We start from the raw sequence: 72,089 nt of genomic DNA on the forward strand, positions 1-72,089 counted from the left end.
AAAGCACACAACGCGAGGAACTAACACACACACACACACTGTATGACAATGGGGTGTGGTAACGATTCCCTTGCACTCGATGGTGACGTTCAAGTGACATGCTGTTAGAGAAAATGGTTTCCTCCTCCCCTGACACTTTTTCCCACAAAACCAAACATTTCGGCGGTTGGGGGGGTTGTTAACAATTCGGGTTCTTGAGGTGCTGCTCCCCACTTCTGTCAGTGACCTCAGCACCACACCCAGGCCCTGCCACTGGCCTCCCTGGCCCGTTTTACTGCCAGCGGCGTTGCCTCAGCCATCTCACCTGGGGAGGAGAGCTTGCACACGCACCTGGGCTGCTGCGTGACTCGGTGGTGCTAATCAGGAGCCTGGCTGTGCCAGGCACGAGCTTGGCAGCCAGCGCGGCTCGCTGAGCAGAGCCTGTTACAAATGACTTACCCAGGGAACGCCAGGAATCCATCGCCCAGCTAGTACCAGCAACGTCGAGGTACTTCTTGTACGTGACCCTCTGCACAGCAGCGGAGACGCTTCCAGCCATTAGTGTGTTTATCCCCCAGCACACCGGTGTGTGAGCAGGAAGTCTTTTATCGGCGTCTTACAGCGAGATAGCTGCGGCGCAGCGAGATCAGCGAACACAGGGGGCATGTGACAGCGCTGGGAGCTGCAGGCAGATCTCCAGGTCCCAGCGCAGACCCTAAGCCAAGCCCCTGCCTGCTGGTTGGTTTGCAGAAGTTATGGTCACCGCCCGGTTACGTATCTCATCCGTTGGCTGCACCGACTCCTTTACTCGCCCTGTCCCGGCGCTTCATTGCACACTCGCTGTGCCCATTTGGAGCACATTCGCCGCCTCCTCCTCCTCATTTCACATCTTTTGGGGCTAACCTCGCCCGCTTTATGGCATTGGGCACACGTGGGGCTATGTTCCTAGGTGTGTCACGGTCATCTGCATCTCCTTCTGTACTTGGTGTTCGCCTTTGGGTCAGACAGTCCCAGGCCTGCGGAAAAGAGACTTACGTCGTGTTTCCAAACTGGAACGCGTTATTAGAATCCAGAACGAGTCTCTAGTGTTTGGGCCCCCCCCCTCACTGGTGAATTCATCGTCTTCTGAGTTCGGTAACCCGCGACAAGCGGTCATTACAGAAAATGTGTCCTGCTGTGATGTGTGGGCATTGTGTGTGATCTGACTGCACACACCCACCAGGCAGCACCAGGACGGTTTTGCCCATCATTCACGCTTGTAAGAGAACAGTTCAGAGCTTGCATTGCCTGTGCACATCCTACATTTGCACTAGAAATGTGTCCCTAGAAAATCGGGACCTCTGGTCACCCTATGTGGTGCACAGCTTGATTGTGAGCAGATCTCACCTGCCTCTGACACAAACCCGAGTGGGCTGTCTCCTTCTTTATACCGTGGTAGCCCTCAGCTAGCTGGTCACGGCGGCAGTGTCTCACCGAGCTGAATTACCTCCCTGCAGGACACAGCTCTCAGCACGTCACATGCGCTCGGCTTTGTGATCTACATGGTCAGGGCCGGGCACACCCGGATGGGCGACTCAGGAGGGAAGCTGCAATCTGCGGCAGGGCTAGGCCCTGCTCCACTCATTGCTTTGGTGACAATGGCATTGGAAAGAGACTGGGAGCCAGTGGACTGGAGCAGGGGCTCAATGTGCTCACGGCCCTTTAAACCATGGAGAAAGTGGGCGGCTACATACTGTACTTATCACTGAGCTCACCTTCAGCTGCGGATACAGGGAACAGCAGTAATGCAGCCTGCAGGTGACACATGCATGGGTCGCTGTGGCCAGCTCTATGTCCGGAAAGAAGGAGCGGAGTTTCCCAGAGAGCTGGATGTCACCAAAAAAAGTAGTCACTGGCGCCACCAGGTCATCTGAGTGTAGTGATGAGCCACATGAGACCCCCACGGCCTCGCACTGCTGTGATGAAGGGAGGCTGGATGTCTGCAGTGGGAGTGTGCCTGAATAGACAACGACCTGCTCGGACCAGCATCACTTCGGTCTCACCTGGGTAACTGCCAATAATATGTTACTAGATCAGACAGGCAGGGCCTGGGTGTGCTCTCCCACAGGTGGGGATCAGCAGCAACTCCATCAAAGCCAACGGGATGAGACCTGGGTCAGCCCAGGGTCAGTGAGATCCGAATCAGCCTCAGGGTACCAGGGTAAGCACGTCTCTCATGAAAACACAGCAAACTGACTGTCTGGTTCTCATGCATCGGCAACCAAGGAGTTCACTGACTAGCGACAATGACGCATCCTGGGATAGCTGCAAAACCTCCTCTAATCTAGGCAGTAGAGACCTGGATGTGGCTGTCACCCCCAGATTCTCAGCTGGCGTAACTCTGCAGGGGTCAGTGGAGTGAGGCTGGCAGAGAGCTTGGCCCATCGTTTGCCAGGGCGATGGCTTAGCACCGAAACGTGTGGAGTCGCTGCAGCTGCTGTGTAAAGATGTGGGCTGTAGCTTCAGAGACCCACGGCAGTGCTACATTTTGGAAGGCGGGACTCTGGCCGACGGGGGGCAGAGCAGACTGTGACCGACGTCGAGCTCCTGTGGCTGTGTTATGCAGTTTTTAAATAAAAACGTCACTGTTAAATACAACCTCTCTGAGACACAAGAGGAGTTCACCCCCTCCCTGGTATGGCTGTGGGAATGTGGGGAACTCAGCCCAGTCGGTAGCCAAAGGGGTGCGTCATTTGCATTTGGTTCATAGAACTATTCACTAGCCATGAAGTCCCAGAGGAGTCGCCTAATCAACATTCAGGCCAATGAAAAATACAAAACCAGGGAGCGAGAACGCCACTCTGCTTCCAGATAAACCCCGAACTCTTAACAGTCCCGCTTACGCTCTCTGCGTGCAGCTGGAGTGTGGTCTACTGTGCAGATGGAAGAGCCATGGCGCACACAGAATACAGCTGTTCCGACTTGGCACACAGAGAGAGAGTGCTGTCCATGTCCTTGGCACGAATTACAAATATCCTCTATCACAGCAGGTGCAATAATTGAGAGAGAGAGCTCTCTCCTTTTCCCCTCCCGTCAATCCAAACTCAGCCCTTTCCACAACGGGGTGGTAGATTGAGAGTGGATTGTGATGGGCGCAGAAGGTAATGTCTGTAATAAATTGTTTAGTCCTCATTACCCTGACAGCATAGCTTGGTCTTCTCCTAGTTTGTTTGATGGAGGAGGAGGAAGTGAGCAGATGAACGTGTCCCCGTTGTGCTTAGACCATCCTGACATTGGTATCGTTTGTAGGGCTGGTTGAAAATTTTCAAAGAAAATATTTGCCCTCTCCCTGTGTTAAGCTGTTACAGTGGCTCATGGTACTTCCATCACCAGGGTGCATCATGGGACATGTAGTGTGGCCAGTGAGCACAGCCTATAGGAGGGAAGAGGGGCATGTGAGAATCGGAACCACAACTCCCAGGAGTCACGGTGGTGGCTTAGGGGACAGAGCCATGACTGTCAACCTGACTGTAAAGAAAATGTTTCAGTTCAGGAATGTTGAAAAGTTTTTTTTCGATCAAAAGTGTCAACATCTTGACTCTTCAGCCCAATTCAGGATGAAAACAAATGTCAAGATATCAGAATTTGTGGCTAGACAGAAATTCTGGTTTTCAATCAGCTCTAACAACAAGAGTGTGTTGACAAATGATAGCAAAGGAAGTGCTGGCAGATGAAAAGCGGCACCTTGTTGTAATGTTCTGTATGCCAAGTCTGTCGGTACCTGCAGTGTTCTCAGGCCTGATTCAGGAACGTACCTGCTTACATTTAAGAAGGTGCTTAAATGCTTTCCTGAATAGGCGTATTTCCCTACATGGAGAGCTCGTCCAAGTCAGAACGGTCCCGCAAAAATGGTTTTGTAATGTATTCACTTACATACGAGAGCTCGCTTTCATAACAAGGAAGCCCATGAGAGGAAGGCTGGTCCAATGACTGGGCCACTAGCTTAGGTCTTGGGAGATGTGGGTTCAAGTCCCAGCTCCGCTACAGATTTTCTGTGGTGTCTTGGGTAAGTCTCTGAAAGTATGTCTACACTACAGAGACTCTTGGCAGAGCTATGCCAGCCTGACCCCACTGCATAGATGCATCCTCCTATGACAGAAGGGTTCCCCCTTGTCAGTGTAGGAACATCATCGCCCCAAGCAATGGTAGGTAGGTCAAGTGAAGCAGGCTTACATTGCTTCCACACAGGGGTTAGATCACAATGACTAGGGCAGGCTGGGTGCGGACTTTTCATACCCCTGACCAACACAGTTATGTCGACCCAGCTTTTGAGAATAGGCCAGACCTGAGCCATCTGTGAAATGAGGAGGCCATATAAGCACTTAAGACAGATGGATAACGGTGAATAGAACTTGACACACTTTTTCTTGGCCATAATGTTTCCTTCACATTGTCTATCAAGGGAGATCTCCAGTGGTCATTTAAGTCTGTGATGTAAAGCTGAGTCTGCCAGGAGTCTGTGAAGGAGAGTCACATGCCTTGAGGTGACTACACAACCCTGTGAAGTGTTGGGTATAGCTCCAGTTCAGTACTGTCTACACACATCAAGCTCACCACGCCCAGGTTCTCTCCGTTTATCTGCCCGTGGATTCTTCCCAGGATCCACCCAGACCCATGATTCTTTGCATCCAGAAAGGATTTTGTGGTGGGGATCACAGCAAGAAACTGCAGCTAGCATTGGGTATGGGTGCTGTGTGTGTGGCTGGTGGAGGGACCAGATGGGGTTGGGGCTGGCAGCAAGAGAAAGGGGGTGGGCTGCTGCATTTAGATTAGGGTGGGTAAAAAGAAAATAGGGCAGTGCCAGGATGATAGCAACAGGAGGGAAAGCCTCCTTCCTCTCTTTGTTCCAGCTCCTAGTGAGTGCAGGATTTAGCCGTTTTTTAAACCCTTGCTTCTTCAGGTACTCCCATGTGGCCAATTCCCGGGACGTATCTTCCCAGCTAGGAAGTTCAGCGCTAAGGATGCTCAGCATTGGCCTAACTCTGGGGAGATTTGCTGGAGCAGCGTAAGGTTGACATTGAGTGCTACAGAAAATCTGGCCCTAGGTGGCTAAGTCTACATGTAAGACTTAGCTAAGAAGAGCCATCATCAACAACGAGGCCCAACCAAAAAAAGTTACTGTGCAAGACCAAATGTCAACATCAGATTTTTATTTCGGATTTATCCCCGTAAGTATGCGCATGGAAGGGGCCTTAATAGTTAATCTGGAGGTTGCATTCCTATCCGCCTACAATGCTACTGTAAAAAAAAAAGTAAAAACAAGAAGAAGAGAGTGTGAAAGTTGCCAGGCAATGCTTTTTGAGTAAAGGATGCTTCTGTGGTACTTAACCCCCCCCCCCCCTGGGCCAAGGATCCCTCTGCCAGGCTCTCTGGGATCTACCAAGGGCATCATGCAGTTCAGACTTGGTCTTTAACACCTGGTTTAAGTGGAAACAGAGGAGACTTGTACATATACCTGAATGAAACAGTTAAAAAAAAAACCAAACCCACGCTGATGCAGGGTTTTAAGTCAGATGTCATCCGCTCATTATATTCTGAAACGCAGGATAAATCCTATTAGATGAACATAGGAAGGGACCGTGCATGTTGTCAGGGTCACATAGTCACACTAATTGAATGTGATTGTACAGCCAGCCATTAGTGTTTAGTTTAGGAGAGCTAAAGTGCCACCCTCTGCTAGCTCTTTGTCAGATAATTAGCAAATCCCATTTTCTATGAATGCTGAAAGTCTCCTGTTTGGCCTTGGAAAAAGCACGTCACCTCTGGGTCCAGGCCAATCTGAACCTGTGCTCTGTAGCTGTGCCACTCGAGATAGATTTGTTTCCTAGAAATGTTAGCGTCCATCCCATCGTGAGCCCGATCCAAAGCTCAGCAAAGACAGTGAGAGTCTTTCCAATGACCTGGGGAAATATCTGCCTGACCTGTCTGCATTTAGGGCTGTGATGTGGCTGATCTGACCAGGGGTGGTGCTGCCTAGCGGTTAGGTCACAGGCTCTCGGCTCTCCCGTCTTTGGCATCCCTTGCCAGCAGTCATTCCGGCACCATGGCGGGGCAATGACTCAGTCCTCTGGCCAGGTCACCAGCTGAGTTTGCCCCCTTCTGGGGTAACAGAGTCCAACTAGAGATATTCGTCCAATGTCCCCCCAAAGGAAGAGTCTTTGGCTCACCTCCAGGCCCCTGTGGGCTGCATACCTTTGTCTCAGGGCTTCTAATGTCTCTATCCCCCTGCTTCTCTCCAGGAGGAGTAGGAAAAAGGGGTTTGTTTCTGCTTCACGGGAGGGTGATTGGCAGAGCCCAGGCCCTCCCTCTCCTCCTCGCTCCATTGCGGGGCCCTACAAGTGGCCACAATCTCCCCCACTTCCTTTCCCAGTCCAGGCGTGGTCCCAACAATCCAAGTCCAGGGTTCCAGAATCCTTCTGGACCAGCTGGGCCCTCCCCCAGCACCTTGCATATCCCCCTTTCCCACCGCAGGGACTCCCACCACACCCCTACCGAGGAGCTCTTGCCATCGGTCCGTCCCCCTCCCCTGCCTGCTATTTCCCCCTCTCTTTCGAACTCCTCCTCCAACTGGAGCCAGCTTTGCAGGTGCAGTGGGGCTGGGCCAGCTGTGCGCCCAGAGGTGCCCCTTAGCTCCTTCAATCCCGGTGTGGGGGTCATATGCCCCCCATCACAAGGGCCAGAGCTGGCCGTGGCCAGGAACGTCTGGTGTTTGAGGATGCCACTAGACAACATTATTAAGCCAGCAATAACAGAAGGGATTGTGTTCTACCCCCCACGTCTCCCCTCCCTCGTGTGGGGTCCTTCCACCCTTGCCAAAGCCCTCGAAACGCCCCTCGTCGTGCTTTGGCACAGGAGTGGAAGGCTAGTTCGACCTCTAGAAACGGAATGACGGATCAGTTAGCGGCACTGAAGCGTGCGGATTACATGTGGGTGTACGACTATTGAGCGGAACGAAGGCCTCTGCACATTGAATACCGTTAACCACCTTGTGTCACGCCGAACACAGATGGATTCCTAGGGAGGAATGCTGTCTTGCAGGCTAATGGCCGGCTGGACTTCAGACAAGGGCCTCAAAGGAGCAGAGGAAAGAGGATCGGCACTTTGTGTACATCAAGGGGCTCAAGTCAGGCCTCCAAAAATGGCAGCACCCAACAATCAATGGAGACCCTACAAGTGGAGAGCATCGCTCTTCTACCCCTACATTACACGACGATGCCATGCAGCAGAGCCAGGTTCGTCCTCAAGGCCTGGCTTCGGGATCCCAGGTTTACTTGTTGCGGATGAGAGTGAGTGCAATACCCAGGAGGGCTGGAATGGCCGTACTTTACTACCAGTGCTCCGGCGGAGGGCTAACGGAGCTGAAAGTTATCACTGAAGAGGTACCATCTTGAAACCCTTGCAGGAAGCTAGCCAGTGGCGTGCATATTGGGAAGCCAGGGTTCCTTTAAATCCCCCGACCCATTAACAGACCATGACACATGTGCCTCCCTGTGCTGGGTACAGAAATCCAGACTCCTGGCACGCCGAGATTCACGGTAGTTTTTAGAGATTCACATCACTTTAAGTGCTGCCAGGTGATGCAAGCAGAGGTTACCTACTATATTTGGCAAGGACTCAGACAGACAGGCTCTGGTCACGTATACTGCAGGGCCCTGGTACGACCAGGTAAGCAAAGCCAATAAAGTACTTGCTATCTGGGTGTACCAGCCATGACACCTGATCACATTTAACGTACTGGTAGCTCTGCCGTCACCTGTTTCACAGACGGTAGGGACGCACTCTTCAGGAGCTTTGAGCATTGGCCGAGTTCCCATGGAGTTTTGCTGTGGACTTCGGTTGGAGAGGAGTCAGGCCAACCCTGAGCTGTTTTGAAACCCCCATCCCCAGAAATTCAGTGAACGTGAATGCACATGAAACACAGACAAGTAGTGAGCCCAGAAAGTTTGTCTGCTTCTAGACCATAGCTCTGTGTCCCACCCGGATCTGAGGTACAGGGCTACACCTCACTTGTGTCCAGTGTGCGGCACTAGACCCCTTCCCACCTTGTGTCTTCTTCTTGGTTGGAAACAGCTCATCTTACCCAACAGGTATCAGCGTCGCTGAGCAGTTCTGACCCAAATACATGTGGCCCCAATGGGATCCTGTGTTCATGGGTCATGTGTTCACACATCCTCATTGTTCTTTGACTCTTCCTAGCGCCAGCCTGTGGCAAACTAAGCTTTTGCCGACTTGGAAGGCGAGAATAATGGATCTGATGCATTAGGGACAGGAGAGATTCCCTGCTATCTGTTCTGATTGTGAACTCTAGTGACACGGGGAACCACGGCTTTTAGAGCCAGAGTGAGGCATGGAGGAAGGGCAGCTCTTTGTTACTGACAACCAGCATCATCGTTTAATCTAGATTTACATCTCTAAAAATTGGGGAGAAAACAGTTTTTGGCAAAGTCAGCGACAGTTGTATAATGTCACACTCTTGGCAAGCCTAACTGTGTTGCTATAGAGATCTTAAATTGCTACCAGGATGAAATATTACTTGTGGCTAATTTAGCACATGCCTGGCTCAAAAACACCTTGTCAACTTTTTTTTTTTTTTTTTTTTTAATAAAGTCTTGAAGACGTTGTTTAATCCTTCACAAACATTTTCCCGGTGTCTCTATTTTCTGGGGTTATTTTTTGATGCACAGCTCTGGAAGGAAGATGGCCTTTTGGTTAAATCACTGGGCTAGGACTCAGGAGATTAGGGTCAATTCCAGCCTCTGCCACTGACTCCCTGTGTGACCTTTGGCCAGTCACTTCATCTGTCTGGGCCTCAGTCTCCTGTCTTTTAAATGGCGATAATGCTACTCCCTAAGGGTGGAAGTCCTGCAGGCTAAGGGCTATCTTGTACTGTGTGTTTGGGACAATGAAGCCCTGAACTTGTCTGATCCTTCCAGGTGTAGCTGTACAACCTGCTGAAATGTGTTTAAAACAGATGAGAGTTCGGAGCCGGCCCTTGAACTCACTAACCATTCAGAAGTTTCTAACCACGCTGATGGCTCTGTGCACTGACCACTGAGCCTGCTTGGCAGGAAAGGCTGAAGCTTTGCCAAGGGGCAGGATGCGCCAGGACGCCAATAAAGAGTGATCGGTGCAGAATTCAGAACATGCCTGCCTGCAGCTACATTTCTACATGACCACCCCCCACCCATAGCCCATCAGTCAAGGTAGCCCCTATGTGCAGCAGAGATCTGCCTCTGGAGATGCTAACTTATTCCATCTCCATCCGCTCAGTTAATCCCTCCTTCTGTGCCACAGGAGATGGATGGCCTTTCAGATCCGCTTCCCTCTGCAACAGATGGTGACGCCACCTCCTCTGGCCTCCACGGAGAGCGCGTGCAGGAGGAAAGACGTCGCCTCGTCGCTTCCCCGCTCCTGGACTGGCAGCTCAGCACATTCTGCTGGATGCCCTTCTCCACGTCCTGTTCAGAGCTCTCCATTTTCATTGGCGGGTTGCTGACGTGGGGCCAGATCATCCTCCCGCCGACACACCTATGGGAGAGCGAGGGTCTGTCAGAGAGGTGGGGTTTGCCCTGCTTGGATGGACCCTAGGGTGGCCTGGGGAGAGATGGCTCCATGGGAAACAACTGAGACCACTGGAAAAACTGGAAGCTCTGTGGGTCACAGGTGGACATCCCCTCCATGTTACGCAGCCTACAGGTGCATGGCAGTGGAGAACCGCGAGTAGAACTAGCCATTCGGATCTCTGATCAGACATGATGCGCTGGGTGCAGGAATCACCAGGTGAGCGTCTCTGGCCTGTGGATGCAGGAGGTCAGAACAGAGGAGCAAAATGGTCCCTTATGGCCTGAAACATCCGTGCATTGTTGTGGACTCCAGACGCAGGAAGCAGCTGCTGGGGACACAGGGCTGGGGACACAGGCTAGGTCTTTTGAGTTCTAGTTCAGTGCCTTAACCACAAGGCCGTGCTCCTGTCGAAAGGCCAGACTCCAGGAACAATGGAGCCGGAAGAAGAGAGCAAGGATAGCGTTTAATAAACCCAGCTCAGACCTGCTGATCTTCACGCTGCTGCTCGGGCGACGTTTTGCCTCTTTCTAAGTGAGGGTTTCTCGTTGTACCCGGCGTTTTCGTTTTAAATGGGCGAGCGTGACGGCACAAGGAGTTACGTTTATTTGCGGAGGAGACGAGCGGAAGGACTCTGCTGCTGGCGGGGGCCTGGAGAGTTTCCTCTCTCTGCTCTCAAGTCGCCATCGGTTACCAGACGATGCACTGAGCGTGCAGAAAGTGCTAAAGCCCAAAGCGCTGCTGCCGGCGGTGTCCTGGTAGCGAAAGAAGAGTCACCAGCCGGTATTAGTCAGACGGCGTCATAGGAGCGTGGACTGGTGCGGTGTTCCTCAAACTGGGCATCCCGCTCTAAAAGGGGAAACAACAAGACTATGGGGGGGGGCGGGGGCGCGAGAGCGGCAGCTGCTGGCCAGGCACCCAGTTCCAGAGGTGCTAGAACTCGGGGGGCTGCCGCACCCCCTGGCTTGTTTCCATCACGTACAGGGTTTACCGGTCGGGTCAATGGCTTTCAGCACCTCCACTGTACAAATGGTTCCTGCCCCCAGCCCAGTTCTGCAGGCAGCAGAGCAGAAGGAAGGGGGGCATGGTACGGGGGGGGAGGTCATCACAGCTTGAAATATTTTCAAAGGGGGTCCCAGCAAAAAACAGTTTGCAAACCCCAGGCCTAGTGGATAGTGCACTAGACTAGGACTCAGGAGACCTGGGTTCTAGTCCTGCCTCCGCCTTGCTGCCTGACCTTGGGCAAGTCACTTCATCCCCGTGCCACACTTTCCCCTTCTGTAAAGTGGGGCTAATGAGACTACCCTCCTTTGTACAGCACTTGGAGATCGACTGTTACAATCATGTCCTTATGGGGAGAAGATACAGGGCCCGCTCCAGGGCCCAGGGAAGTTAACGCGAGTCTTTCCTTTGAGTCCAACAGGCTTTGGCTCAGACACACAGCGAATGAACCAAAGCTCCTGGAGATGTGGACCCTCCAGCTCTCTCCCCCTTCCCTTACCGGGGACTAGAGGTTTGCTGCAATGGCTTTCTCAGTCCCCCTCATCTCTTTCCCCTGGAGGAAGTGGAGGTAACTCTGAAATCCTGCCAAGTCCACAGATCTGCCTGGAAACCCGGCGCAGCCCTGCAGAGCACCGGTGATCCACACTGGGGGCCTGCTGTTCCTTGGGGCTCACGGGAGCTGTCTGCTGTGGGCTCACCCGCTGTGCCCACCCTGTGTCATCCCTCCGAGGGGTGCCGCCCGTTCCCTTCCAGTAGCCACAGGCTGTGCGGTCCCTGCCAAGAAGCACACAGCTGACAAGGGACGAGCAGGGGGACGAGAGCCGTGTGGACAAACCACAGACACTCGTTTTACTGAACCGCAGCAGCTGTGACGGCCCACAGCCTTTGGCGGGGCCAGGTGGGAGTGACCCACGCCGTGCGGTCCAGAGTACTGGAGAATGCCCCACTACCCCCCACCCCTGGTAAGGGCAACGGAGAATCCTGCCCCCCAGCCCTTCAGAACAACGTTGCTGCTGAGCGCTGAACGCTGATGAAAATCGGACCCTGGGCGTCTAGCAGCCGGGGCACACTGGCTGCCCTCCTTCCGTCCCAGAGCTTCGCTCGCCCGCGGGAAATGCAGCAGGGGCGCGGTGTCCACCACGCTGGCCCAGCTCTACGCCACTCACTGGGTTTTCCTGAGCAAACGGCAGCAGGCAGGCAGGGCGAAGCTGCCTCACTAGACAAGCACTCATGGAAGGGGCAAAGTTCCTCCGTCAGCCTCCCCACTCTGACATAGGCCGCTCTGCGCCTCACAATGCGCATAATTACGGCAATTACCGAGAGCTCAGCAACTGCAGTAATTGCAGGCAGTGCTCTCGGGGAGATCCATGAGCAGGGAGGAAAAAACGGTGCTTGTACAGAGCAGCAGCGGCATGTCGGGGCAGTGCAAAAGTCCCCGGGAACGGGGTTTTGACCCATAAGTAAAAAGTAATGTGTTGTGCGGCTAGTCCAGCGCACGTGGCGTTGGTTGTCCCTCAGATCGGGATAGGCCTGCCTAGGTTATCTGAGCATTACTTCGTATTTCTCCTGACACTTAAATAAATAGTCTACTAGGGTTTTTAGAGATGGGCTATGCTGGACTCTCATCCCCAGGACGTCTTTGTACGCCACCCTCACTATTCGCACAACACCCCTGCAGGAATCAATGGGATTTAGGCACCCACATCCCTTTGGGGACCTGGGCCTAGCCCGAGGGGGCACCCGGAGTCTGCGGAAGAGCTGGAAATCGGTGATCCTTCCGCTAGGCCGTCCTTCCTGCCTGCCCGACAGCAAAATCCCAGACCCAAAGGTGGGTCGAGTCTGAGTGTGGAGCTAGGCTCTGCAGTCTGGGGACCCCTTTCTGTTTTTAACTGCACTCACCTTTGCTGGTGGGAAGATTTTTCACTCCTTTTCTCTCTCAGGGCCGTTGATCTCTGGAAAATAAAGGGGAAAGGACCCTGACAGACAGCGAAGGACTGGGGCCGGTCTCAGAGCACCCTCTTCCGGCTGGACCCATCTAGCTAAGCCAGCCGCCTCCCTGGGGAGCGTCTGCCTGGGGCAATCCAGGAGAGTTAGTTGTTGTGGTTTTTTTCTCCCCTTTTATTTCGAGTCTCCTTAAGAAACATCTTCACAGCTTCTCCCCCCAGAGTCGTTACCTGCTGAGTAACCCCTTCCCCAGCTCACAGCCCAAATCCACTCGGAAGCGCCTGCCTCTTACCCCACAGCCTTTGTGATGACAGGGCTTGCCACAGCCTCCCTTCTGCCCATTGGTTTCTGGGAGCACTTCCTTTGGCAGTCGCCTGCAGCTCGCCTCCCATTTTCTGCTCCTCCTTTTGGGAGAATCAGCCAGTTAAGTTGCAGGTCTTTTCCCCCCTGGCCTCTGACCTCAGTGGAATGGGATCCCTCGTGCCTTCTCATGGGCAGCCTGGCAGGGAGACAGAGACGTAACTAACTGGACTAACGGACAGGGCGCAAACCTTAGCCAGGGCTGGCCATTGTCTCTCATTCCAAAACAAACCAATCCAAACCAAAGAAAAAATGGGGATGTCCCACAAAATGAAATTCTGAAACGTGTTTCTGGGCCATTTTGTTGCAATGAAAATCAAAACATTTCATCCTGATTTCAGCCCGTTATAACCTTTGAATTGCTCATATAAACACAATTAATTTTGTTTAGAAAAGTCCTTTTGAAAAGAAAAATCAAAGCGTTCCATTCTAAAATGCTTCTTCTCCCCCCAACCCCCAAAAAATTGTCTGAAATCAACACATTTTTCTACATGTTGTGATTTCGATAGAAACGGCATTTTGTGTCCAAGACATATCATGATGAAAAATCTCCATCAGCTCTGCTGCTCTGAACTGAGGCAAGCTCTTTGGATCCATATCTTCCGTCTTCTTTCAGGTCCCTGGGTACGTTCTCTTTTCCCGGGCAACCCTTCTGGCAACTGATTAACTGTATTGCAGAGTGGATCATGGTGTCCTTAGTTCTGCTTAATTCTGAGGACAGCCTGTGCTCATTACTGTGCTGGAAAGGCCAAGCTGGCAAACTGGAATTTCCTGAGGGAGGAATCCAGCATGTCCTAGTGGAACTACAGAAAGGTAGAGGCTTTTGCAAGTGCCAATTAAGCTGGGAATCTCACAGCATTGTTATTCTGGGCACCTCTGATCCAGCACCAGCCTCCCACAACAGGCGTTGTTGACTTCTCCCTGTGGTGTATGAGTGGTAGCCATATGACAATAGCACACAGGGACCCCGACGGCAGCCAGAACCCTGTAGTGCTAGGTGCTGGAGGAACACTGAGCTAGAGACCATCCCTGCTGCAACGACTTTACAATTTAATCTGATAATCAGAGACGCAGAAGAGTGGGAGGGGAAACGGCGGTACAGCGAAGTGAATGACATACCCAGGGTCACCCCGCAGCCTTAGATGGCTGGTCAGCTGCATACGAGTCAGATGCCCTATTAGATCCCGGGCTGGGCTCGCAGATCTTGGAAATGGTTCTGTGCAAAACAGTTTGGACCTAACCATAGCAGTGAAGCCCTGAATGCCTGAGTCTCTAGCCAGGATCCCAGGGTGGGGGCCAGCGCTAGTGTGTGTGGACTCCCCTGCTGTTGTGACTCAGGCTAGCTTTGCTCTCCAGCACCCACACACACACGGCGACAGGTCTTTTGCTATTTTTCAGACGGTTACTGCTGGCCCCCCTCCTGGGTAATTACTCCCTCCTAACAGCGCTAATACTCACACCTCTTTCTATCCCGTTCCCTCTGCAGTGCAACATTGCACTGGTTTACCTAGCGTGCGTTACTAAGCACTGGGCAGAGATCTGTAGGGACAGAGAACAGGCCCCAACAAGCTCTCTCTCTGCATGTGAGTGAGATTTCGAAACTTCCCAGGTAACAAATCAGCTGAAACCACAAAACAAACTCAATTCCTCCCCACGCAATGTCATCCCCAGCTCGCTGCTCTTAGAAATCACTCTGCAGAGTCTGGGAAGACACAGCGAACTGAAAAATGCTTCTCTTTTGTCGAAGTACAAACCATGTAGGAGGGCAGATAAAAATGGATGTGTTTTTTAGCTAACAGCAAATTTCCCCTTACGTGGCATCTTCATTATTGTCCCCGCATGGAGTCCAGAGAAGAGGAAAGGATACGTTTTCCCTGCCTATACATTTGGGGCCTGGTTCTCATTTATATTAAGAACCTTTTGCACAGCTCTGGTACAGTAGAGAGGCCTTCAAGTAGGTGTACGTTTACATCTGCTTCAAGGTGCTTTTACACTGTCACCATGAGGTAAAGAGGCCTGTGTATAAAGGAAAATTCAGGCCGTTCTAGCTAGTTCTAGACCGTAAAAGACCATAGGGACTGATTTCTCATTTACGCAGAGCTCCAGCTGTGTAAAGGGGCCTGAAAACATGTGTATGTATAATTTAACAATGTAAATGTAATTGGCACCAATGTTAAGTCACCTTCACACAGTCAGGGTGGGCTTAGAAGACACATGGGTTTTGTACTGCTATAACTATTTCCATTAGGGTTGTGATTTTTTTTTAACCAATGTAGCTATCCCAGGACATCCCTAATGTGCACGCCGTTATACTGGTATAATGATGCCTTATATGGGTAATGCTTATTCCCCTTCCATCCAGGAATAGCTATACTGGCATATCTGGGTCCACACTGGAAGGTAGTACTGCTTTAACTACACCAGTCTAGTAAAAGTGGTACAGCTCTTGTGTGTGGACAAGCCCTTGGAGTTCTGAAATTCAGGCCCATAATATGTCGGCACAAAGCTGGGTTGGATGGATACTGGTAACAGAGCTATTGACCAGTTAGAAGGTTGTGGCGGTGACAGTCTGGTCCAGTCTATGGTGCCATTCCTTTCGGCTGGAACCCATGCCCACTTCCTCTCCCGGGTGACATCACAATGCAGGTCAGCATCCGGGAAGCAGGCTTTTCTGGGGATGGGGCAATGACAGAGTTTGTCCTTTGTTTTCTCCTTGAGAGTTCGTCTGATGCTGCAGATAGACCCCCTGGTACCACGGCTGGACATGAGACAGTTCTGGAGGGTAAGTTCAGCAATGCGGAGATAAAACATCTTTACTCAAGAAAAAAAATGCACTAGTACAAAAGGGATAAGTGTATTGGGTATGACTAAAGGGCATTCACTGGGATCTGTTTAAGTTAATGGATGTAAACTGGCCATCAGGAAGTTTAGACTTGAAATTAGACACAGGTTTCTAACCAGCAGAGAAGTGAAGTCCTGAAACAGCCTTCCAAGGGGAGCAGTGCGGGCAAAAAACCGAGCTGGCTTCAAAACTGAGCTTGGTTAATTTATGGAGGGGATGGTATGATGGGACAGCCTAGTTTGCAATTGACTGATCTTCGACTACTGGTGGTAGATATGCCAATGGCCTGTGATGGGATGTTAGATAGGGTGGGTTCTGAGTTACTACAGAGAATTCTTTCTAGGTGTCTGGCTGGTGAGTCTTGCCCACTTGTTCAGGGTTTAACTGATCACCATGTTTGGGGTCGGGAAGGAATTTTCCCCCAGGGCAGATTGTCAAAGGCTCTGGGAGTTTTCCACCTTCCTCTGTAGCATGGGGCACAGGTCACTTGCTGGTGGATTCTCTGTACCTTAAAGTCTTTAAACCATGATTTGAGGACTTTAATAACTCAGTCATAGGTCAGGGTCTATTACAGGAGTGGGTGGGTGAGGTTCTGTGGCCTGTGTTGTGCAGGAGGTCAGACTAGATGATCATATTGGTCCCTTCTAACCTTAGAGTCTCTGAGTCTATGAGCAACATGAATGCAATGCTGGAAAAGGGACATGAGGAAACCAAGGAGGTGAAGAAGAGGGACTGTTTGTGATCAAACAGTTCCCATCACACCTCTCTTGGGGAAGAGATACAGGATTGCAAGAGACTTTCAGATACATTTTTTGGATAGAAGTAAACCTATATCTCCGTACAGCAATAGAAACCGTGGGACACTGTGAGTGATGGGATAGTGTGAGATGTTCTACATCGGCTTTCAGCTCTGGCTACAGAAATGTATCGGCTCTATCTGCGTACTGAAATGGCCCATCACTGGAGTAGCTCCCAAGTATTTAAAAATAGCAACATGGTATGGTTTGGAAGTGATATACAGACTCCAATTTTGCCTCATGGCTCAGATGATTAGAGTCTTCAAGAAAGTTCCCTCTTCCTCCTTTTCTATTCTGTTCTAGACACGGTTGTGCATAAGCACAATATGTTGCCAGTTTGCCACTGGATTAATTGATCAGAGCTTGAGTTTTTGATAAACAGCCATTATTTTATCAGCTTGTTGGCTTCACAATTACTAAGAGCTAGTCATCATCTTACCCACACACCCACACGCCCAAGGAGTATTGGCAGTTCAGTGGTACAATTTTCACCTCCCACCTATGACACCTGGGTTCAATACTTTAGGAAAACTTTCTAACTATATGGGTTGTTAAGTTCTGGAACGGGCTGGCTTCCAATGGAGGTTGTGAAATCCTCATCACTGGATGTTTTTAAGAACAGGCTGGACAAACACCTGCCAAGGATGGTCTAGCTTTACTGGAAAACCTACTTGTCACTGTGTTGCCTCAGCACAGAGGGCTGGATTTGACGCCCTCTTAGGGTGCCTTCCAGCCCTACATTTCTAAGATTCCTGGCCAATGCAGAGCAGAGTTTTTAACACTGAGGGTAATTAACCCCTGGAAGAATTTATCAGGGATGCAGTGAATTCTCTCTCACTGACCATTTTTAAATCAAGATTGGATGTTTTCTTAGAAGATCTGCTCCAGGAATTATTTTGGGGGAAGTTCTCTGGCTCATAGTATACAGAAGGTCAGACTAGATGATTACAATGGTCCTTGGACTCTAGGAATCTATGAAAAAAATGGCAGCTACATTTTCAGAACGTTTTCCATCCAGTTTTCAACCCGCTGTCTAAAGTGTTTCAAATATTGAACAAAAGAGGAATTAAAAAAAAACCTTGTGAAATTTTGTCTCTTGATTTGGACCAGATATACAGCTAACTTGCCTGCGTCATTTCCCCGGGGCAATTCCCAAGAAAATTTGATTACTAAGGGTACGTTTACACTGCCGGGGCTGCGTTGGGCTCCACAGATCAATGCAGTGGGATCGACTGAGCGGGCAGTGGAGACTTGCACAATGGATCCTGGAAGTGCTGTCTGGCCGACGCAGTAAATCCAGCCCCTGAAAAGAGTAACGCTGCGTTGACTGGAAGGTGTTTCCCGTCAACGCAGCGCAGTGGAGATGCCGTGGTAAGGGAACGTTAGTAAGTCGGTGGGAGATATGTGGCTTGTGTATCTCCCATCGATGCTGCTGGCAATGTAGACCAGGCCTAAGAAACTCATCCATTCTACAAGTCTTACTCAGGCAGAACTTCCAGTGAAATCCAAGTAAGTCTGCTTTAGGAAGGCTAATAAATTCATTGACTTCATTGAGATAATTTCTGTGTTTGCAGTTGGAAAGTCTTGTGTTGAGAAGCACACCCACTGTCATGTTATAATAATTTTCATTACTTGCTTTGAGCCCGGCATACTTTAGCCAAAAACTGCCTTTGGAGTTACTGTTTGGACAGGGAACTAATTAAATAATGTGTAATACAGACTGATACTGTAAGCATTTTTATTCAACTCAATTAAATTCTACATTCCCAAAGTTAATGTGCAAATGCAAGAACATTTAATTTTGCAGATTAATAATTTAAGCAGAAACGTATCTATTTTCTTATAAAGGCCAACTCTTTAATTAATTTCTAATAACTGAATTGATAAATGTTGGTTATTTGTGAATGGGCCAGTCACTAACAAATGGAGTCATTGGTAGCAATTTCTTAAAGAAATTAATTTTAAGGGCAAATAAACATTAATTAAAAGTAAGTCTATAGGGCTTTTCCCCCTCTTGGCATGTTTAAATTGGCTTCTTTATTCATTCCGTTGTACACTTGTAGAATTACCATTCAATGCCACGTCTGTGCCTGAATAGGTTACAAAACCATGGCAGGTTTCACCCAAAGCGTAAAAAATCCCACTGAAATAGATTGGTTTTACCTGCATTAATTTACGCTCTTGGCAGAGCAAATTGTGCATGCAGCAGTTCTTTATAACCTCTACAGCAGCCCACAAATAAATCAGTAACATCCAGCAAAAGACACACTTTGTGTTAATAGTATTACGGCAAAGCCCTCAACTGAGATTGGGGGCCCATTGTGGTAGCATGGTACCAACACACATAGTAAGAACACTCTCTGCCCCAAGGAGTTTACAATCTGAACAGACAAAAGCAGCGTTATTTTCTGAGGCCAGGAGAAACTAACCAGATCCACCGAGGTATTTAGGCTACTAACTTCCATTGAAATCAGTAGACGTTAGGTGCCGGAATATCTCTGTGACTTGCCTAGGTCACACATGGAGTCTGTGGTAGAGCCAGGGATTGAATCCACATCTCCAGGCCAGTGCCCGACACGAGACCATCAGCAAAGTTCTTATGCACATGCCTAAACTCAAGCAAGTCAATGGGACTGTCACGGGGCACTGCCCCGGGGGCAGTGGGGATTAGCTCTTGCCAGGCGCTGCCCTCCCCTGGCGCTGTCTCTTTCACCATGCGGCCCCTCTCACACCCAGAGCTGCAGCTTCCTCTCTGTGGCTTGGTTACTAAAATCCTCCCCTTCCGGGGAAATCAAAGTCCTTCTGGACCAGCTGTCCGGCTGGTGTCTCCAACGCCCTGCACCTCTTCCCAGTGGCTGGTCGGGGAACCCAGGCCAGCCCAGGGACCCTATAACATGCAGCCAAGGTCTGTACGGTCCTACCCCTTGCTGCTGTTTCCCACTTCTATGGCTTCCCCCTCTCTCTGGGTTTACCAGCCTGAGCTCCCTCCTCCCAGGGAGTGACAGCAGACTAATTCCTGACAGCCTCTTGCTGCTCACAGCTCCTGGGTTTTATCCAGACCCTTCATGTTCCTACCCAGCCGAGCCCATTTCCTGTCAGCGGCCCGCTCCCCGTCTCCTTTCCCAGGTGCAGCCTGGGTGGTTAATGGGCCTCTCTAGCCACTTTAACTCCACCAGGCCTTGTCTATTTGGGAACCGAGATGTGGGTGGGCGCCAGCCCGTCCGCGGCTAAAAGCCCTTCCCTCCACCTGAGGGGAGGAGCTACTGAGCCCAGGACTCAGCTCAATTTGGGGGACAACAAATGAAAGAAACGGGAACAGGCGTGAAGGTCAAAGGGTCAAAGGTAGAGAACTGTAAGGGGACACCCAGCAGAGGACCCTGGACAACGCCCACAGCTCCTCGAAGCTGTCCAAAGAGCCGGCGGACGAGGCCCACAGGAACTCCGCCCGGGGAAACAGAAATAGGCCCCACAGTCGCAGAGCACCACCTCATCCAGCATCCTCTCCCTGGTGCTGTAGACGGCCGACTTGGCCAAGGCGAGGAGGAGGTTGACGAGGGGATCCCGTGACTTTGTGGTGCCGCGGATGGGGTGTGCGTACAGGAACAGCTGTGGGGAGAAGTGCAGCCAGAACCGCAGGAGAAAGTTCTGGAGGAGCCGGAAGAGGGGCTGCAGCCTGGCGCACTCCAGAGATACGTGCGCCAGGGTCTCCCTTATGCCGCAGAAGGGACGGGTGACTGGGTGGGCGGTGTACGGCGCCAGTTTTACAGGCCTTGTGTGGGATGGGCATCCCATCACAGGGCCTACTCACATGCTTAACGTTAGGCTTGTGCTTAAGTATCTTGCTCCATCAAGGGCTAAGTGAGTTTTTAGATGATTCACTTTAAAGGCTTTTTAGCTTTAGCGGGTTCTGAATGTCACTGAAAAGCCGGTTTTGTGTGTCGTTTTTCTCCCATTAAGGCATGTTGAATTTGAGAGTGCAGTTATTTGTGTCTAATTCAACGATGAGGTGTGTTTGCCTAGGAACAGCACTGCACAGTGGGCAGTTACATGGCTGCCTAAAGCTCTGGTGGTGTGATAAGACTGCCAATGATGGACACAGCCGGACCATCCAGCTAGACCACCGCTAGCCATCGATTCGGGTGGCACTTGATCTGCAAGGAGGCTGTGTCCCTTTGGGATTTGCTATGACGTCGGTGAATGAAATTCCTGTCCACTCAGGGATTTTACACATTGGACCAGCTTTCCGCAGGACAGCACATTCCCAAGCGGGCTGTTAGTGTGTGTGTGACGGGGTGTCTACCCCACACTGTGGGTGGAAGGGTGAATGTGAGCTACAGAGGCCAGTTGACTCCACCTGACTGCAGCTGGAGCCATGCGACATTACAGATGAAGCACAGTGTTATGGCAGGAGGCCAGGAGAGACATGAAGCAGACACCGGGAGCAGAGTAGACTCCAGGGATGAGCCCAGAAAGAAGGGCAGCAGCTGGACTCCCAGGGAGAGAGCCCTGGGCGGGGGTCAGGGAGGAACCGGACATGGGGGGAGTTCAGTGCTTTGAAAGGTCAAGCGTGAGGAGGGCAGAAGTTGGTTTCAGTTTGTATTTTTGGTTGGGATCCCTGGGGGGAGAATCCTGCGAGAAGGGTGAACTTAGAGAGGTTGTGGGAGAAGCCAGCAGACGTGCCAGGAAAATGTCTAGGGAGGCAGCAACAAGGAATTACAGACTCGTAGACTCATAGACTTTAAGGTCAGAAGGGACCCATGTGATCATCCACATGGAGCAGACCTTGGCTGCTGGTTGTGTGGTCCCTGGGCTGGCCCAGTGTAGAGCTGCCCCTTCCAGTGACAGAGAAGGTGGCATGAAGCCCCCTGACATAAGGGGATAAGGACAATGTAAAGCCCTGAGAGAAGGACGTAAAGATCATGGGGCGCAACGCCAGGGGCCAGAGACCTGACACAAGGCCTTGGAATTAGGTGTTGGCCTTTTGTTTGTTTGCTGGACTCTCTGTTACTCCAGAAGAGGTGGGACAGAGCAAGAGCTGGTTGGAGGGCTGAGTCACGACAAGAGGCAGGCCACCATAGCCCCCGAGAGGCTGATGGCAAAGAATGCTACAGAGGAGACTGCTGTCATGCCCAGCAGCGAGCAGGGCCGTTTTAAGACCTTCGTAGGCCCTAGGCACACTTGCCTTCCTAGGCCCCCCGACCGAAATAACTAATCTGATTTTAAGCTATTAATTTAAGAAGATTAATTGCGAGGTTTTGTGGCCCCTAGTTATGCCACTCTGAGCAAAATGTGAACTAAAAATTGTTCAAAACTGAAACCTGCATTTAATGCAGTCCCAATTTACTAATATTGTAACCATATTCCTTAGAAGCTTAGAAAATGTTAAATCTTGTCACAGAATTAAATTGACAATGGATATATGTGATAATATAATAGTAATTTGTACCTTAGATAAATATATTTAATTTAAGAAAATATGAATTTTTATTTTATCGTTTGCTTTTCAAATTTTCAGATAAATTTTATTTTAGTTCACAAAATTTTTCGTAGGCCCTGAAAGTTTCGTAGGCCCTAGGCACTGTGACGATTGTGCCTAATGGATAATATGGCCTGAAATGAAATTTTTCATTTTGATTTTCAAGTGGTTTAAAAAAATGAAGCAAGTTTCAAAGTGAAAAGTGGTTTTGAATGCAAAAATCAAAATGTTTCAGTTAAAAAATGGCAAAATGAAATGTTTTCGGAATTTTTTTCTCAACACGAACAATTCAGCTCAACCGACACAAATTCGCAAAACATTTCAGTGTTGTTGAATCTGCATTTTTCCCCTGGAAATTATTTTTGCCTCGCTCTGGTTGTGAGTAATAATTCTCTAGGCATCAGCAAGACATCTGGAAAATAGAATGAAAAGTCACAACAGTCCTGTGAAGAAAATGCTGTTTCACTGAGGATTTTCTCAGCATGTGGCTCACTAATTTGGGCTGAGAACCATTGAATGGGTTGCTTTTGAGAGATTTCCATCATGAGAATCTATGCTACGCAAAACCTACTAGAGTGGCAGTAGAGTGTGGGGTATCCGGTGAATTGCCAAAGCATGAATTAAGACCACTGTAAGCCTTGATGAGGTAATAAACGCTTCAAAAGATAAAATCATGCACAGTGGGCAGCCATCTGCATTGGAATGGAAAAGAAGTTGTGGTAAAGGAGCAGCAGCTGGTAAAGCAACTCTCCGTAATACTGTCAGCTCAGACTCCCACTTACCAAAGAAGTCTGTGAGTAATCAGGTGTAATATTCCAGCACAGAACTAATAATTCATGGTAATGTCTTTCTGTTAAATATGCATACTTCACCCTTAGGAATATTGCCCAAACGACAGGGTGGGCCATGGAGCCTGATGTATGCTTGCAATATAACGTGTATTATGCACTTTAATAATTTATTTTACATTAGGTAAACAAAGAAAAGCTTTTCAAGGGTTCTTAATGTCATCCGCATCCACCTCCTTCAGCAGAAAGAGGGACATGCATAAAAGGGCCACTGGGGTTTGTTTCTGTGCTGACCTGCACCTCCTGTGCTCAGACGCACTTGTGCAAGAGAGCATGAAGCACTCTTATGCTGGGCTGGCTGCATTTCACACTTGTTTTGCAGAGGTACAGGTGCGTACATGGGTACAGGGCAATGAGGAGTCAGGCCCAGTGCTAGACAGCTCTTCTCCAGAGGGATCTATATGGCTATGTCAAGGGTTCAACTGATCTCTCTCTCTAAGAACCTGAGGCAAAGCAGACGCAGGTCAAAAGGAGCCCTTAGTCCGTGCCCAGCTTGTCCCCAGGCTTCACCTGCCACGTATTTGTACGCAGCAGGTTGCACAACCTTTGTTGCTTTCTTCCTTCTGTTTGTTCTCCTCCGGCACTAGTTTACTTTTGACACCTTGTCCTGTACTTCTTGTACTTGGCAGGTTGCAGCGGTCAGGCTTCTGTATCAGATGTGGACTGGCCACAGAGCTTCCTTCTCAGAGAGATACACACCAGACGTGGTTACTGTAAGATCTTTAATGGCTTTGGCAGCTAAGGTTGGCTTAAATAAGGTCTTTTACACACAGCATAGTTATGTGGCTGAACAGTACAATGCAGTTTAGCATTCCATTACAGGGCCAAGACGGTTTTGTTGGCAGGTACGGTTTTTCCTTTCTGTTCGAATCTTCCCTCTCTGTCAGGCCAGTGGGACAAGCATTAATGTCTTTTTGCTTCCACTGGCCACTTTCCTCACCCTGCAGTCTCCCGTCACAGCTCTCTAGTCCAGCCGGCATCTGCAAATCTTAAATTTTCCCTCCAGCCTCCCTCTCATCTTCCTGCCCTCATCTGCTCAAATCCCTTTAAAAACTCAGCCATCGTTTCTACCTGCACCTTCTTCTCCATCAGCTCCATCAGGCGGCCCTTCACACAAACAAAGCACTTTTCAGGTACCTGCTCTAGGATCATGTACATCCTGCAGCTTCCCCATCCAGTCACCTTCACTGTCTCTTCCATTGCTGGGATCACTCCCATGGCTGTAATTGTTATAGCCTTCCTGACTAAGCCCCTATCAAGAAGAAAAAAAGACCCTCCCCCCAAAACAAAAACAGAACTCCACCTCCGCCCAATTCCCCTTACAAACATCCACACTGTTTATTCCTGCACAATGAGCCTTGCATGCTGCTTTTTCTGTGGTCAGTTATTAATTTCAGACCATCTTACCTGCCCCTTGCCCTAAGACACATTTGGAATAGAACAAACATCCTAAATCACTGCCCATGTCCTGGTCCCCCAGCAACGCTTTATCACAAAACAGCCAGTGAACTCATTCGTTTCAATTAAGTTGTTTGTTTCACAACATGGAGAGCTTATCACTTTTCTCTGCGGATCCAGCTAACAAGTATTGTCTGAGCCAGGCGCTTGGGTAGTTGGAAGGGCGAGACAAGCCTGGCTAACTCGCTGGGGTTTATTTATTTGCAACAAAGTGCCGAGAAATTCAGCTCTCTCTGCTGCACATTCTGGGGAAGTTTTATTGCTTCTGCTTCTCCCAGTGGATTCCGGTCGCCTCCTGTGCGTCACTTATGTCCTAAATTTAAAAATAAACACCCCCTCCCTCTCCTGCAGTGCGATTCCCCTTGGAAGGCCCGGTGGCGTGATGGCCGCCATCTTGGCTGACAGACTGCAAGCTAAACTAGTGTCCTTGTGAGCTAACAGCCACAGATTTCTAGTGCAGAGCGAAAGAACCAGCTCCTGGCGCTGCGAGCTGTCACAGACCCATTGCCCGTGCGGCTCAGACACCGCAGGGGCATGTAGCACGCACTGAGCAGTGGGATAGAGAGGGCGGACTCCACTGGGGTGCCTCAGTGGTGGGGTAGGGCCTGGAGCCTGTGGAAGAGCATGAGCTTTGGTCTCCTGCGTGGGTCAGAGAGACATGGGGGCAGGCCCTGTGGCTCGTGCCGCGGTGGGGCAGCACTGCCTTTCCCCCACAAAACAAAGGGGAGAGGACGTTGGTGAGGGGAGCGCCGGGAACGTTCCTCCCTGTGGGCCTGTGAGGGAGGGGGCAGTTTGCATCAGTAAAATGACTCCGACGTAGATGGCCTTGTGGCCCCGACCAACTAACTCAAGGGACCCGACCTAAGCTTCTTAGCGCATTTGGGGCCCCTCAGGAGCCTGGGTCCCGGGCGGCCGAGCCCCCACCAGCTCCCACTGCCTTTGCTTGGGCATTTGCATTTCACAGAGGGTTTGAAACGAGCAGAGCTGCCAGCTCTCGGACCTGTTCCCCCAAAAGGCCTCCTGCTAACGTTTCAGGCGGTGCTGGGAAGAGCACGGCGAAGGACGGCATCACCGCTGTGATGTCACTTCCTGTCTGCGGCAGCCATCTCCATTGTCAGTCGCTGCTTCTATCTCAGGTCAGGGTGCCGGGCTGCAATTCTCAGATACCAACCGCCCAAGCCCCCTTGGATTTCAGTGGGGCTTGGGGGCTCAGTGGGGCTGGAAGGGACACAATTCTTTCCCCTTGCAACAAGTTTTACAAAACTGAACTTTTCATTTTCATTGATTTTTTTTTTTTTGATTTTCAACAAAAAACCGACAGATGACCTGGTTTCAGCAATGGACACACAAAAGCACCCAATGGACACCCCTGCCCTTTGGGTGTGAAACCAAAACTATCTTTTTTTTTTGAGAACCTGAACATCTTCAACTAAAACAGATTTTTTTCCCCCCACAGAAATTTCCAGTTAGCCAAAAAGTCTTTTTTTTTATTTTTTACAAGAAAGTAGCAACAAAAACTTCCCAGTCATTTCTAGAGGCTAACTCCCTTTGAATCCCTTAGAAATTCCAGCCTGAAAAAAATCAGGTGAATCAATGGGTCTGTTCTGAGAGCAGAGTCCTTCAAGATTAGGACTTCTCGAAACTTCTCCTTGAGCCATTACTGAGACTCTTACGATTTCTTGACTGAAGCAGCCTGCAGTGAGGTAGGCTGGGAGCAGAGGAGGCTATTTCCTATTCCATAGTGCATTTGAAAACCAAGTCAGGGCTTCTAAAATTGAATATTTTCCATTGCCATTGGCTTTGCTCCACTCACTATGCTAAAAAGAAATAAACAGAGTTTGAAAACGGACTCATTAAGTACCAAGTAGGGCAAATGATACAGGCTGAAGTCAAGAATGTGGAAATAAAGTTTTGGAAAGTAAAATTCAAGGAGAAAGTGAGCAGAAAGAATGCCATAAGTATTCATTAAAAGAGGCAATTGTCGGCAGGCAGCAATGCTAAAGAGAGAGTGGCATTCTCCTCCCAATAGAATAACAGACTATTAATACAGCAGCAAGGGGGACTGAAGCATATGCAATGTGTATGTTTGTGCTGCAGTCCTCTGATGGGCCCTGTACTCACACACATCAGGGCCCATCTCACTAAAACAAAGGGAGAAGGAAAACTGTCAGCTCTGAATAAGGCTTGTGCTCGTTCTGACTCACTGTCATTTATTTGCCTGAAGCAGCTTTTGTTTGAAATGTCACAGCTGTCAGAGGGCCAGGTAATGACTGAATTCAGGATCACTGAAGGCTCAGGGGAAAGAAAGAAAAAGGGTGGAATCCTGGCTCCATTGAAAACAATGGGAGTTTTGCCACGGATTTCAATGGGGCCAGGATTTCACCCTGTGAGCATCGTGGGCTGGTAATGATTTTGTTTAATGCTGTGTTATAGCAAGGACCTGAATCAATAACATTAAGGCAGAAGAAATCTGGCAGTTTTGCAAACCCTGTTTGAACATGTTGATGTGTCTTTTATAACCATTCGCAAGTCACCTGTCTTGCTACATCGCTATTCTTACTCATGTAAAACTTCTACGGGACAGGGGCCACAGTGGAGCAGCTGTCTCAGAGTTGCATTTTGTAGGGTTTGATCCAGAGAGCTTTTCCATGAGCAGACGCAGGCAGACAGTCACAGTCAGTAGCAGGCATTAGCTGCCTTTAGGTATTTGCATACTCAGATGCTGGAAGTAGTCTGGACAAACTCAACGGCCAGATTCCTATGGATTCACTGGGGCTGGATTTCACCCCACAGATGAACAAGCGGGAGATACCTGACATTCTTTGGGGTTTTGAAATGTCAACAATTTTTTTTTGCTTGAATTATTTTTCTGTTTATTGACCAACATCAAAGAGCTGGTAGAAAGTGCAAAGTTTTCACTTCAAAAAATGGTGGAAAAAATGCTCACCATTTTTGTGAAACAAAGTTTGTGAATTTCTTCTGTTACTGTTTGGGTGACTGTGTTTTGTGAAACAACAATGCACCACTTTTCAAGAAAAGAATTCACATTTCTGTGAAAAATAAAATCACAGTTTACATGAAAAAATCCTCAATTTTTTCTGGGGAAAAAGCCACACAAAAAAAAAATCACAATTTTTTGTGCAATACATTTCACTAATGTTCAGCCAGTTCTTAAACGGACTCAATTTGACACAATTTGGATAAAATAATGGATTTGAGCCTTTGCTAAATGCTCAAATCAAATCATAGTTGAATAATTTTATCTGCTCTGAAAAGGTGTGTGTTTGAAGGACATTTTTTCCCATTGGTTTCCATTTCTACATGCCAATGGACTTGCAGATTCTAGACAGGAAGGGCTGAAATACCATGAAAAAGAGTGCTTTGGTGGCATTTCTGGCCCAGATAATGTATAATATAAATATCTAACTCTAGCTTTTATCAGTAGATGTCAAAGCACTTTACAAAAGAAGTCAGTATCATTATCCCCATTTTACAGATGGGGAAAGTGAGGCACATAGTGCCTGTTTGAGGTCACCAGAAAGGTCCTTGGCACAGCCAGGAACAGAACACAGGTCTCCAGAGTCCTTGGCTACTGCTCTATCCATTAGGCAACACTGCCTCTCTATGTGCATTAAGAATCAGAAATTTTGCCCGTGTGTTTAATTTTTAATGCTCTGCCTTCCTTTTCTGACCCTTTATTGCATACATATGAAAGTTCTACAAAGGACAAAATACTTCCTGTAAACTCCCCTAGCTATTCACCAAAGACCTGGCAAATTACGTATCTGCTCCATATTTCCAGAGTGCGGTGCTAAATCCTTTCACAGTTGTATTCTTATTACAGATTCTCTATTGCTTCTCTTCCCCAGCATCAGGTAGCTCACGCTAGCTTCCACACTTAATGATCATTACTATAAAAATATTCTTCAGGAAAATAATATACAGTGTGGAGTCCTACCATCATATTTTGGATGCACATTGACACTGTTACCAAGAAGTGGGTTCTCTCTGGTAAAACTTGACAACTCCTTATACTATTTTCTGTGACACTTGTATTCATTTCAGTATGACTGCATTCATTAAAACTCTGGGAAGTGTCTCAAGAACAACGTTCCTAAGTGGTCATGACTGTCGGATAGTCCCAAATCAAAATTTTTCAGAACCTTTCCCCCCCGGGAAATTGCAATTTTTGGGCATTTTTTTCTGATTCTGAATGAAAAAAAAAAATGATGTCAAATTCCCTGCAGAATGGAAATTTCACTTCCCAACCAGCTCTAATTATAACTCATATTTTATAGATGGTGAAACTGAGGCCATACACACACACACACACACACAAGTCAGAGAGTAGAAGTCAGGTACCCAACTCCTAGTTCTGGCCTTTAGCCGCTAGATCATGCAGCCTTTTAATAGGCAAGCATCATTGACGGTTCAGTATCAAAGTGCTAACAAATAACATTTTCTTACTCCTAGACACCAACCTCGCTTGTGCAATTTCCTGTTAGCCAGGGAAGTTTCATCCTTAAAATCCAAATCAACCGGAAAAGTTGAAGAGAAAGCAATAGTTAGGTATGCTGTGTGAATTTCACAATGATAGCAATGATAGCAGGTCATTTTGAATCCCCAGAGATAAGTAGAGGCATGTAAAAATTGCCCCCAAATGGATATAATAGCTGCAAATGGAATATCCTGCAGTCTTTCCAGTTCTTTATGCTTCCTATTGCATTAATGTATTTGAACTTGGTGCAAATTGTCAATAATGACAGTATGGGATGCGACAGAGCTATGCTCTTAATTTCGCTTGCTTAAGACTTTACCTGATGCCATGATGAGTCATGAATTACCATGAAATGATACATCAGCAATCTAAAAAGTGAGGCTGCTCTCCAGAGAATAAATACACGGCAGACTGTGAGATGCTCATATACTATTGTTATGGGGGCCAGATAGACACAGAATTACGTCATCTGATCAAATCTGACCCCTCGGAACAATCAGTTTGATCATGCCTCCTAATGAAGTAGTGCTGTATTTTGAAGGATCATACCACAATCTAACACACACCACAATCTACAAAAAGTTTGCTGGAGGTTTTAACACACAATAATCCTGCAGAACCCATTGCCACAAGACATCATTGAAATCAAAAGCTTAGGGAGACTGAGCAAGGGACAGTGCATTCCCACGCATAATGAGAACGCGAACAGCAGCATTACCAGAGCTGGCTGAACATACCGATTTTTTGTGGGGAATTTAAAAAACTTTTCTTCTTTTTCATCAAAATTTCCTGTGAAAAATACTTTGCTTTCAAAACCAGTTCTCAGTCAAAACACCGAATACTGTCAGACTCATGAGACAAATCTCAGGAATTAACAACACTGTTTACTGCCCAAGGAAGCATTTTGTTAACACCCAGCTTAGTGTTCAAAAAATAAATATGGTACCCAAGATTTCCAGAGAGGGGGGGAGGGGTCTAGAGTTAGCCTCGTATGGCAAAATTTTACAAAGACCCTACTTCGACTTCCTAGTTACTTAGCCCTAAATCCTCAAAAGGTATTTAGAAGCCTAACTTCCAGTGGGATTTAGGCACTTACATACCTTTGAGGATTGACGCTTTAGGTTCCTTTGAAAATAAGTTACTCCTAAATTCTTATGTAGGTGACTAAATAAGTAACTTGATTTTTAAAGTGTTGAGCCCCCCAGCAGCTTCCACTGACTTAAAAACTCCCCAGCTCCTGGGGACTTCAGCACTTTTGAAACACAGGCCAGTTATTTGGACACCTAAATATGGAGAGATTTCAGCAGAGTTCTGCCAGCGAAGGAGGCTCAGTACAGAAATAGGCCACTCATTCATCCTGTTCTGTTACACAATCATGACCCGTCATTGGGTATAATACATCACATAAATGTCTGGGAAGAGAAAAAGATATTAACAGCCCCTCTTGTGGTTGTTATATTCCTGAATTCAAGTCCTGCATGGCCTGGGAGCATGAATAAATTCTCAGAAATCATAAAAATATCAGCTATATATAGGGGAAATAATCTCTGCTGTGTGCTTTTCAGCTCCAAATCAGTGAGAGGACAAGATACATTGCCCCTGCAGGGAATTCAGATAGGCAATTAGAAGCACATAGTGCAAATATTAACAATCATTCAAAAGGTTCCTGAGGATTTCTATATTATTTTACGCTCCCCACACTAGTGCTGGGCTTTGCATTTGGCCTCTGTTTAGGCCACAGTTCACCTGGCAGGGATCCCGGTATGGTATGCAGTGAAGATGGCAGTGTGATCTAGTGGATGGAGCAGTAGACGGGAGTCCAGAGAGCTGGGCTCTGTTCTGAGCTAGGCTGCTGTGCTGCTGTGTGACCTTCAGGCATCACTTTAGCTCTCGGAGCTTTCATTTCCCCTCCCACCCTTTGTCGGTTTTGACTATTAAGATTGCAAGCGCTTCGGGGCAGGGGCTGTCTATGAGCATGCACAGCACCTTGCAGTGTGGAGCCATGTTCTCAGCTGGGGCACTTAGACATTACAAGAGATGAAATATCTCCTAGTAAATCCGCTGGGACGAGATCAGCTCATTAATATGTAATGACTGAAGTGATCAATATGGAATCGCTTTGTGCCCTGATGGATAGCGCACTGGAGTGGGATACAGCTCTCTGAGTCCATCTCACAGCAAGATCAGCATGTCACATTCTGGTTCATTTGTGCTTGTTGATCTCACACCGGCAGAAGGGTGGAAAGCTGCACATCTCAAACAACGTTCCGACCCCAACGCTATGTTATTATGGTGCACTAATGCAGATAAAATGTGTCCTAAGCAGTGACTCTGTCACAGGAATGTAAAAATCAGCTGAGAAGGTTTTAAGATGATATTAATAGCAATAATAATGTAAGTATCTTTGGGGGGAGGGGAGGTGCACCCAACAGACCTGGGCGTGTACATGCACACTTTAAAATTCTAACGGTGCGGGATAAAGCTCCTGCCTGAATCTAGGAAAAGCGATTTCTGTTGCTGCAGGCTTTTAGGGCGAGTCACTGCCTCTCTGTGTGCCTCAGTTTCCCCCTCTGTAAAATGGGGGTACTGACAATGCCCTCCCTTGTAAAGAGCTTTGAGATCTGCGGATGAAAAACACTGTGTAAGAGAGAGGAAGTATTAATACTGGAACCAACTCCTGGCAATCCTCATCCAAGTCAAACTCTCACTGCACTCCACTTGGCACTGAAGTGAGCTTTGCTGGAAGAATTACTGCCGGAGATCACCCCTGTGGCTGGCGTGAAACCTGGGCTTGTTGCAGAAGGCTCAGTCCCCAAAGGAATGTGTGACCCTCGCCAGGTGTACCCAGGGTTGTGAGGCGCCTTGCTACCACCTGCCCTTAGCGGGAGGGATCCTGGTCTGAACCTGCCGGGTGGCAGCTCTCCGATGCTCCTAGCCACAGGTAACGCAGCTCTCCCCTCTCGGCCCACGCCGGCACTGCTACCCCTCCTGCAGTCGAGTGATAAGTACGATCCAACGCCTGAGCCCCCTGAGCACCCCCATCCCCTGGGTACTCACAGAATTACCAGACCTGCGGTTCCCAGAGGAGCCCTACACCCCAGCTTCCCAGTCACACCACCAAAGACAGCTCACAGCACCCGGATACGTCTAGAGTGAAAACGAGAGGACGGTTACGGAACAAAGAGCAGCGATTCCATGACAGCGAGTAGGATCAATGGGAACAAAGGGTTCCATATAAAAGAAAACCATAACACGCAGTCTGGAGCTTAAACTTCACTAACAAGATGCCAGCTGTCTAGTAAGGAGCTGCTTACCCAGAGCCCTTCCCTCAGTGTTTTTCAGCTAGGATGGCTAAGACCCTCCTTTCATGAGATCGAGTCTGCTGGCAACGCTGAAGGGTGCCTGGGTATCGCTCTGCACCCCGGCCCCAAGGATATCAGACCAGCCCTTGGCTCTTCATCTGCAAAACTGGGTTCCCCTCTTCCCCCACTGTTCACCTCTTCCTGTTAATTTTCCTTCTGGAGTCCCCATAGCATTTGTCTCAGTCTCCCATTGTACGACGCACAATACGCAATGGCCAGCCAGAGAGAGGACTGCCTCCCACCTCCCACCTGGAGAAATCTTTCTCAAGCCACGCTAAGTTTGAGTGAATTGCCTTTACCTACAGGGCCTCAGGAACAGAATTTCCAATATACGTACATATCTCCTCGCGTATTATCCGCACACACATTTTGCCAGGATTATGACGACTGGTGTGACACAGGCTCTCAGTCTTCTTATCGGAAGCAGAGCTTGCCATGCCAATTTGGGGTAGTCCCACCAGCAAAGGGCAAAGCCCCCAGTCCACCAGCAAATCTTGTCCGGGCAGTCGTCGGTGACGTGCGACGTAGTCTGGCTTTGGCCGCAGTCACGTGTGGGATCCTCTCATTGGCCCCAGGTGTGAAGGCTGGCTGCACGTTGACCATGGCCCGTTCAGAAGGGCCCACGAGCAGCACGGCAAATCAAGGCCGGGCACACACTCGGTCTGGTTCCTGATGCCAGCTGCCAGCCATTCTTCATGCCACACCAGACGTCGCAGAGAAATCTGAGCAGGGCAAGTGGGCCCACTTTGGATACCTCAACAAGGAGCGCGCACTTGGGTGGCCGAAGAGGTCTGCGTATAGTGGTGGGCTTGGGTTTGCCCTGATCTTCTCAACCATTCTGGCCGTAGCCTCCTTACGACAGATGTGTGGAGCAGCGATGTTGCTTAACATGGGAAGCCACGGTACTGGAGTGGGGCAAATCATCCTCGTTACGATGCGCATGGTTGAGTGTAGTTGTATGATCCCATTGGACACCTCTCTGCGTCTTTAGACACTTAAATACGTTTGAAAATCTGGCCCTAAAGTCTATGTTTGGCAGATAAACTCCCACCTACTATAGGAACAACCACCCCCTAAATCCATTGGCAAACTGAACTCTTCTCTGCAGAAATGCAACTGGGAGCTATCCTTGAGCACTGTACGCTCTCCTTTTTTTAACCTATGCTCAGGTGGATACATAGAGCTCTGCCAATATTTCCCCATTGCCTGGTCCCCATAGCTCCAAAAGGTGTCTACTGGATATCAAAGGGAGCAATCAGTGATGTGCATTTAAAACTTACGGAATGATAGATGTCAAAGATTTTTATCTTCCTTTTTTATTCCCCTGGGAGAAACTGGAGGTACAATGGAAGTGTCTGTTTCCAATATCTGTGTAAGGAATGGTTTTAACAAAGCCATCTTATACACATAAGACACACTGTGGTTTTAACTTTTATGCAGGGGCAGGGAGGGGGAGAAACAAAGGGAACAAAACTGCTGTGGAGAAAGTCAAAAAATGAGCTTGCAGGATTTTTCAATATACGCCTGCCTGAGGAGTCTTCTTCTGTTCAAATTGCTCTCGCATGATTTAATGCTTTATGCCGAAATGGAAAACGTGAAGAAGGCTTAAATTATGAACTTGGTCTATTTTTTTTTTAAAAAAAAAAAGAAATCATATGTCATGTCACTGCGATTGAAAGCTAACTTAATATATTCCCTTAAAAGCCAAGGAGTATAATTTGGCTGTCATAAAAACCCACAGATTATAAAATGTGTTTTGTGATGGAGTTTGAACGGACTCACTGTGGGCGCCATATATGGTAAAACTGTCAAAGAGACGGTAAATAACGTGTAATTTGTGAACCGAACAAGTCAATCAGTCATCGGCTGCTGAAATAAGATGAGGATCGAGGTCTTTAGGGGCACTCGATGGCTCTTCGTTTCTCTGCCACAACAGATCGTGGCTGAACGGTGTCCGTGCGGCAGAGGGAGCCGGGATTAAGGCTGTGAGAAAGCTGTTCGGCTCCAGAGTCGCGGCCACGGTTGGTTAAAAAGTGGTGGTTTTGGCGGGGGCAGCCTAAGGGCCACTAGAAAACAGCGGATAAAAATGGGCGCCGGTGCAGGTGCTCTCAAAGCTGAGGTGTGGTGGGGGAACAGGATAGGGTGGGCTTCAGAACAGATGGGCAGGGGCCCCTCAGGTCAGAGGTGCGGGGGGGGTGGGGGGGCGGGGGTGTGGGCAGTGGGGGCCTGCAAGACCGAAACGCTTGTTTTGTAGCTGACTAGGTATCAAGTTGGCAGCAGGGTCTTTTGCCCTCCAACAGGGGCTGGATTAGCCTCACCCCCCTTCCTCAACCCTAAGGACAAGCCCCTGCAAGACTCTGGACCCATTCCTCAACCCTAAGGGCTCTCGCCCCTAGGGTCGGCCCCAGCTCAGAGACTCTTGGAGTCCCTGTGTGGGGCCAGCGCCACCGGGGCTGCCCTGTCCCGGCTCTGCACCTTGCAGAAGGAACGAGCCCCAGCCCTTCCTGGCCCCACTCAATGGGGTCTCCCTGAGCTCGGCCCCCAGCATGGCCGGGAAGCTGCAGAAGGCAAAGTCCTCAAAATCACACAGGAGGTGCTGCTCGGTGCCAGCTGGCAGAGGCATAGCTACACCGGGGGAAATGTGAGGCCAACACCAGTAAGGCTGAATGCAGGCGGCGGGCTTGGAACGAAGCCAGGACAGGGAACAGGACAAGTTGCCCGGGGAGACTAGCTCCAACCTGCACGAGTCCCTGTTCCCCTCCCTGTCCCCCTCCACTCCTAACAGGTCATGATGGAGGGGTGGCCAGGCCAAAACTTGCGTGGTGTTGCAACCTTGTTCGTGGGCGGTGTTGTGACCTGGTGCAGGGGACTGCACCACCACTCAGATTTCTGCCAGCTACAAAAAGCGGCAGGGAATGCTGAAAGTTGCGGCTAGCATTAAAAGTTGCAGTTTCCACAGTAAAATTGCAGCCTGTGATTGTCTTACAGCCTGAATCAGGATTCCTAGTAACGCGCTGTCGCCAGGCCTCAGTGGCTCACAGCTGAGGATGACGGGTTCAGGACAAACTGCTGAGAAACGGGGCAGACTCGCTGCAGGCTGGTGGCTATTCTACCGTTAGATATACCAATCCAGCAACAAAGGTGAACCTGCCTCTCACCACACTGGTATCTAGAAGTCAAAAATGCAGCCTCCGTAGACTTCCCAGCCCTTGATTCACCAGCCAGACTCTAGACTTTGTGATGAGTGGTTATTGAAAACCAAATTTCATCAGACGAAGTGTTCTTCAGATCTCAAGAGATCAGTCACGCAGCCAGGGCAATATATAACTCAGATTGCACCCACTGATCATGCTGCTGCCAGGGCTTTAGTAGCTAAAATCTCAGGGTTTATTTTTGAGAGAAAAGAGAGAGCGAGTTACTAGATCACATCCATGCAATCATGGCAAAGTTCTTATACCAGGTTTGTAGCACTGCTGGAATAAACCGCTAGCTTGCAAATGTCTCTCTGGAAATGACTTGGAAAGTTTGGTAGACATCAGTTCTTGGTTAGAGCTTCCTAGATAGAAACGAAGCAGAAGATGGAGAGGTTTCCATTGTCTTTTATGCCCTTTCCCATGTGGAGGGAATTTTACTGTCCCAAACAAAGCTCCTCCTCCCAGGTTGTGGAAAAGTATGGGCACAAGACGGAGTTCAGGGTCACATGAGCAAGTCACATGACCTTACATGCGCTGATGACTCACAGGCGCAACCATTGCCCATATTATTTCCAAAGCATCCACAGAAAGGCTCCCTGGGAGGGGATGTGCTTCTTCTCTGGCTCATGGTGAGAGTCAGTTGCCTTTGATGGGCTCTCAACACAAAGCTGTCTGGCTTCAGTGTAGATTTTACCTGGCGGGTGTTACCCAGGAATACAGCACACATGTAGGATGGCAGGATATAGTCAATATTTATAACTTCAGATACAAAAATGAGACAAGCCTATAAACAGGACACACACTCAGCAAATCATAACTGTTCCATTGACATCTTACACGACGTGCTTTGTACGAGATTTGTTGCACTTGTCCGACAGTTATAGCAACAATGGTATGCATATTTCAATCACACTGCATCACACATCCCCCTAAAGCTGTTAAGGGAATTGTGCATGGATTTTGTTTTGGGGCCAACTTTTTGTCCTGCATTTGTACAGCACCGAGCACAATAGGAGCCTGGTCTATGAGTAGGGCTCCTCGACACAACAGGTGCTCAGATAGTATGGTGAAGGGCAGTAGTAAAGCTTATCTAGGCTCCTAATCACCTTTGAAAATCTAGCGCAGAGAGACTAAGGTCCAGATCCCCAAATGTAAAGGCGCTTAACTCCCGTTGATTCTTCCTTTCGCTTATGAATAATTATCTTACAACGTTATGCTGGGTGCTGTACAAATGCAAAGGTAGTGGCAGCCCTATGTATGGAGAACATACCAGAGAGAATAAGAGAGAGATGTAGCTAGTTCACACCAAACTTCAGCGCAGTCAAAAGAAGTGAGGGCTCAATGATTTAACAAACTGTCTATAAATAGACAATTAAATCACACAGCCTCTTCCTGAAACTCTAATGTGTGAAGAGCGTGGCTGAGAGCTGTGGAACCAGCTAAAGTCACCATTGTGGCAGCATTATATTTACACTGTGATACGCACAGTGTCATACTATATTGCCCAAAGGGATTCAGAGCTGTGTTTTCTAAATGAAGCAACAAAAGCATCAAAGTGCATTGGGTGTTTTTAATGCAGTGACAGTGTCAGAGAAAGTCAATCCCGAGAGTTGGGCATGCTTTTAAAACCCAAAACAGCCGTTGCTAATATAAGGCTCAGCTCTGCCTGCCTTATCTGCATCGCGCAGGACCTTACTCGGCGAGTTGGGATTCTGCATAGAGTAACGGCGACAAATTCAGGCCCTTGGTTTTCACAGGATCAATTCTATCAGGACAGAGCCTCCACTGCTGTAAATGGGCAGAGCGCGATTCCAGTCATGGACCTATGTTAATTCATACTCACTCCTGGTGAGTTACAAGGAGTGGACGTCACAGCTTCAATGCGAACGGTTAAGGAGGGTGTCTGTTTTTCTAGCACGGCCCGTACAATGGCGACCTCGGGCTCAGCAGAGACAGAGGCAGATTTTAATGCAGACAGCTAAAAAAAACTAGACCCCCTCGGACTTAGAACCGACCTGTGTCAAAAGCTATGGGGCAGCAATATGTTTGGGTGGGTAGGGTTCTCGGGATACCTGGCTTCCAATCCTGGCTCTTCCTGTGACTGTGGGCTAATCACTTCCTCCCCTCTGGCCCACTGGTTCCACACCCACCCTTTGTCATGTCTATTTAGACTGTAAGCACTTTGGGACAGAGCCTACGTGTTTGTACAGGGCCTAGCACAACGGGCCCCAGTCTCAGCTGGAGCTTCTGGGAACTACTGTAATGATTTTTCTGGGAACAAAAACTCCAAGGTCCTCATCTAAAGCCCATGGCAATTAATGGGAGTTTTTGGGTCAGGCCCGAAGAGACTTTGCGCAGCAGTTTCTACTCCTCTCTCTACAAGGACCAAGGTCACACCTGAATCAGGTTTCACGTTTCAAAAGCAGCCAGCATGGACACAAAGGAAAATAGCAAAGATCGCCGCAGCTTCAGGCCGACCTCTTCCACATGTATCTACCCTGCTGCTCTAAAAGCGCCAGTCTGCCCCCCAGAGCACTCTTTCCTCCCCAGTGTGCCGTAGGAAATGCATCCGGTAAGTGTGCGAAGCTGGAGGGCCGTGGTGATGATGCATCCCAGCGGTCATGCTCTCAGAACATCCTGTCACACGCAGGTACACTGACAGATTGCAGTGGCCGGCTGGTGAAACGGGGCTGAGTGCGGAGGGGGCGCTATCTCTGGAGCACTGAGCAGAGTACTGGATCTGTTGATGTGAATTCGTAGGTAGAGGTCTTTAAGCAGTTGCTCATGTTGCATCCGTTATATACAGCCCTTACCATGCTGCTTTTCTTCCTCTGCAGCACAGCAGCGAGCGAGCCATCATTACCCCAACCCCGGCTGCGTTTCTGATCCGGGGTTTGTGGCAACTCCGCCAGATGCAACAACTGGAAGGAGGCTGATTCGGGACACTTCTAGGAATCGGAGAAGCAAAGCAATCTGTGTCAATGCTTGCAGTCCCGAGGGGAAGAGAGGAGTCTGCTGCAAGGGTGAACCGACAGCAGCAAGGTGAAAGGGCAGGCTAGCCCGGGAAAACGGGAGCCTTCGACAGAGCCCTGGAGGACTGGCCCCCGTATATCGAGAGGCTGGAGGAGTATTTTGAAGTAAATGAGGTTCCCTCCGACAGTCCTGCAGCAGCAATACTGAGTGTGATGGGAGGTAAAACATGCAGTTTGGTGCGCAGTTCTGATCGCCCCAGGGAAACCGGCATGCAAAACCTTTAAAGAGACGGTGCAAATTGTCCAAGAGCTCCTGGCACCCAAGCCCCTGATTACAGCAGAAAGGTTCAAGTTTCATAGGTGGCATCCAGTGATGGCGCTAGCCCATTGGGGCCCCTAAGCTGAAATATTTCCCCTCCCCCAACACATACTAATAATGGGGGACCCCCTTGAGCTGCGTTGGGGTCCTAAGCAATTGCTTAGTCTGCTTATGCCTTGAACTGGCTTTGGTGGCATCAACTCGAAGGTGAATCTATTTCCTCCTCTGTGACAGAGGTAAAAAGATGATCTGAACATTGTGCTTTTAAGGATGGGCTGAAGAGACGGAGCTGTGTGTGGCCAGCTTAATGAAAGTATACAGAAGCAGCTCAACTGGGGAAAATCTTAACTTGAAATGCACAGTAGAAATTGGAGTTGCGATGGAAACTGCAACAAGGGATGCAACAGAATTGCACACCAGAGCTAAAACAGAAGTAGGAAAGCATAAGTTATCTGTAACCCAAGGCAAGATCGGTCCAGTCACCAGACAGACAGACATGGTATCAGTGTGGAAAAGGGTCCCACACTCCTTCTGACTGCCAGTCTAAAGATGCATGTTGCAGACACTGCAATAAAAAAGGCATATCTAAGTGGTTTGTCATGGCAAGAAAAATTTTTAAAAAAAGACCAAACCAGGGTATAAAAAAAGAATATCAATGCACACTCTATAGTGACACAGACTGCGAGAGTGAGTAGCAGCCTGAATATAATTAGTGTGAACAAAAATCTGGGTGAAACCCTAGATGGCGGGAAAAACGCTCAAAATGAAATTGGACAGAGGCTCCGCAGGCGCCGTTATCTCATGTTTGAAAAATGAGAAAAGTTAAAAATACCAAACGGAGGGAAACACTGGTGTTGCTGCTAAAAACGTATACGGGAGAAGAGATCATGCCAGGTGGAGTGAAGCAAGTGAATGTGAAATATAACAAGTGGCGATGTTTATTAGACGTGTATGTCGCTGAGAAGGGGAGACTGGCCCTGTGGGACCATGAATGGATACATAGAGTTCCTCTGGATTGGAAACCTCTAAAGATGCTGCCGTCCCTTTCAGCAAACCCCACTAAAACAGTTGACGGGAAGCTGGAAGGGACATTAAGTCAGGCATAGGAACTCTAAAAACACATGGAGGCTAAACGAATCCTAGCAGACAAGGCGCAGCCCAAGTTTCACAAAGCTTAACCTGCCCCTTACGGTATTCGCGCAAAGGTAGACGCTGAGTTGGAACGCCTGGAAAGAGAGGCCGTACTTTCAAAGTGGCCTGGAGCGAGGGCGAGATGCTTATCCTTCCAGTTGTAAAGGGGTGGTGCAGAAAGGGGGTGGGGAGATTTCAAGGTCACCATAAAGCTTGTACTGAAAGTTGAGAAGTACCCCTGGCCTCAAGGTGAAGACATTTTTGCTACCCGGGCAGGGGGAAAATGATTTAGCAAAACTGATTTGTCACAGGCCTACCTGCAGATGGAAGTCGAGGAAGCGTCTAAGCCATGCCTCACAAGAGACAAAAGGTTTGTAGCAGTGCAGCGAGGGAGTGTTTGGTGTTACTTCAGCTCCTGCTATATGGCAATGGGCAGTGGACCAAGCTTCACAAGATATCCCAAGACAAGGGGTATTTGGATGATATTATTGTGACGCATGGAAATGATGAAGAACACCTGGAAACCCTGAGAAAGGTACGAAAATGTCTAGAAGAATATGGATTATGAGCCAATTACATAAAATGCACATTTTTCAAGGACTCAGTAGCTTATTGTGAGCATGCTATTGATGCCCAAGGCCCACGTAAATCTCAGTAGGGGATTAAAGCACGTCATGCTTCCTCACATGGAATAGGGGTGGTTATATGGCACAACAGATAGCATTTGCCTCCAGATCTCTCCCAGCGGGAGAACGTAATGATGCACAAACAGACAAGGAGGATTTAAGTTTGGTATGAGATGTGAAGCAATTCAACCAGTACCGGTGTGGGAGGAAGTTTACCCGTGTAACCAACCCTTAGTAGCAACCCTTCATCAGAGGAAGGGAGTCTTTGTGACAATGGCAGCATGTATGCAATGCTGGGCTCTCTTCTTATTGGGTTACATCTATGACATTGACTGCAAAAGAACAGAAGTGCTCGCAAATGCCACGGGGCTCTCCTGCCTGCCGGTGCTAGCCGATGGGCAACATGTAACAGAGATGGAATGTACTGAATTTGTCGGCTTGTTTCAGAGGAATGTGCCCCAGTGACTTGTAGATCGATCAAGCAAGAAACCAGGAGGGATCCCACACTGGCTCAGGTTTATGAAGCCACTCTGAAGGGCTGGAAATACACTGATAGTCCTTATCTGGCACCATTTTACGCATGCAAAGGTGAGCTAACCATACAACAAGGATGTGTCCTGTGGGGAATTCGTGTTACTACACCTCGTAAGCTGTGCACAAGAGTCTTAGAAAAGCTCAGCACAGTCAGCTGGGGGTGATAAAAACAAAGGCACTCACCAGAAGTTTTTTGCATTTCAGGTCACTGAAGACAGCTGGGTAAGCCAGGGTGATCCCTTACCATGCTGCCTATATTTCTTACACGTTTGGGGATAGTTTGCTCTTGTGTCCTTAATACTGACTCTTTAAAAACACACTGACAACTCCCCTGAACTCTGCCAATTCTCTGAGTTTGCTAAAGTCTGCATTCTTCAAGTCCATTGTCTTTATTCTGCTGTTTTCCTCCTCCTAATCCTTAGACTCATGAACACTAGCATTTCAGGAGCACTTCCACCCAAAGTCCACCTGCAAATTCTCAACTAGCTCCTCTCTACTCGGAATCAAATCTAGAACAGTCTTTCCCCTAATTGCTTTCTCCACCTTCTGTAATAAAACATTGTCTCCAAGAACTCGTTGGATAATCTGTGCCCTGCCTTATTTCCCCAACAGATGACTGGGTAGCTGAAGTCCCCCCCATCACTACCAACTCCTGTGCTCTGGATGATTTTGTTAGATGTTTAAAAAGGCCTCATCCTTCTCTTCTCCTACCAACACATCACTCTTGCTCTTTACCCCTTTTAGCCTTACCCAGCGTCTTGAGAAGGACAGGTATGAAATGGGTCATCAGAAAGCTTTCCAGCACAAAGCCAGGGGATAAATGATTGCAGTGGCATTCCTTTATCCTTTTAAAATGTATTCTTTGGTGCTGCCGGAGCTGAGGCAGATTGCTCATGGCTAAAGCCATGCAAGGAAGGCAAGTCCATCAGTAGAACCACTCTCCTCGCATCGCCAGTGCTCCTAGGTCCTAGCTGGATCAGCCTGGCTGTCCCAGCACGGAAGCAGCTGAGCAAATTGGCTGACCACGAGCTGTTGAGGGAGAATAAAAAACCAGCATGAACCTTTTATCTCCTCTGAATGGAAATCGCCCTAAAGATTTGTGAAATCTTGGTTCAATGCTCCATTCTGCTGCTTTCCTTGCTCCTCCGCACCCAGTCCTCTGTGACCTTCTTCTCTTTCCCCACAACCCCTGCCTGCTTTCCCCTTGCCTTTGGCAGATGAGCTGTATGGCCTAAGTGTAACCCATAACGGTGGCAAGAAAGACTGGGGAGTCTAGTGGGCCTGTCTGTGACTCTTACAGTGATCCAGGAATTCACATTTGTCATTGGCTTGGTGAAATCTAATTACAGAACACCCCCGGATTGGGGCAGCTGCCCTGTTTTTGACAGTCTGCCCTGAGGTAGGCACTCATGGTCACGAACCATTCCAGACAGCGTGACATGGGTGAACCTGTCATGAAATGAGGATATTGATATAACAGGCAGCCCGGACACAGTAATACCAGGATATAAAATATACAGGAATAGCAGAGCAGGTCATGCAGATGGGGGGAGTGGCACTATATGTGAAAGAAAGCAGAGAGTCAAATAAGATTAAAATCATACATGAAATAAACTATACCATAGAATCCTTATGGTATAAGAAACAAAGTCCATGCTTGAATCATAAGTGTAGTAGAAAGAATGGACTATCGACCACCTGACCGGATGGTGAAATGGTAGGGAGGTCGGAGAGACTACAAAAGCAGAAAGCACAACAATGTTGGGTGGTTTCAACTATCCTCATAGTGACTGGGAAATGTCACTCAGAGCGTGATGCAGAGATAAAATTTCTAGACCCAGTAAATGACTGCTTCTTGGAGAACTGAGTCCTGGAACCCCCAAGGGGAGAGAGAATTCCTGATTTGGTTCTAATTGAAGCACGGGATCTGGTCCAAGAGTGAAATTTAACGTCATATAAAATGATAGGGTCTATATTAGTTGTTACCCACTCAAGAAAGATCTTGGAGTCATTGTGGATAGTTCTCTGAAAACAGCCACTCAATGTGCAGTGGCAAATCAAAAAAAGCTAACAATGCTGGGAACCATTAGGAAAGGAATAGATAATAAAAGGGAAAAACATCACATTGCCACTATATAAATTCATGATCCAAACACACTTTGAATACTGCGTGCAGTTCTGGTCAGCCCGCCTCAAAAAAGATATAGTAGAATTAGAAAAGGTAGAGAGAAGGGCAACAAAATTATTGGGCATATGGAACAGCTTCCATTTGAGGAGAGATTAAAATGTTGGGGACTGTTCAGCTTAGAAGAGAGATGTCTAACGGGGAATATGCTCAAGGGGTGAGGAGAAAGTGAACAAACAAGTGTTATTCACCGTTTCCCCACAGTAGAAACCCCAGGGGTCACCCAATGAAATTAACAGGTTGTAATACTAACAAGAGGAAGCACTTCTTCTCACAACGCACAATTCACCTGTGCAAATTGTAGCTATGGGATGTGGGGAAGGCCGAAAGCATAACTGGGTTTAAGAAAGAAGTAGGTAAGTTCGTGGAGGATCGGAACATCAATGGCTCTTAGCCTAGATGGTCAAGGATACAACCCAGTGTTTGGGGAACCCTAAACCTCTGACAGCCAGAAGCCAGGAGGGCAGTTCGGGGTGCATCACTGCAATTGCCCTGTTCCGTACACTCCTCTGAAGCACTTTATTAGCCCCTGTATCTATCTGTGCATCCATCCATCCCCATACACACCCATCTCTCTTTTTGCCTATGGACATGGATCTCTCTCTCACATACGGCTCGCATTGCCATTGTATCTGAGCATCTCCCATTATTTAAAAGATGATGAGATTCTCTCTTGTCCTTCCCTGCCATAACAACAATAATAATGAGTTTATGAAAGACCCTCCGCCCAGGGAGATGCCATTCAGAGTACAATGCAATGCAAAAGATCACAAAAGAAAAATACAATGGAGTAAGTCAGGCAGTATTTGCTGTATTATGTAACTATGTCTGCAGAGAGAGAGAGAGAGAGACTAGCTATGCCAATGGAGCCCGATCTCGGACACTGAATGCAGGAGGAAGCCAGCTGATGGCAAGGCAGGTGAATTCTTGGACTGACTGTTCAGACCAAATGCTCATGAGAGGAGTCAGTCTGAGACATCTCTTCTGGCTCTAGGTACATGGCTGCCCTGAGCTCCCTAGCATAGCTGCATTAGTGCTGCCTGAGGAGCAGCTGGGGCACAGAGCTGCGTACGCTAGACTCCCCCACTGGAGCAAGAGGAGATCAGGAGTAGGACTGACAGTCTCTGTGTCACAGTTCTTCCCTGGGCTACCCCCGGCACAGCTCACGTTACTTGGAGGTCAATAGGATATCAGCAAGTGCCTGCAGTTGTGCATGTATTGAAGTGTGTTGAGGGATTGGGGAGGGGGGGGAGTCTCTGTTCCAACCCCAGGGCCCTTAAATGTGAACTTTGTTATCTGAGCAACTGGGACATAATTTCCCTTTGCATCTGCCATTGGTTTCATTACAGCAACGCTGCATTTGTGCGCCCGATTCACTGTCCCCCTGCACCGGATGCTAGAGAACAGGAGACAGCAGAAATGGAGACTGCCTGCAGGTTTCCTACTGACTGTTGACAATCCTATGCAATGTACTGACAGGCACGTAACCTCTGCAGATGCCCGCTGACTTATTCAGAGCCGTGAATGGTGGGCTGCTTTATCTGTGTGTAAGGGGCTCCTCCACCACAGCCCCTCTGGCTTGCAGTGACCAGTGCTTTATTTACAGTGCACGTGAATTCCCCACCCCTCTACAGTACCTGGCTTGGGCCAGCACTCTCTGGGGCTGTCCAAGATGCAGGGAGCCAGGCCCCACACCTGCTGCCCCACCCCTCTCCCTCTCTCTTCCCTTCTGGGCCTGTATATAAACCCTGCTGGGTCAGTGGGGCAGCTGCAGCTCCTTGCCTGATCAAGCCTGGGCAACTGCTCAGCCTGACAGCTGCCTCCACTCAGACAATCAGGCAACAGCCCCCCTGCTAAGAAGCTCTGCTATTTAGGCTGGAGTGGCAGGGGCTGATGTCCCAGCACTCTGTAATAGAAGTTGGCATTATGGCTGGGGGAGGGTGTTTTCTGGTCTTTTTTATTTGTCAGAAAGATAAAAGCAAATAGGCAAGAACTCTCTGCAGGAAGGGTTGCTCCCCAAGTATTTAGCCATGCAACTTCCACTGATCCTGAGGTTGGTCAGACCAGTAAAACCACATGCAGCTCTTTGAAAGCACACCACCTATCTCCCCCCTTGTTTTCAGAGGCTGCATTCCTTGTGGAATACCTAGCAGAGCAAGCCTGGCCCCTGCTAACCAGTGCGATGTTGTGGTGTTCTGGTAGGTCAGCTGTGAACAGGGGAGAGTTATTCCTCTTTCTATCCTTGCCTGTACCACAAGAGGGAGATTGGAAACCACCACTGGAGAGCTCAGAGCAACCTCAGAAACCTGGTGTGGCTGGGGTACCTCACCAAACTGTCCTATCGCTCAGAATCGCTGCTTGAGTGGGGCCCACCCCTAGGGAAGCTGTTTACAGATTGTATGGGTGATACATGTGCTAGTGCTCTGGGTGATGCACAGATGGTCAATGGGTCAGATCCTCAGCTGGTGTAAATCATGACCCTGCCTCAGTTTCCCCACTTTTCAGGGCTCTCCCAATCAAATTGCTAAAACCAACTCTTCTCTGCTTCAACCACACCCATCCCAGGGGCTGGATTTAGTCACACAACAAAATCATTCCCGACAGAGGGATCTCAAATTGCCATCAAGTCTGTACTTCCAGCATTTCCTGCATAGGGTTTCCCAGACCCTCCCTGCACAGAGCCCTTCCCCTTAAAACACTCTGTTCCCTGCTGCAGTGTGGACAGCTCACTCATAGCAACCAATCCTTGTCTGGGCAGGCAGCTGGCTTCTGCTCAAACTTCTCACTCCAGCTTCACTCTGGTTGTTTCCTTCACCAGCTTCCTGCTGCTCTTTACAGGGGAATGACCTCTTCCATAACCAGCTGGTTCCAATAATTAAACCCCACACCCTGTCCCACGACAGGCGGGCAGGGCTAATTGGATGGATCTGGCCAGTTCCAGGCCTTTGGCCCTTGCACTCTTGTGTTGAAAACTTCAATACAATTGTAATAGTAAGTAAATCAAGCTCAGAAGTGTTTGAGTTGGGCAAATGACTGTTGTTGAACATATAGTAAATCAGGGTCCCTGCCCCAAACAGCTTACAATCTAAAATCAAATGCAGCAAAGAGTATTTTCAAATCTTCTGGTGCATAAAAGCTGCTGATTTACTGCACTGGTATTTGTCAACTCTTTTATATGCGAATTCATGAATGTTCAGGTCAGCAAATTTTAGGGACAAGCACATTCTATAAAGATGAGGCCTCAACAAAAGGGAGTATTCACGAGAGCATTCACACTGGAAATGGTTTCCTAGCCATGATGAAAAACTCCTCTCTTATCAGCAAAGGATTTGTTGAACAATTACAAATTCAGCAAATTAATAAAAAGCACAGCAAAAAATCAAACCTACCTGTTCATGGAGCATAACTTCACAAACAGACATCCCAATACAACGTTTAAGTCACTAGGATTTCTGATGTGCTTCACATTAAGCATCTGCATATGCATCTTCCTTAATAGGGGCTAGAAAGGTGGCCTAACTGTGTTTATAAATACTCCTAGGCCATCCTATTAGGATACAAATCAACCACATTATATGAATAGCAACTCAGTAGAGCTGTTCAGAAAACAATTTCATCCTCTGGGAAATTCAGTATTTTGACATTTGTTTTTTTATCCTGAAACAGAATAAAAATTTGACATATGAAAACATTTCCAGGGGATGACAAGTTCTAAGAATTTTCTATTTGGAAATGTTGACATGAAAATTTTTGACTTTTGAATGCAATGAAAAGTTTCATTTTAAAATGTTATTTGGAAATGAATATTTTTTTGTTTCAAACTTTCCCAACAGAAAACCTGCAAAATGTAGTAAAAATGGACATTTCCCATGAAAAATGTTGGTTTTGACTGAGCCCCTTTTCATTCCAGGAAAATTGTTTGGTCAAAAATTTTCGACCAACTCCACTGATGAATAGCGAATATTATTAGGTTCAGATCCTCAAAAGTAGGCGCCTGACTCCCATAGGAACCAGTATGCTGGATATTGAGGATCTGGGCCTCACTGATCGGTCTGCAAACAAGTCAACAGCCAAATTTGTTTGCACAGTCTAGTTGATGAACAACAGAGAATAACCCGCAAATCCCTAAAATCACAACCTGCTCGTGTCTGGACTCTTTCAGCTCATTGTCGTGCCAACCTGGGACCTTACCGGCAGCCTTATGCACCTTTTATCACAGCTCCTTTAACCTCAACAATCCAGTTTGGCCCAGTCTGCTTCTCTCCAGCTTATACTGAGTCGGATGTAAGAGGCAGCCACCACGCGGAGGGGTTACCCGGCACTGGGACAGCTCACACGAGCCCCGGGTGCTGAATGGAACGAGCAAACTCAGGAGAACCATCATGCTCAGCGGAGGGAAAGCCGACATCCAGGGGCTGCTGGAGGGGAATGGCTGCCGGTCCGGTGGAGGGCTTGCTTGGGGACTGGTGCTGGGGAAGAGGTTTTTAGGGGTCATCTTGAGACTTGGTGACCTGCAGTCCTGAACTAAGCTGGCTCCTCCAGCCTGTCCTGCTCCGGCGCTGCCCCACATGACCCCAGCTTGTCACATGACTATGGCCACTGGATAGACTGGGAGGTTCGTTCTCCCCCCGAGACAGTCACAAGCCGGGATTTTGGAGCAGTTGATATAATTCTGTTCTGTCCATCCCGAGATGGACCCTGAGTTATTAGCAGAGACATGTTAGGCCTTGTCTACACTTAGCACTTACGCCGGCAAAACTTTTGTTGGTCAGGGGTTTGAAAAAAACCACCCGGAGCGCCATAAATATTGCCGGCAGAAGTGCTTGTGTGGACAGCGCTGTGTCGGCCGGAGGCGCTCTCCTGCCAGCATAGCCGCCACTGCTCCATTAGGTGGTTTTATTTGGTTGGCGGGAGAGCTCTCTCCCATCGACACAACGCGGCGACACAAGCGCTCTGACAGCGGCACAGCTCTCACGTTCTTCACTAGCATTTATTTCTCATTTTGGCTCATCCTGCCTTTAACCACAGATGGCTGGGAAGAATCTGTTCCCCTGGGGAGGCTGGAGGCAGCAGCTGGTCTGGGTGTTCCCAGTGAGGTGATGCATAGCAATCTGCACCTCTGCTGTATGAACCTGCTCATGCAGGCGTCCGCCTTCTTGCTGAAGATCCTAAATTCTGAATCCAGGCACTAGGGTGAGATCTGTGCTAGTGTCATATCTGGCCATTAAATGCCTTCGACCTCCTTTAAAGCACTCTTCCAGGAGCTGAAATCCAACCCACCACTGGGTCATCAACACATATAATGGAGCTTCTCATTTTGCTCAAAGGGTGCCTGTGTGTTCAGACCCATACGTTTAGTATGGGGTATTTTTTAAATAAAAGTTATGCTTGGTCACGTACGGCCAGATTCCCAGCCAGTATAAAATCAACATAGCTTCACCATTGCCTCTGCTCCACTGCCTGCGAGGCGATGGGGAATTAGCTCACATGGGCGCATGCTGGCTTATTATGGGGGTCAGACTACATGACCCTCGAGGCCCCTTCTAGCCCTACGATTCTATGAAATGAAGTGACACCGATTTCTACCAGCTGAAGATGTAGCCCTTGGTCTGAAGCTGGCTGGCATTTCATTTGTGTTTTATGTATCTGCATTGATCAATCGATCTCGGTATGTTGTCACCACAAGGTTTTTTTCATTTCTTTCTATTTTTCTGGCAGCAAAAATTCAAAATGCAGCTGGGGATCTGTTGCAGTGACATTGTCGAGGAAGCTGGGATACTGTCACGTTGAACCAAAAAGCGATGCAGTTGGACTTGTGTGACCCGGCCTAGCACTTCAGGGCACAGGGAAAAAAAAAATCACTGATTTTATTTAAACTGCCATGGAGAAACTTCTAGTTTAATATCCAGCAGGGCGTTTTGTTGCAGAAATGCAGAGGACACTTTGATCTCTCATGTGCAGAACTAGCACGGCAGAACCAGGCCTCTGTGCCACTTTCTGTTTATTTGCTTGCTTCACAGCCTCCAAAGACGAGATAGCAGCTCCACAATTAAAAGCAGCTGCAAGTAATACAAACCCACTGTACCTATGACACTTGTTCTGTAAGATATGTAAGCACATGCCTAACCTTAAGCCTGCAAATCCCGCAGCGGGACCGCTCACATGCTTAACATGAACATTAAGCCTGTGCTTAAATATCTTCCTGCATCAATAGAGACAAGGCGGGTGAGGTAATATCTTTTATTGGACCAACCTCTATTGGAGAGAGAGAGACAGGCTTTGGAGCCGCACAGAGCTCTTCTTTTGCCACTCTTCCATCTGTTTGTGTGTATCTCTATTGCATCTATGGCTCTGATGTTGGAAGGTCTGTCTTTGGCATGGGTGTTAGAGCAAAATGAGATACAGGCATCGCCTCCAAGCAAAAGCGAACAGGCAGCCAATGGAGCCAGCAGCAATGCACACGTTGCTTGGGCAATATAAATGGCCTTGTGCAAATGCAACAAAAGAACAATGTTGAAGGAGTGGATTGTTTTTTTAAATGTACAGATACATCCGTTTTAAAGCCAGAAGAGACCATTAGGATCATCTAGTCCGACCTCCAGTACAACGGGCCATAGAACCTGATCCTGTAATTTCTGCAGAAGCCCATAACTTCTGTCTGAGAGATAGTAGAGTTTTGGAAAGACAGCCAGCCATGACTGAATGACTGCACATGCTAGAGAATCCACCATGTCCCTGGGGGGGCGTTGTTCCAACAGTTAATTGCTCTCACCGTTAAAAATCTGCACGAATTCCAGTCTGAATTTGTTTAGCTTCAGCTGGTGTCACTGGATCTCGTAATGCCTCTTTTTCTAGCTGTGTGAAAGGAAATGCTTCTGGCTGTGGCAACATGGAGTTGTGAGTAAAGTGCTAGACTGGGACTTGGACAATCTGGGTTCTTTCTCAGCTCTGCCCAGGACTCTGGGCAAGTCACTGTCTCTCTGTGCCTCGGTTTCCCCACTTGTAAAGTGTAGATACACACCTAGAAATCCCATGCTTTAATAATAAGAGAGTAGCAGTAGCAGTATAGTCTTGAGTGTGATGGTGATTGTGAAATGTCCAGGGAGATTAGAGAGGCTACAAAAACATAAAACCCAATGATAATGGGGGATTTCAACTATCCCCATATCAACTGGAATACATTTCACCTCAGGATGGGTGCAGAGATAAAATGTCTAGACACCATTAATGACTGCTTCTTGGAGTAGTTAGCCCTGAAATCCACAGTGGGAAAGGCAATTCTAAGTGGCGCACAGGATCTGGTCTAAGAGGTGAATATAGCTGAACTGCTTGGTAATAGTGGCCCTAATGTAATTACATTTAACATCGTTGTAGGGGGGGAAATGCCAAAGAAATCCACTGCAATAGCATTTAACTTCAAAAAGGGGAACTACACAAAAATGAGGAAAGCTAATTAAATGGAAATTAAAAGGAACAGTTCCAAGAGTAAAATGCCTGCAGGCTGCATGGAAACTACTTAAAAACTCGATAATAGAGGATCAAACTAAATGTATGCCTGAAAGTAAAAAAACAAAAAGCAGTAAGGCCACCAAAAGAATAACCACCATGGCTGAACAGCAGAATCAGAGAGGCAGCTAGAGGCAAAAAGACACCCTTTAAAAATGGAACATCAAATCCTAGTGAGGAAAACAGAAAGGAGAATCAATTCTGACAAGTCCAGTGTGAAAGTATAATAAGGCAGGCCAAAAAATAAAACAGAAGACGAGAGAATGTGAAGAGCAACTAGTAAAAAATTACCAGGATTTTTTTGTGAAGTACATCAGGAGCAGGAAGTCTGCCAGACAATCAGTGGGATCATTGGACACTGGGGGTGCTGAAGGAGCACTCAAGGAAGACAAGACTACTACAGAAAAGCTAAATGAATTATTTGCGTTGGTCTTCACTGCAGAGGATGTGAGGGAGATTCCTACACCTGAGCCATGCTTTTTAGGTGACAAATCTGAGGAACTGTCCCAGACTGAGGTGTCACTAGAGGAGGATTTGAAACAAATTGATGAGTTTAAATAGAAACCAGGACCAGATGGTATTCGCCCAAGAGCTCCGAAGGAACTCAAAGATGAAACTGCAGAAATACTAACTGCGCCATGTAGCCTTTCACTTAAATCAGCCTCAGTAACAGATGACTGCAGGATAGCTAACGTAACACTGATTTTTAAAAAAAGTCTCCAGAGGCGATCCTGGCAATTACAGGCTGGTAAACCTACATTCAGTATCGGGCAAACTGGTTGCAGCTATAGGAAAGAACAGAATTATCAGACACATAGATGAATGTGATATGTTGGGGAAGAGACCACATGGCTTTTCAAAGGGAAATCATGCCTCACCAATCTATTAGAATTCCTTGAGGGGGTCAACAAGCATGTGGGCAGGAGTGATTTAGTTGATATGGTGGGCCTGAATGTTCAGAAAGCCTTTGGTAAGTTCCAACACCAATGGCTTTTAAACAAAGTAAACAGTCATGCAAAAAGAGGGAAGGTCCTGTCCTGGATCAGTAGCTGGTTAAAAGACTGGAAACAAAGGGTAGGAATAAATTGTCAATTTTCACAGTGGAGAGAGGTAAATAACAGGTTTCTCCTGGGATCTGCACTGGGACCAGTACTGTTCAACATATTCATAAATGATCTGGAAAAGGGGGTGGACAGTGAGGTGGCAAACTTTGCAGCTGAAACAAAATTACCCAAGAAAGTTAAGTCCAAAGCTGACTGAAGCATTACAAAGAGATCTCACAAAACTGGGTGACGGGGCAACAAAATGGCAGATGAAATTCACTGTTGATAAATGCAAAGTAATGCATATTGGTAAACATAATCCCAACTATACATACAAAATGATGGGGTCTAAATTAGCTGTTACCACTCAAGAAAGAGATCTTGGGGTCACTGTGGCTAGTTCTCTGAAATCATCTGCTCAAAAAACTAACCGCATGTTAGGAACCCTTGGGAAAGTGAGAGATAATAAAAGAGGAAATATAATGCCACTATATAAATCCCTGGTACTCTACACCTTGAATACTGTTCTGGTTGTCCCATTGCAAAAAAGCTATATTAGAATTGGAAAAAGTACAGAGAAGGGCAACAAAAATGGTTTAGGGGTAAGGAAAAGCTTCCGTATGAAGAGAGAGTAAAAAAACTGGGATTGTTCAGGTTAGAGAAGAGATGATTAAGGGGGCAGATGATTGAGGTCTATATAATCATGAAGGATGTGGAGAAAGTGTTATTTATCCTCCTCACTTAACACAAGAACTGGGGTCACCCAATGAAGTTAACAGGTAGCAGATTTTAAATGAACAAGTATTTCTTCACACAGCACACAGTCAACCTGTGGAACTCTTTGCCTGGGGATGTTGTGAAGGCCAAATGTATAACTGGGCTCAAAAAAGAAGTAGATGGAGTTCATGGTGGATAGGTCCATTAATGGCTATTAGCTATGATGGTCAGGATGCAACCCCATGTTCTGGATGTCCATTAACCTCTGACTGCCAGAATCTGGGACTGGACGACAGGGGATGGGTCACCTGACAATTGCCTTGCTCTGTTCTTTCTCTCTGAAGCATCTGGCACTAGCCACTGGCAGAAGACAGAATACTGAGCTGGATGGACCATTGGTCTGACCCAGTCTGGCCATTCTTATGTTCTTAAATTGGGAACGAAGAATGAGAAGTGCTGGATAAGAACTATGGATTACTGTGATGACAGGACAAAAACAAAAGCTAAATGTTTAGCAAACTCCTTTTGAAAGAAGAACAATTTATATTAGCCAGGGCGTTTACAGCTGTGATAATTCTGCTAGACGCCAGACAGATTTATGCTTGAGGATTTTGCTCATTTTGAATGAATCTGCAAAGCTGGGGGTTGTTTTGTCCTTCGCAGAAATTCTAAGGGGCTTTCACACAATTTCAATATGGCGCAGCATTGGTCTCACTTTTTGTTTTCATTCTGTTGCACAGCAGATAAATGTGTATAATTATTCTTCATGGCCTTCTTTCTGCAGTATGACAGTAATGGATTTCCAAGCAAACCACAGGAGGCTGCAGTGGAAAGGCACTGCTTCTTTTTTTATAGCATCCAAAGTTCACCACGTGTCATGGAGGGCTTCCAAGAAACCATTGTTGGGATAGAGCAAAGAGTGACATGGAGCTGTGCTAATAAATGCTTCTGCAGCCTGAACGGAATGCTGAAAGCCTGCAGAAATCCAGAGGGACATTCCTGAGACTGTCTGCACGCACTGAAACTTCGAAAGCCAGAAGCAAAGCAATGGAAAATTCGTGCTTTAGTATTTGATACTGTTTCTCCTGCTGGGCCCCCAGGCACTGATTCTGTGAAACACTGCAGACTGCTCACACAGTCAGGTTTTCAAGGTTCGTCCTACAAGTCCATTTCCTGCTTCAATTCATCAGGTTAGGAAGACCAGGTCAGCAAAATAAACAGCTCTATTAGCTCCCGAATAGGAATCTGTGATATATTCCCTCCATAGAGCAACTCCTCCTCCTTGTTTTTAAATCGGGAGCTTTTCCTTCATCTTATTTAACACTAACAAATTTGCTGCCGGTGCCAAGTCTGGCAGGTTTTTGTCACTGTGGTTCATGTTGACATCCTGCTTTAGCACCCTGTTGCAATCAAGCCAGAGAACGGGGGCATTCACTGCATGCTATCTATGGCGGGGGCATATCAAGTCCAGCAGATGTAGAAACACATAGAAGTTCCAAAGAAACAGAAGAAATAAAGGGGAATTTTCCCTGAGCAATCAGTGATGCGGCAGGTAGATACAGTTGTAGGAAAGAGCTCGTCACCGAGCATGCGGAGAGGCCAGCGTTACATGTCCAGAGGCCTGTGTTTGTCAGGTAGCAGTTGCACCACGTCGCATTCCTGAGATTTAACTGTTGTGCCAAGCAAGTTCCCGCCAGAAAGCTGACTCTTTCCCTGGTCCCCCTTCACAAATTCCCTCTTCCCTATTCTATATACACACAACCATTAGTCATTGAAAACAGGCAGCATTTTCTGTCTTGGCAACTTAGCTTGTCTCTGAGGCAGAGATTGTCTCTTACAATGTTTGTATAGCACCCAGCACCGGTTGGCTGGCCAGCTGTCTGGTTGCAAGCCGGGCAGTCCTCTTTCTCTCTGGTTTTTGTTGGCTGTGTGGTACTGAGACAAAACGGGATGTGCTTTTGTCCGGTCTCACAGACAAGGGCACTGTTCTGAAGAACGTGCTGCTTCGTCCCCCCTGGCATGACCCTGCATGCACAGTACGTGAGGGGGCTGCCAGTTTTGGTCGGATGGATTCCTGGAGGCAGAGCTGCATTTCCAGTTAGGCACAGTAGGCACGTAGCTCTTGCACTCTGACTGGACCAGACCAACGACGAGCAAGAGAAAGGCAGGGTCACCCTCTCCCGTTTCATTGTACAGACCAGGCACAGAGACGCAGGCCCGGGTTCTCACTGGCGCACGCAATAGAAAGATACGTTTATGCCCACTGCCAGGCCTCTCAACATGTAAATTGGGCCTTGGCGTCAATGAGAATCGGGGCCAAAGTGACTTGGCCAAGGTCACACAGAGTCTGTGGGAAAGCCCAGGTCTCCTGGGTTCCCTGGCCAGGCCTTACTCCCACGAGCGTCTGCAGTGAGACTGGTATGAACGGCAGGGAAGAGCTTCTGGGCACTTCTGGACAAACTCTTAGAAATACACGGCATGCGGACTAGACCCACGGAGAAGCCTGGCCTGCCAGCCACACAAACATCACGCCTCACCCCCAAACCGCAGCCCCCGGCCTCCCCCTTCCCCCAGCTCCCTGGAGGAAAGCTGGGCCTTTCACTGCCCCGCAGGCTGACCGACCGCTGTCAGACTATAGCGGGAAGCATTTGCACAGACGCAGGGCCCGACCGATCAACAGGTGCACTGAGCGGTTCAGTGCGGAGCGGCAGGGACCTTGCACAAGCCTCTTGTGAGCAAGGCCTCGGGGCCTCCAGGAAGCGAAGCTCAGCTCTCATTAGCTGGAGCTGCACTGATGCACCGCAGCTCGGAACCGGCCCTACGTCATCAGCTCTTCTAGTGAAAGCCAGGCTCACCTGCTCTCAGGGCGCTGGAAGGGGACCAGCACCTGGGCTGCATTTCAACTACAGGGGTTGGCGTGTGGGGGGAAAGCGAAGATTCCCCCTTGCAAGACGCTTTCCATTGGCTCAGTTTGGTCTTTGGACGCATCTCCCGGGCCCTGCCCGAAGCCCTAGCCAGCCATGTGCCCAGGGCCGTGGTCCTGGGGGACAGGGTTCGGCTCTGTCTGGGGGTGCGGCAGCAGACTTGCAGTCCCCTCCCCCCCCTCCAAGATGTGCCAAGGCTGGCTCCGGCTTTCAGGTCGAGCCCTTCTGGGTACGTCTCCCCGGCAATCCGGTGTGACTGCAGCACCTGCGCAGCTTGCTGTCCTCTAGCTAGCCTGGGCACCAGCCGCAGAGAAGCTGCAGAAGGACGGACGCCACCTGGGTGTGCAGCCTGGGTCCCGGGCGGGTGTGTGCCGCCCGTGCTGGACAGCCATGCTCACTGTTCCTGGGAGCCGAACTCGCCAGAGTAAAGCTAGCGCAGGTATGTCCACCTGGGCAGCGGTCGCACCCCCCGGCTGCCGTGGGGATGTAGCTTCGGAGCTGGGAGCAGCCGCCTCGGGCAGCTGCCACTCTGCGAGTGCACCTGGCCTTCCTCCGCCATGGCCAGGGGAACTGCCCTGCACCCCGCCGTGCAGGAGGACACGAGCAATGCGCCGTGCTACTGGCATCGTGCTACTGTGGCTCCCGTGCACTGGTTACTTCTGCAACGCCACAGGAGGGGGCCAGGCAGGGCCAAGGCGCTCCTGCACCGAGGAGGAGTCCGCCTGGCAGTGCAGCTGGCCATATCAACCGCTGGAACCCCCCTCTCTGCCCAGAAGCCGAAGAGACAGAAATGGAGCCTGAAGATCCTAGCCCAAACTCCTCCAAGAGCACCCTGAGGAGCAGAGCACTCTGCTGCGGCCCCTGGGTGCGACGGTCATGTCTCCGGTAATGGACAGAGAGCTGAAAATGTACTGGACCGTCGGAGCTAAGCTGGCAGTTCGAGAACTGTTCCATGTCGTCAAAAGAAAATTTTCAATCAAAATTTCAAATTAAAAAAAAAAAAAATTGGGGGCCATTTTTCAACCAATTCTAGAGATAGTTGAAAAGTTTTAAATTAAATTGTCCAAAAAGAAAACTGATGAATTTTTCTACCAGCTCTAGTGGAAATATCCCAATTTGGGGAAGTGTCTTGAGAATTTAATAGCGGCTCCTTGAAAGAGATAAATGAAACTGGTTATACAAATTACTGAAGAGTTCAGACGTTCACAAATTGCATTGAAGATAACGAATGTATTTGTGGAGAGAGGGAGAAAATATTCTTTAAATGTCAGTCTCAAAATGTAATTAAACTCACGACCTGGCAGAGGAGAAGCCCGGAATTCTCCCTTTGTTAAATGGAATTTTTTTTTGAAAATATAAACTTCCAGATGTGATTGGACACACCGCCAAAAAAAAAAAAAAATCTTCACAGCCTCTAATTAAATCCAACAGAATAGAACTGGAGCAATAAGTGTACTGTAGTTCTGTCAACTCGAAATAGTGTACAGCTTAATTCGATCTTTGCAAGACAGTGTTTCAACAAAGGCAGAGGATAATGGAACATCAGAGAAGTCTTACCCTTTGGAGTAATGAGTAGTGAGCGCGCATAATGCTCCACGAGAATAATGGGGATCTTACATCCTTCTTAGTGTAACAAGGGAGAAGACAAACTGCGGACTCAACTCTGAAGCACTGGGATTTGTGTTCAGGCCCCACCGTCTAAATAAGAACTCCTGTCTCACACACTGTCAGTCACCAGAGGGTGGTGGGTTGGATCACATGGCTAGCTGGTTCCAGAAGGGCAGGGAGCATCAGGAGATAGATGTAAAGTCGGGGAAGAGGATGAGAGAAAGGGGAAAAGGTAGACGAGGAAGGAAGAGAAACCAAGGGCAGGGACAGCACTCCTGGTAAAGGAGAGAATGTTATCCCCCCGGGCGATGCTGAATGTGACAACAGGAACTGCACAAATAAGGATGCCATGATCATCAATACGTTAGTTGCAACATAATGGCCATATTCCACCTGTCATCTGCATGCTAACCTCCTCCGGACATCAGTGACTCCTCTCCTGTGGACTGGAGTACTCGATTTACATCCCTGCCCACGGCTCATAATAAATGCAGTGCTTGGCCCCTCTGCACAGGGAGAGTCTGACCCCCCTGGTCTCATCTATCTTCCTGCATCACAGTTATTCGTGTTCCCAAAGCAACCCCAGATTGATGACTTTCTTCTTATGCTTCCCGAGAAGGCGATGCCACAGCATCCGTCATAGCCCAATAACCGTCCGCATCAGCTTGGTTTTCAGCAGACAGCCTGACACACACGGGCCTGCGTGTTCAAGATGCATGTGCGCTGCAGGGTGCTAACACTGATTTGGGCACGCACCCGACGGGGCAGTCCCATAGTTAGCCCTGCACACGCACACGACTGGGGTCACCATGTGTACTCCTAGGAGAGTGCGGGCAAACACGCACCCATCTGCTGTTGAAAATCAGGCCCAGCTCAATGGTTATCATTTATTATTTAATATTTCTAGTGTGGCAGCTACGGGGGTAGGTGCCATACAGACATATAGAGCTGCCGACCCTGTCCCAGAAACGATTGGTTTAAGATCATCTAGTCTGACCTCCTGCAAAAAAGCTCGCTGTGTTCTCCTCTTGGAGCCAATGTTTCTTTGCTATAGCGTCAGACCGTTGCTATTTTTGTTCTGTCACAACTGGCCCCTGTGAATAATCACCCCCTTTAAGTTGTGACATCCTTCTATGTATTTAATGGAAGAGCCGTGTCTCAATGAGCAGGTCTTTCCTCCGGTTCAAGTTCTATAACTCTGCTGCTCAGAGGTCAAGCCACTTAAACCTTTGATCGTTTTCTTTGCTGACCTATTTTAGATTCTTTCAGAGCTTTGAAAGTCCTCGTCATCGTCCTTTTCTTTCCCCAGCGCAGCGGCCCAAGCTGAACACAGCGCGCAGACAGCTGTCTCCTACGGGCATGACGCTGCTCCCGCTGACGTCAGTGGGAGTTTTGCTAGCCACCGGCAGCAGGACCAGACCTTGATAGCGCAGAGGGCAACGGTCATCATCTCTGTTTGACAAGGGAAATCTCTGTTGATGGTCCCCACCAGAGCACTGATCAGTGGCAGTCGCATTGAATCTGTTGCCCCTACGTGTCCCTTCGCTGCCCAGCCTGTACTCTCCCCTGCTGCACGCACAGCTTGCATTACATTATTTCCCCGCCACCCCACACCCAAGCCACTTTGCGCTTGTGCTTATTAAACCGCCTTGAATTCATTTCCAGCCACTTCTCTACGGTTTAAAGCTCAAGCTGGGTTTTCACTATCGCAGACGTTCTGATTTTACGCCCAGACGGGACCATTGAGACTGCCTCCTCTGACCTCCTGCATGGCGCAGGTTGTAGAAAGTCCCCTAGAAACCCCTGCCTTGCGCTCAACAAGACGTGATTGAACATGCAGCATGCTGGGAAGACATGCAGACCTGACTGGAAGCTTCCAAGGACAGCTGAGTTTTTAAAAGCTGCTATAGAAACATGGACGCCCCCTTCCCAGTCATTTCAATGGAACTGCGTGCTCAGCTCCCTTAGATGGACTTGATACACATCCCTTGGTAAAGCTGGATAGTTATCCTCACTGCTCAAAATGTGCCTTTACTCCCAGTCCGAACGATATTGCTAGCCACTGGAGCCAGACACGTCTTTCTCGGCTAGATTAAAGAGCCATCTAGTGGTTAGAGTGCGCCTCTGGGCCCTGCTTCAATTCTGCTCTGCCACCGACATCCCCGGTGACCCTGGGCAGGGCGACACAGTGGCTGGCGGGATGCATCCCAGCCCTGGTGTACAGACACGAGCTAGCTTCGCTTGCGCACGAGCACTAAAACAGCAGGACAAGCAGCAGCCTGGGTGCAGCCCCACCTGACTCCCGGGGTCTCTATTTGTGCAGCTAGCCCGTGCGGCTGTGACGACCCTGCTATTTCTAGTGCACTAGCCGGAGAGGAGCTGGCAGGTGGCTGTCTCCCTGCACTGGGAAGCAGCTCCCAGCTACTGTGTAGACATACCCTTAGTCCCACTGTGTCGCTTCCCCATCTGTAAAATGGGCGCAGCACGGCCCTACTTCACAGCTGTGCTGAGAGTGTGACGACGTGATTCATGAGGGTGCAGTGCTCAGACGCTGCAGAGATAGGGTCAGAGAAGTACAGATTAGATGGGCATCTCCTTCGCATGTAGGTGTTCATAGACATGACCTGCCTGGCTTGCTCTTCAATGAGATAAAGAGGTTGGTTGAACTCTTCCACTCTATCAATATAAAGCATGTTTATCACTTGCAAAATATCGACTCTCCTGTGTTGATATTGTTCAGGGTTTTACACACTAATGTTAGACCAGTTTGGAAATAAGCTGAATAATTCTTATCAGAGTGACACTGTGCCATAACCCTTTGCTTCTGTTTTCATAGTGACTGCATGATCTGTCTGACAGTTCTGTCCAAAGAAAACACACCAGGAAGAGGGGTGCTGAAAGTCACACTGATGTCAAGATACAACGGACTGGCCAAGATGGACTAAGCATGGCACCAGGGGGAAGGGGCAGAGTTGGGGAAAACAGCAGGTGTTCCAGGGAGCAGAGTTACGGTGGCATAGACAGACTGTGTGCTGCATGTCCTAACCGTTCAGTGTTTGACTTTGCAGCCTTCACTATCTTCTTCTGGTTTTGTTTTTTTCCCCTCTGTAATTCCTTATTTCATCTATTTTTGTCGGCCTGTAGTGCCTCTGTGAGACACCATTTTCCTGCCCATTTCATTACATCTTTTGCCAGTGATGTTTTGAGTGAGGTTAGTACTGCAGTACTGGTCAGGTATAAACTCTGAATTCTGAGTCACTCCTTCTCACTTACCTTTGTCCGAATGCTACTGATTGATGGGACGAATGGCTGAAAACAGGAAACTTGCCTATTTCCTCCTCTTCTTCCACCGTGACATTTGATTTTTACTTGGGATTTCGTTGCTTTAAAAAGAGACGTGAAGTTAAAACATTTCCTGTATAGCAGCCTGGCAGAATTCTACTCATCCACTCATACGGCTGGGATAATTGGGTTTGATGGGCTAGTAACACTTTTCTCTCTCATCATCTGTGTGGTATGGTGGCCACCACCCAAGCACCCCTTGTGGCCAGAGTTCAATCTACAGCACCGTGCCTCTGTTTCCCCCTCTTCAGGGCCCTTTAAGAACTCACAGGTCAAAGGTTCAACCAATCCCCAGAAAGGTCCCATTTCTTTAGTCCTCTGGTACATACTGGTTCTCTAGCCCTCAAGCTCAGTTCAGTGTCTCTCCTCTAATGAATCCGAAATAAGACAAACTCATACCATCTTCATCCCAGCTGGTCTTTACAGACTCTCCCCTGCTTGCACAGGGTTTCTCCTAGTCTCGCCCCCCCTCCCGCCGCCTGGAGAGCTTTCTCCAATTCTCTCCTCTTTCAGCTTTCCTCCCACTAATGCAGGGTCCTGCAGGAGCTTTCTCGCTCACTACAGTATCTGCAGACAGAGCTGCAGCCTCCTTGGCTTCCAGTTCCTCCCTTTACTGCACCGTCTCGCTCTTTTCATCCTGGCGTCACCTGATTGAAACCCAGATGTGGCTCATCCTGTAATCAGGGTTGGCTTAGCCCCAGACTCGGCAGCCTATGGGGCAAGCCACCCTGTCACAAACTCGAATTGCCAAGTGTCTGAAAGAGAACGCAATCTAGTGCAGAGTTGCAAAGCCATCCAAGAATGGACCAACGGGAGAAGCTCGTCATCTCGGGCAGATCAAAAGCCCTTTTCAAGCAGGGGAGTCTTTCCGCTGACGTCGGTGGGCTTTGAATCAGGCTACAAGAACCTAACTCGTGAAACACTTTGCGCTCCCATAGCCCTTGAAGCATGATGGCCTGGGGTTATCACACTGCGGCTGTCATTCAGCAACACAACATAAAAAGCTGGTTGAAAAATGAAGATTTTATTCTCAGAAAACTTTATGCCAAAAATAGGGATCATTTACATTTTCAAGTTTTTGAAAGAATTTGGCCACTCTATAAACTTGTAAAAAAAATAACCCAGCAATCATTTACTGGGGAAACATTTTCATAAAAAAATGTGATTATCAAATAATATACTAGATCCTGAACTATTGCTCTGATCACAGATGAATCATTTTTAAATATAGCATCAGTGTGGAAACATTTTCGTTCTGTTCTTCTTTGTGCCTGGTTTCTTCTGCACCATCTGCCAGTTTGGGAGTGATGGAGGAGGCAAGCGTAATGATATCTCCTGGCAAAAAGGAAAAGGCATGTGGAAGCTCCAATGGTGCTTAAACAATGTTCCTTTTTCATAGGCACTGATGTTGCCCGGAGCATCAGTCTCATGGGATTTTAGGGGCAGCTCATCACCACCTAAAACATCTGAAGAGTTTTTAAGGAGATCCTGGCAGGAACCAGAAGATGCATGAGACCATAAGCCTTTGATCTTGCATGTTATGTTCTTCTCCTTTGGTGTATCAGGTCAATGCACGAGAAGGCCAGATTCTGCCCCTTTCCAACACTCATGTTGATGTGTGTCTTACTCTGTCAAATGACCCATTGAAATCAATGGACCTACTAGCACAGTCAGGAGTTAATGTAAGTAAAGATACACAAAATCTGGCCCTTTAATACCAGTTACAGTTGGTAGAAACGTTTATTCAATGAAAAGTGGCTTTTTGATTATAAAGAAAATTTTTGTGGAAAGTTTTTATTTTGGACCAAATTTTGCAATGAAAAAAAAAAAAAAAAAAAAAAAAGACAGAAATTGACAATTTTTTGTTTAACTTATTTTTCTTTCTTTTTTTTTTTTTTTGGCTTTTTGTTCAAAAATCTGTTTTTTAAAATTACATTTTTTATTTATTTTTTTTACAAATTTTCAGACAAGTTAACGTTTTTGGTTTTCTGGGACAATACTGGGGGTTTGCTTTGGATTTCATTTAAAAAACGGTTTCAGATACTGCTTTTTGAAAACTGAAAATGGTTACCAAACATTGCAAATGTTCACTGAAAATGTTTTTCAAAAACCAACCTTTTTTTCCCCCAAGTTTTTGGTTTCAGAGTCTCACCAAACAAAGGAAACAATTGTGCACAGATATTTTGAAAAAAAGCAATATTTCTTGAGAAGTTCCTCCCAAAATAATTGGCCTTTTACAGCCAGCGTAAGAGTGTTTTCTCAGCATTTGGCCTGGAACCCACTGGGTAGATGTGGCAAACTCTCGCTTCGGTGCTTAACCGGTGAACCTTTTATGGCTAGCTCCCCTTCTTTTCAACCCCGCTCCCGCTGTTTAGTGAGCTAATTGCTTTCTTTACATCGTTTAACTGTAGTGGAGCCATTCACGCTCCGGCTGGAACATGGGCTCTAGAACCCTGCCAGGAGGGAGGGTTCCAGAACTTGGGGTAATTAATCCCTGTGAGCTATTCAGAGATAAAAACATAGAGAAGACAAGGCCCTTTAGTTTTATCACACGGTAAATTAGCCAAGGTCAACCATGGATGGGGGTATAGCGCTGATCTCACCTAGTTTACCTCATCATAAAACAAAAGTGCCTGGTCTTCCCTGTGTTTTACCTCAGGATCGCACACAGGTGTTAGCTGCATTTCTTACCTTGGGGTAACTTTCTTCGCAGTGAAGGCTCAGCCTAGGAGTGCTGCTGTAGCATTAACGTCAATGCACTCTATTAATTGCACGACATCAGAGGCAGAGCAGAAGGTATTATGTAAAAGCGCAGTATGCAGGCGGCAATGTCTGCTGCTTTCTACCTTGGGGTGTCAGTGTTTGGAAGAAATACCTGAAGCTAGCCAGACCTTTCTGTCAAGGGAAATGTGTAAAACATTCTAATTACCCTCGGAGTCTGTTCCTACTCTGCCTGCTGAAAGAGCAGTGATGCTGCATGCTATTAAAAAAAAAAAGAGAGAGAGAGAGTATAGCTTTAAATTGAACTCCGCAGTTGCGTCCTTGAAGATGAGAACATTGCTTTCCCACTGCAACTGCTCTGAGCTTGCTGGATTTCTGCAGGACAAGGAACAGCAATGAAACAATTTTGGGGAAGTGGTTAAACTGATTTGTTGCGAAGGGTATACATGATAGGTCAGGGACTGTTGATGTGCCGCTTCATATCAAAGGCGGATGGGTTTTCTGCGATCTCAGACAGCTCTCCCCTTGATCCCAAAGGTGAATTTTACAGAGAAGTGGCATTCCACGTGAACATCTGACTAACAACTGTTTGGTTAGCATCTGCTTTAAAACTTGCATTGTTCTGCAGCCAAGAGCACAGCACACGTGATATTAGCTACAGCCAGGCAGCCGTGCTGTGACTGGGCACAACCTCAGGCCAGAAACCTTGATTTTAAAAAGCGATCTCCTTGGAATTTGTAAGCAGAAAGCTCCCTTGCCTTGGGGGTGGATCTTTATTTTAATCCTTTCCAAACCACAGTAAAATGTCTCCATGATCTCGGCTTGTGCTAAACACCCTAAGTTGAATGCCCCAAAAGCCTTGCAAAGCAAAACAGAGATACAGGAATCATGTTTATTTGTCTACACCTGCAGGAGAGACCACCAGAATAGCCAAACTACCTCCAGACTTCCCCCCATCCTGAGGAAAATGTACTGTTTATAGACACTCCTTCTCTCCCATCATGCCTTGCCAGAAGCTAGGACTGCATGGTTGCCACGCTGGACTATTTTCCCCAGCACACCCTGTTTCCTAGTTCTGAGAGAAACTGGCTGGAACCACTAAGACCTGGCTTCATTCCCAGAGAGTGGTGTTACAAGCCACCGTTTTAGAGGCTCTTTGCAAGGGACATAGCAGAGATTTATTTTCTAAGTGTATCATCATTTCCTTGAGCTGTTCATATTCCTGAGCCTGCAGGCTCCAGATCAGTTCCTGTCTTCTATGTGTAGGACTTAAATTTGATTCTCTATTTCCTTTTGTAGCAACATATCGCTGGAAAACTAAAGTTAATCCATTAAAGTCTTTCCTTGTTTACCAGCTATTTCTGTTCTCTCTCGTGCCTCCATTAAGTTAAAGCCTGTAGGAAGGAAGCTCAGGAATCATTTCTGAAGCAAATTCCTCTCCAGAGCTGGTTGGGAATTTTTATACCAAAATAAAGTTTTAAGCTAGAGCGTATCCTTTCCAAAGCCATCCCATCTTGAACTAAAGACGTCAAGTGATGTAGGCCATATGCACACAATGGGGGACTCTATCCTGAGAAGCAGTGACTCTGAAAAAGATTTTGGAACTCACATTGTATAGTCAAGTGAATGTGAGCTCCACCAAAGAGGCCAATGAGATCCTGGGCTGCATAAACGGGGGAAATCTCGAGTAGGAGCAGAGAGCTTATTTTACCTCTCTATTTGGCACTGGTACAACCACTGCTGGAATCCTGTGTCCAGGTCTGGTGTCCACAATTCAAGAAGGATGTTGATAAATTGGAATGATTCAGAGAAGAGCCGCGAGAATGATTAAAGGGTTAGAAAACATGCCTTATAGTGAGAGACTCAAGGAGCTCAATCTATTTAGCTTAACAGAGAGAAGGATAAGGGGTGATTTGATCACAGTCTAGAAGTACCTACATGGGGAACAAATATTTAATCATGGGCTCTTTGATCTAGCAGCGAAAGGTATAACATGAACCAATGATTGGAAGTTGAAGGTAGACAAATTCAGGGTAGAAATAAGACACAGATTTTTAACAGTGACAGTAATTAACCATTGAAACAACGTATCAAAGATAATGGTGGATTCTCCATCACTGACAATTTGTAAATCAAGATTGGATATTTTTCTAACAGAGCTGCACTAAGAATGATTGTTGGGGAAGATCTATGCCCTGTGCTATACAGGAGGTTGAACTAGATGATCACAGTCGTCCCTTCTGAACTTGGAATCTATGAATCACCATATCCTTTTGTAGACTGTTGCAATGCTTAATTACTGTGATAATTCTGCAGCATCGTTTCAGTCTGAAAACATCTAGCTTCAGCTTCCAGCAATGGCATCTTGTCACACCTTCGCTGATAGATTAAGGCCTTGCTGCTCTCAGAAACATTCCTGTGCAGATGCTGATAGACTATGATTAAGTCACGTCTGAAGTTCGAGATCAGAGGTGATGTCTGACTGAATTTTCAGCGCACGGGGTCTGGCATTTTATTATGGGCAGAGTGACTCAGAACTCCTCTGCAATCTGCACTCTGGCATGTGATGGACGTGGAGGTACTCAAGATGAGAGAGTCATCTTCATAACCAGCTCAGTATTTGCCACTCTGGCCCCAAGCAGCTGGAAAAATGGCTTAGTTGAATCATGCGCACATTTTAATGGGGACGTATCTTAGACACAAATCAGGGTAACTAGAGTCCTGAATGAGGGGCCGGCTGAGGTTAGGGCCTTGTCTACCCCCCCATCATATCAAACCCAGACATAAACGCTGACCCTGGTAACTCCTGAGTAGAGCTGGTTGGAAAGGGGGGCTTTCCACAGAACATTTCAACAAAAACCAAAAGAAAATTCCTTCTTGGTTCTGTGAAACCATCAACTTTTCATCCGAAACACCACAAAACACAGTTGACCTAAATCCAGCAACTTTCAGTTTTTGGACAAAAAACCCGTTTTTTTTTTGAGTTTTCAGTTTTTCAATAAAAACTCAAAATTTCCTGGGGAAAGTCAACACGTCACAAAAAAACTGTCATGTGAAAACCCCAATTTTCCATCAAAAACAGTAAATGGAAATGTTTTAGGGACCCCTAGCCCTGAGCACTGCATGAAAAGTGTCTAGAACCCTCAACCTCTTCTGGCTTCAATGGAAGATGCTGGGGCTCAGCGTTTTGCAGGATCAGTCTCAAAGTCTGCTCCAGACCCCAGAAGGACTCCTATTGGCCTTTGGATCAACCCTAAGGACAAACCCTAAGGACAAAAATAAAATGACGAATGGCTTTATTGCAAATACAAAACTATTCCTCCCAGCCCTGAATGGAATTCGCATCCCAAGCCAACTCTGGGTAACCATGTCAATTTTCTATAGGTAAGGATGTGTTCCTTATTATAAGCAACCCGGCATCATATTATTTTCTGGAAATAACTTAAGCATGAAATCCAATGTAATGTTTGGCTTCAGAGCTGTTTGGAAATGAATATACATATTTTAAATAGAAATCCCATGTAATAATATTGACCTAGCAGTACATCTCTATGGCAGATGGAAGATTTTGGCCTCTGCTGGTTCATTGGAGGTAACAAATGGGCCTTCTATGTTGCCTGTTTCATTTTGGAATGGGAAAAAAATGCTAGATGTGTTTGGTTTCATTAACGCTTTAGATTTGGGTTCCGCTGCCTGTTCCAGATGTCCCATAAAACAGACTGGAATTTTATTTTTTCAATATAAAATAATCAGAAGAATTCAGTAAAAAAAGAAGAAGCCGTTTCTATTTTTATTTTATTTTTAGCTAAGTAAGATTCTTTTTGAGGAATACAAAAGAACAGCAATATCTCAGGTTTATACTCCTCTAGGCTAGAAAGGGGTTATGGAGTTAGCGCTCTGTTATGTTCACAGCACACACAGAAGGAAGTTAGACAAAAACATAAATACTCTTGCTGGAAGGTTGCAACATAACAAAACTTTATTTCTTAAAATTCAGACCAGTCACACACCTGAACCCAAAACAGAGAGAGAGAAAAAAGGCTGCTCCCTCAAGCAGCAAGGCATAACTCCCCTTATCTTGCTTGAAGCTGGCTCTTTCCAGACAGACTCACATAATTCCCTATAGAGCCCTAGCCGGCTAGGAGGATCAGGAAAAGCTGCTTGCCTTCATCACCCCCACCCTGCCCCACTCTTAAAGTGATAGCTTGCAATTCCAGCACCATCCTCAAGACACCACACCCTCCACAGGTTTAGTTCAGTTTTTGTCCCCAGTCCTGCCCGGAGATGGATGCTGGCAAAGCCCTTCACCCATGTTCAGCCATGATTATGTCAATGCAGGATTGGGGTATTAGGCTGAAAGTTTGCAAAGCGACAAGTGATTTGGGGGGCCAACTTGAGACACCTAAAAGGGGGCCTGATTTTCAGAGGGTGGGGGCTGACCATCCCCAAACGCATCACAATTTGGGGCCTGCAAATCTCTAGAATAGTCACTTTAGAAACCCTTGGCTTTAATTTTCAGTGCCTCCTTTTTAGATTCACTTCCTCATTTCTTTTCCTCTGCTTCTATGAACCCATCTCTGGGTTACTCTGTACCGTTTGCTTCCTCAGTGTTTCTCACAGTGCTCTCTTCCTCCACTCATTCTAGGGACCTCTTCCTGCCGTAGGCCCCAGGGCCTTAACTGTGAAGTCCCTTATCTAGGTCCAAGTCTCCATCCCTTCTCCGAGGGGCTGAGATTGCCAGGTGCTTTGCCTAGTGACTCAAACGTTAGCTGGCCAGAAGTACCATCGGTTCACCAGGGGCAAAGGCGTGAGTGCTCCGGCAGAATAAGGTCTGGCGAGAAGAAAGCGGAGACTGTAGCAGCAGCCCTGGCCTGGCTTCGGTGAGCTGGTGCTAGCAGAATCCGACCTCCTTTCTCCCCCTCTGCTGTAGGCTCTCTCGGTCTTTTCTGTCCTCTGAGACGCCATCTCTGCCTTTAGGAGGTGTCTTTGCCTCTGTTCCATTCTTTCTGACTCTGCCTACGCTTTATTAGCCACCTTGCGTCTTCTGCTGGGATGCTCACCATTGCTGGGATTGCACCTCAAGCAATCTAGGAACCTCCTGTTTAGATTCACGCACTCAGACTCCCCGGCCAGAAGGGATTGCTATGATCAGATGGTCACTGTGCTGCATAATACAGCTACCTGAGACTGCCAGCTGACACAAGGCACCACTTTCAGATCTTTCCCCCAAAGCACAGGATCCTGCCACGCAAGCCCAAGAAAAAACAAAGAAACTCAACAACAGTCCACTAGTGGGTATCGGTATGGAGTTTATGACACACACTCAGGCAGTTCCGATCTCATCCAGCAGAGGGCAGTGGTACAGATGCACACTGCAGCCGGTTAGTCACGGTGTTTTAAGATGAGCTGATCTGTAGCCTCTCATTTGTCAGTCTGGAAACTGACCATGACACATCCAACTTTTTCTCTCCTCGTAGGGATGTTCATGATACTCTTTCTTCCTGCTGAGGCTAGGGCATGGCTTTTTTCCCCCTTCTTATGTGCCACTCCCCCTGCCATCCCATTCCATCCTCCAGCTCTGCAGCCAGGAATCCCTTATCAATCTCTTCTGTTCCCCCCCTCCTCCCCCCAGAGTTGGGCAAGAACCAGATTGTTTTGTTTAGTGGGACACGTCCCGATTTTGATTTTTTTCCATTCCAAAACAGAACAAAACCTAAACATTTCAAACTTTCTCCTGGAAATTAAATTCTGGGGGGGAAAGGTAGTTTTGTGCTGATCAAACCAAAACATTTTGATAAAATCAAAATGGTTAGTTCTGTTTGTGACCTTTTAAAACTTTATATATTTATTTTCTGGTTTATATTATTTGAATATAAAAATTGAAATAATTGAAATAAAAGCTTGTTTTGAAACAGAAAATTGCACAGTCTATTCTGAAAAAGGTCACTTTGACCTTCTGAAAACACATTATTTTAATTTGTATTATTTTAAAATGACATTGCCATCAAAACTGAACCCTTTCCACACAATGTTCTGCTTTTGACTAACTGGTGTTTTCTGATAGAGAACTATTCCTTAGGAAAATTTCCAAACGGCTCTATCCTCTTTTCACCTTTCATATTTTCTCTTCCCCACTTCACTGTGTTCACCACCCACTGCATTGCAGCACAGCTCACAGGAACAGTCCCTTACTGTGTATGCCTGCCGCGTTCCTAAGCGCCCTTTCTGTACTGCAGGGAGCGGTGACTTGCTAGCTGCGTACAACTAAACTAAAGCAGGGGGAAAATGTGTGTTCAGTGGACTGACTCCGTTGGAGGATTGTCGGATGGCTAGGTGACATACTGTATTACCAAGCACCAGGAAAAAGCTTTGCTGCCAGTTTTAAGGTGGCAGAGAGATCTCACTAAAGTAGCAAAATAATTTTTTTCTAAACTCAAGTCCAAAAGAGTATTTGAAAGGCTGGAAATTTATAGCTAAGGTTCCTTAGGGGTTAACACCTTTGGCTCAATTCCCCATTCCCCTGCCCCTTGGGTAAGCATTTGCACCAGTGCAGAAAGGGTGTGCAATCAGTCTGATTTGATAGCACGCTTGGCATTGGTGTTAATGGCCACACAAGGGGTAGAGCAACAGCAGATCAGGCGGTCTGGGTAGCGCCAGGCTGTGGGAGGGATCCTGGCTGTAGGGCTTGTTGGAGGCACAGAAAGGCTGTTCTGGCTTCTCCTAGTCTCTCCTTGGAGTCCGACAGCTCTAATTGCTTCCCCTCTGGCGGTGTTAGTGACTGGGGCGGGTTTTCTGGGAGCATCCTAGTGAAGCAGAATGCTCAGGAACATGTATGCTGACGGGGCGCCAGCACCAGCCATGCCAGCGGTGCGATGTTACTTGCCCCCAAAGAACTGGTAGAAACAGCTTGCAGGCCAGATCCGGAGTGCACTGACACCAACGGGTGACTTTCCAGTGACTTTACTAAGGAGAAAGAGCAAGAATAGACATCAAATGGGTCTTTCAATCCCTGGTCTGGTGGCAAGCGATGTGTAAATAAGACATGCCAACCAACGCGATGGTAACTAGCATGTAGTAGTTTGGAACTGAGAGGTTTAACAAGGATCAATGGCATAAAATGAAGAAAGGTTAAAGTTAACTTGAATAATAAGAAGGAGATAGATCTGGCGGTGGAATAGTCTCCCAAGGGAAATGGGGACAGCCCAGTTGCTAAGGAAATTGAACCCGGCGCTGGACATAAACCCTAGAAACGGCCAGTATAGGACACTGGCCGGAGATGGACTGGGTGATCGAACAGATCTTTCCTGTTTCTAACATCCATGAGTCTGTGCTAACACACTGGAATTATTCACATTCCTTTCCACGTCTGTTAAGATGCCAAGACACCAGCCGGCTTCCCAAGATGCTTGTTCCCAGAAAGAGATCTGTGTTCTCCTCCTCAGGCGTGTAAACAACTGATGAATCCTGCTAAAGAACACCGTGGCTTTGACAGCCTCCTCGTTCTTCGCCCCACTTGTAGCTGTACTCTCCCCAGGACCGGCCAAGGCTGGCTAGGAAGGTGATGCGACCTTTCCTCTAACCCAGACTGATTGATTTATCAAGCTAGTGCTGTGAACCTCCTTCACTAAATACTAACCACAGACTTTAATTAAGGAACCAGAGCTGCTACCCTTTCCTCTTCTGCATCCTTCATTCTGACTCAGACCCCTAGGCAAACCCGCTGACGAGAGACCGATTCCTTGGCTAGGAGTTGCCATGGCCTTTGTAAGATGCTTCTATCACGGACTGAGCTTTCCACAGCTTGCCTGTAGTCTGTGTAGAATGCCACTCCCTCCCGCTACGGGGAGCCCCATTTCTCCCCTCCCGCAACCCGTGGTGTGGCTGAGCCTGCCTCCAGAGTGTAGTGTTTCATAATTCGCGCCCAGAAACAACTTCAGAAAAGAGCCCACGTTCATGCATTAAAGACCTGATTCAAAGCTCACTGCCATCATTGGAGGTACCTAATGGTTTCCATGAGCTTTGGTGCAAGCCCTCAGTGAGGCCCTGGGGTGGATTACTGCACGTCCTGTTGCTGCTGAGAGCAAAATGTTTGGGGATGTCTTGCCACGTGAACAATAATTGCTACATATCGGTAGCATGCAGGTAATGCGACAGCTGTGGGACAAGGGCCAACTCCTGCTCCCATTGAAGTCAAGGGAAGTTTGACCCGGGATTTCAGTGGAAGCCAGACCAGCACTTACACCATGCAAAGAGAGGTTTTCATAGTGCATGGCTCTTCTTAAAATACCTTGGGCATGGACGTGATGCTGTTTTAGATTGCAAGTTTCTTACTGCACATTTTTACAGCACCCAGCTCAATGAGGTTCCACGCCCAACCTTAATAAGATCCTGCGGGAGCTACTGTAATAACTACCACTAATGCTAATTAGCACTTTGCATTCATAGCGGAAGGCTCAATACAATTTTTTTTTTAAAAGCTGTGCACGTTGTATTTACAGTTTTCTTGTTGCTGTGTAGATGGTTTGGAGCATGTTGCCTTGTATGTATTATATATAGGATCAGATTCTCAGCCCATGGAAATGGCTGTTGCTCCTTTTACCTCTCTTTTGTTAGGGAGAAGGCCGTTGGCTATCAAGACATGAAGTCAATTTTTCTTTCGGCATGAGATGTCCAAAATCCACATGTTTCCGCAAAACGTTTCACTTTTGATGATTCACCGTTTCCAATGGCACGTGTTGCTGAAGGAAATATGTCTTGATGCTATGTAACACCTTTGCACCCCCCGGTGTTCTGGCTTAAAGTAATAATCGGCGTGGAATTCCTGCGCTCCTGGCTCTGTTCTGATGGAGGCAGATGTTGTGGGTGCATCTTGAATGACTCAGAATTAGTGAGAGAGGACAAAGCAAGAGACTTTTCCTGTTGTGAACAGAATCAAGACAAAAAAAATCAATGCCGTCGGAAGTGCCCCCTCTCCTCCAAGGGAATGAGATTTTTAGTGTATAGCTGACAAGAGGGAACAATTGGTGTCCAATAAACCAAAACATCTGGAACCCCTGGAGTGTAGAGTACACCCTGTAAGTGTCACCTCTGAATTCTTCTGT

The sequence above is a fragment of the Emydura macquarii genome, unplaced genomic scaffold, assembly GCF_026122565.2.
Source record: "Emydura macquarii macquarii isolate MOO-44397 ecotype Brisbane River unplaced genomic scaffold, CSIRO-AGI_Emac_v2 contig_1451, whole genome shotgun sequence".
NCBI classification, from domain to species: domain Eukaryota; kingdom Metazoa; phylum Chordata; order Testudines; family Chelidae; genus Emydura; species Emydura macquarii.